This window comes from Clarias gariepinus, chromosome 6 (assembly GCF_024256425.1).
Source record: "Clarias gariepinus isolate MV-2021 ecotype Netherlands chromosome 6, CGAR_prim_01v2, whole genome shotgun sequence".
NCBI classification, from domain to species: Eukaryota; Metazoa; Chordata; class Actinopteri; order Siluriformes; family Clariidae; genus Clarias; species Clarias gariepinus.
In genome coordinates, this window is record NC_071105.1 from 3,169,107 (window position 1) to 3,241,195 (window position 72,089).

A 72,089-nucleotide genomic window follows, 5' to 3' on the forward strand; every position below is an offset into this window, starting at 1 on the left:
TATGCATCATTGATTTGGATCACTTTTTGTCTAAATATAAATCTTATAATGTAAGCGAATAAAAGAAATAAACCACTTTCAGACATTATCAGATTTTTTTTTTAATGTACTATAACCGCATGCATGACCCAAAGCGTTCTATTCTTTTCAAAGTAAATGATCTTATTAGGAAAGTTAGTCTGTAATGTATGCTTGTACTAATCAATTGAGTGCTCAAAACTAACTGTAAAACTTTTAAAAATCTCTCTCTACAAAACTTTGACAGTTATCCAGTTACTAGAACCAGGTTTGGTCTCTTCTGTATATTTCTTTTGGCATAATTCTGAAATAGGATCTGAAATGCTTTGTTCCACAATGTTGCAGCATAGATGATGGAAGAGGGCTGAGTATGGATCCCTGTGGAACATCGCAGATACTGTACACAGAACAAAACTGCTCCTATGCGGTATGCAGGAGTAGGGATAAAAAAAAAATCAACAGTAGGAAAGTCAGCAGATCATCACTGTAGCAACATGTCATACATTATCTGATAAATGTCTCTAATGTTGTATTGTAGTTACTGTCATGTTATTTAACTCAAGGCTAAAGTCTAGTTAAGAGTTTTAGTATTATTACTTTTAACTAATTATTTTGAATATTTAAGATATACTTTTAAAAAAAGGGGAAGTGCTGGTTCACGGGGTTAAAGGTCTGGATTGTTGATTGGAGGATCGGTGTTTCGTGCCTGGCACCACTGTTGGATTCTTGGGCAAGAGCTTTATGTTACATACAACCCAGCCACTGTATGTAGTGCAAAAACCTGTGCTAGATCTTGCAATATGGACACCGCTAGAATAAAAGGGAAAAAGTCCACATATATGATACATCATGTGATTTTTGCAGCCCTTTCTGTAATGATTTCAACTTTCATGTCACAGCTCCCATAGCAACATTTGAGATCAATACTGATGGTCATTAAATATTAACTATGAGGAATATATACTAATTACATACCAAACATGGACGTAATGAAAAACAAAGCTGGGAGCAACAGATGGTGAACCTACAGCTGTCTACAATGATTTATGTAACTCACATTAATATTAAATACAGATGTTTTTGTGAAAAAAACTCACAGCACCAGGTAAAGCTGAGAACACCGCGCTACGGTTTATGACTAAATTGCATTCGCCAAAGTTGTTAAACATTTACGAGCATTTGCTTTATGGCCCACAGTTCCCATCAAACGATTATGCACACTTGACTGAGAACATGATTTTCTTTTAATGATGCTAAAACCTTTTAAGTAAATATAACTAGTTAGATAATTGCATGGGTACAGTGCAAAAGTTTGTATTATTGAGGTTGCTTTAACTAACATGATTTACTGCAACGATGATTTTAGTATTAATAAACTCGTTAAGTCGAACAGGTTTTTATTGTCATTTTAACCACATACGGTTCAGGACACAGTCAAAGGAAACCACGTTCCTCCAGGACCAAGGTGCTACATACAACACCATAAATTAACCAAACTAGATAAGACACCAAATTAACACCGTAACACCAACAAACTGTAAGTGATGCTAGCAAATTAAGTTAACCAATTTAATCGACTGATCAATCAGCCATAACATTAAAATCACTAACAGGTGACGTGAATATAGCTGATTTTTCGATTCAATTCTGTTTTATTTATATAGCATTTTTAACAATGGTAATTATCGCAAAGCAGCTTTACCGAATAAAAATTATGGAAATGAATTAAAATAATGTGAAGGAATACTATATAAAGCAGAAAGTGAACTGCCAGATCTCAATGTTGATGTGAAGTGTAAGGATCTGAGGGATTTTAACAAGGGCCGAATTGTGATGTCAAGAAGACCGTATCAAAGCAACTTCAAAGAACTGCAGATGTTCCTGGTCTGCAGTGGTGAGTGTGTGTCGCTTACCTAAGGAAGAGATGACACCAGGATGCATTATGGAAAAAAGGGAAGTTGACAGAGGCCGATGTGATGCGATGTTTTGCTGGGTGACCTCGGTTCCTGTCATTTATGTGGACGTTATTTGACACCTACCTAAACATTACTCCTGACCAGGTTACACACCTTCATGGAGACGATGTTCCCTGATGGCAGTGACGGATGGTACTGCATTATCCTGCTCCTGTAATATTTATTCGCTAGATGGAATGGTCAACATCTGAGCAGAAAAACACATTAAAGTTAAAAGATGTATATACAATAAACTGTGTAATAAAAATCACAACACTTTCATTCTGTAATAATGCAGTATTTATTAATAAGATTTAATCAACTTAAATATCCTCTTTCTTTTTTTTTTGATACTTCACATATTTGGTTATCACATACAGGATTTTCAAATATTAGGTGCCACATGTTCACAAATGATATGAAACATGTACATATAATTAAATATATGTAAATTATATACAAATTATATGCAAATAATATGTAAGAACTTAGAAAACAAACATGTAAATTGTACATGTAAAATGTAATTTTTTCCCCCAACATGTACACGTATTTTAACATATTTTTTATACAGTCCATCTTAACAAATGTTAATATGGTGGAAAAGTATAAGGGATAATAAATTAAACTAAATAAAAATAAATCTTTTTTCTCATTTTTTATTTTTCACATATTTATTATTTTTCTTTTCCTATTTTCATATATTTTTCCATGTGACCAAAAACAAATAGCTCATCAATTTGTTTTACATTGTCACACATTAAATTATATATTTTTATAATATATATTTTTTCATTTTTCGTCACACTTCCAAAAAAATCTAAGCCCAAAAATAAAGTTTTTTAATTGACAAACCAAATATAATGATTTCTAAAACATTCAAATGTTAAAATAGGGTTTTTCCTCATGTATATAATTTTTTTATTTTATGTTGTCATATATAGCATATTTGCTTTTTCTTTGAAATGCAACAAATATATATATATATATATATATATATATATATATATATATATATTCAAAATTTTAAATGATTTTTTTCTCAAGTTGTCACATATTCACATATGTAATTTAGTTTAATGTGACAAGTTATGAGTAAATAAGAAACACAAAAACATTTCAATTGCACAGATGACATTTTCACATGTTGATTTTACATGGTACTCCTTCACATTTTATCTTTTGTCACATATAAATGATTTGCGATGTTGAATTTTGTGCAAGAAAATGACCAAAAAATTTTAATGATATATTGTTGTTTTGAAACGTGAAGTACATCAATGTGATAACTTGTAGCAATGTGATTTTAGACTTGGTAGAACTTTAACATCTTTTTTTTTTCAGCATTGATATGAAACCCCTTTTTCAGCAGCAAAACCTGCCTCACGCCCCAAGTCTCCTGGGATAGGCTCCAGATCCCCCGCGACCCTGAATACAGGATAAAGCGGTTATAGACGATGAGTGCGTGAGTGAGTGTGAAGGTACATGATAAGTATTCAGTATATGAGCACTTTTTGCTTTGTGTGTGTTGTGGGTAAACTATTTCTTTAAATCATAACTACCCAACTATAAAAGACCAGACATGAAATTAATAATAATCATAATAATAATCATAATAATAAAAATAATAAACCCTGACTTCTTCAATTCAATGCATAAATTATAAAAACTACAAAAATGACCATGTGTTGGTGATATATTTCAGGCATAACAAATTAAATGATAAATAAAAAATAAAATGGAAACACTCTGTTATTTTAATTAGAAAATATAAACATTTACTATATTAAAGCAAATTTGCCATATTATACATAAAAACGGTTAGCTAGCGAATTAGACAGGATAACTTTTTAGGTAATTATGGAAACTCAAACTAACAGGTCGTGATGATTATTTACACAGCCTCTGTAAACTCTAACTTTGAAAAGCAGAATTGATACTAAAGCTTTAAATGAAATGTGGTGTAAATATGCCATACAGAGTATTTCAGGGGTATCACCAATCACTAAATAAAATAACTTTATATATACACATATACTGTTTATATACATATAAAATATTTCTTTTTTTTTTATTTTCATTTTAAATATTTCTTTAATTACCTATATAATAGTACTATTTTGTGTTATAATTAGAAAATGTTATTAGAAATTTATTTTAATTGAATATGTGAGAACTTCTTGCTATTCTGACATACCCAAAACATAAATGTAGCATTAGCATTGCTTAAAGGGGTTTTATTACTTTTCTATGCCTTAAAATCTACTCTCTCTCTCTCTCTCTCTCTCTCCCTGTGTGTGTGGGTGTGTGTGTTACTGCAGTTTCATAAACAGATTTAATGAGCTAGAAGTAATAAGCAACATAAAAACAGTTTAACTACTGCTAGCTTTCGCCTTTCATATTACACAATACAACACAAAGGTAGTGTAATTTTAACTAGCACGTATACTAGCAAACGTAACTAACGTGAACTAGCACACAAGATAAGAATTTCTGCTAGATAAACTAGCCAATTCATGTTAGATAATAAACTTGTGTGTTAAAGAGTATTTTAAGCTTTATTATTTTTAGGCTGAATGAAGAAAAATAGTAGTGATGGAACAGGACCAAGTTGAGGCTAGTTGATCAGGTTTTTGATTTGTGTGTTTAAAGGTGCAAGTAGCGTCACTGTGCAGCCTAGGCAAATTTCACCCCCACGCCCGAGCCAACACACACTTTTGGCTCACACTCATTTGCCTTACAGCTGCTGGGAACAGATAACGTTACAGTTTGTCCTGGTAAATAAACAACGTGTTGATAAATAGGTCGCTCTGCACAACAGTGTAACCAAATTATTAACCTATTACTAGCAAAGCAAGGCATGGGAGGCATTAAATACTCCAGTATCCACAACAATAATTATAATATTCAATTCTACTAATTCACTTTGTTACCAGTGAGAGTGAGAGATTGCCAAATTAAGACAATAATTCAAAAGATGAAGTGAATTCATTACAATTAAATTTGAGAAGTTTTGAAGTGAGAGGATGCAGAAGCTGTAGATATTGGAGCGCTACGGTGGGACTATGACTAGAGAATAACGTACCAGGTTTACTTAGGTATACTTAGTTTAAACAGTTATTTTAGTTTCCTGGTAATGTACATTTTGCGTACATTACTATTTTGCCAAGTTGTTTTTGTGCTGGATTTGTTAAGTTTTGACAACCTACGATTGTTCATGACAATCATCAACGTTCCCAACAACCAATCTCTGATCACTATTGATTCCAATGACCAATAATTTATCACTTCTGATCAAAAAGACCATTCACTGATAACCTTTGACTCCAATAACCAATCACTGATCACTCTTGATCCCAATGACCAATCGCTGATTAGTATTGATTTTAATGACCAATCACTAATCAATTTTGAACCCAAGGAGCAATCAATGATTAATATTGACCCCAATGACCAATGGGTCATCACTGTTGAACCCAATAACAAAACATTGATCATTATTTATCCCAATAACCAATTACTGATCACTATTGATCCAAATGGCCAATCATAAATCACTATAGATCCCAATGAATGATCATCATTGATCTTAATGACCAAATCACTGAACATTACAGATCCCAATGGCAAATCACTCATCACTATGAATCACAATGGCCAATCACTGATCACCATTGATCCTGATGATCAATTACTGATCATTCATTACACCAATGACTAGTCACTGTTTAGTGACAATCACTGTCAATCACTGATCACCATCATGTTCATGGAATCAATCCTCTGTCTTTCTTTTTCATTTTATATTCCATTCTTGGTGATTACACAGTATTAGCAGAGTGCTGTTATACTTGTAACTGTTTTATTTACGTCAGTTTATTAAACCCTACTTACTACTGCTTAATTTTGCCTACATTCATGATATAATTTATAGAATGTCACATTTATAGACTTGTTTCTATAAGAAATAATATAGTGTATCATCTATTACCTTAAAATCTGATCAAACTTCCTTGTTCAGGAAACATTTACTGATCTACAAATGATCACGACTAACCAACAAATATGCAAACCTGGTGACCTCTCGTAACTTTTTAAGCATGGCTAAGCTGCTAGCCCTTGAAAAACTTTGGTGACACTGTCAGTCAATAATGACGGTGCGCCTGTAAACGCTGGTAAAGAAAATAAATTCTGAGCTAAGGGTACACAAATGTTTGCACTCAATTGTTTGCGAGCAACCACAGTGATGAGTCTGAACTTTCATTTATAACATTCTAGTCGTGTCTAAACTGAGCTGAGCTGTGAGTTGTATACATGAAGTCAAAATGTTCTCTCTTGGTAGATTTAAAGCAGGACATCAGCGAGAAAAAAAAAATTCCATTCATCTCAAAGGCACAGTAAATGTCTAACACAGATAAAACCATGGGACGCTTACATAACACAACGCCTATTGATAAAGACTGATATGATAGAAGGCACTGTAGAATTGTGCAGCCTGTTTCGTTTACAGAAATTGATTAGATTTACCTCTGATGGAGTGCTTTAATCTGTGATCAAGCTCTAAAAGAAGAAAAGCACCACCCACAGACTTGCTTTATCCACCTACCACCTCTACTGTCAAACTAGTCCAAATTAGTGTAACTACGGCAACGCTGGCAATCCTGCAAATTCAAAATGTTCTCTCACATGGTATTGTGTGGCACCGACAGATAAGGGTGCTATAATGTCTCAAGTGTATTTGCAAAAGTTAAATAATTCATAAAACACTTTCAAGGACAAATGGAATGTTGGCACGTAGGTTTTGTTTCCTAGAAATGTTGGTTAAATGCAAGAAGAGGACAAAAGATTATGTGAAGAAGTTGTAAAGGAAAGAATATCCTATGTGCATGTCTGAAACATGAACATATGAAAGCATGCTAAGCACCGCTTAAGGTTATAATACATTCACAGAATCTGGTGAGGCTGGGCATGACAACCCGTCTGTCACATTTCCTCATATAATACACCTGAGAATAAAATCAACATACTCTAACTGGCACGTAGTCGATCACTTCCAAAGAGTTTATAGTTCAGCACTTTCTCTTTGAAGTCTGTTTTTTTCCCTCCTAGAATACAGTATATTGCTGCTCACTGTACAGGCCATTTATTTATATTTCCACTTAAATTATTATTTACTTTTTCACGCTTTAAGACAATAATCAACTTTGGAACTTTTTTCAAAAGTATAATTGATTTTTTTTCTTGATAACAACACAACACAACACGAGAGTGTTATACACTGAGAAAATCACCATTGCGTTTTCTTCTTTTGTTTTTATGCGTTTGTCCAAAACAGAGTGTGAACAATGATTTAGCGGCTTTCCTACATTTCTGAATTTGATCCCAAACTGGTGTGAAATTAGAATCTCAAATTCAAAAACATCTCGAGCATGATGAAGATGCAATTTTGAAATGTAGGCCCTGACTTAAAAACATGGTAGCTGGTAGGTGGATCATAAGCATGCTAAGCACCGCTTTGGGACTGTGTAAGTGCTGGGGCTTTATCCTAACGGATCGTAAAGCAGAATTTCTACATGTTGCTACTATTTAAATATGGCGTGTCAATTCTCAAGATTATTCAAGACTTGCCTTGGTTCTATTCTAAAGAACTATTAAGGTCATGTTTTGGACAGCGTGTCTGAGCTCATCATCACATGGTGACACCAGCCGTATAAGAGGACAGACTGATGAATCCCAATCTAGCTAATTACTCTGAGTATCTGCATTTCAAATTGACGTTTAGTGCGCTACGTAAAACAGGTGGGGGAAATCAATTCAGTTGCATATCACAATATTTTTGTGTGGCAATTGATCTCCAAAATGTATTTTTTAAATAATTAATTCATTTAAAATTCATATATGTAAAATTTATGCATTTGAGGTGGTAAAATGTTGCAGTGACTTTATAATCCCACAGGTGGCGCACTCTAAACAATTCCTACATTGGCAGGCAGCACAGCATCCTGTATGGTAGGAGCAATTTATTTGCAAGGTTATGTTTAGAAATGTAACTAAATATGATAACATTGGTGCCTAGGTATCGTGATAATATGGTATCGTCTGGTCCCTGTTGATTCCCATCCATACTACATAAGGTGGTAGAACACTTTGTTTTATTTAAGTGGTTTTAGTGCATCTTAGTAAGGAGGATGAAGCGGTTTAAGGCTCAGCTCTAGATTCTAGTTTCCTAAGTTTATTTTCTGCTAGCTATACTGAAATTTAAATAGTAATAAGAAGGAACTGAAACCAGTTGGATCCGGGTCGGTGTTAACAGGAAAGCTGACAGGATGAGAAGATAATGGGTTCATAATATGGATAATATGGTCCATGACTAAAAAAATCATGTAGCAAGTCTTGGGAAACTGTTAAGGGTTTGACAGAAATCGTAGAAGTCCTTGAAGAACGTCATAAAATTTTCCAGGCAAATTCGGGAGGAACTTCACAGGTAAATCTGAAAAAGATGGTAGACGTCTTCTGACGATTTGGCTTGAGTTTGGCACATTGTGAGTGTGTTTGTAGCCTTTTATGGCTAATGCCTGGACAATTCATAGCAGATTAAGCCATGCGAGTTCACAGTTGAGTAATTCAGGACAGTCCCATAAACTCAGTTTACCTGTTAAATCATTAAATAATTCATAAATAAACGGGAGTTTCATAGATTTGAGAAAATAGCAAACAAACAGCAAACACCACACGCTCTACTCTTTTCCATCTGTATACTGTACTCATGTCTATCACACTTCCTTATTTAGTCTGGGTCCAACATTATACCTATAGCTTTCTGCGAAGCTGCGTTGTAAGGATGCTGTCTTCTGTTAAAAGTGCTATATACAGTAATGTGCAAAAGTCTACAAATGAATGCTACAGCAAGGAGATCTTAAAAAAAAAAAAAAGAACTATAAAGCTCAGTAAACAGTAATTAATGAAACAAAGTCGGTATTTGGTGGGAGAATGCTTTGATGAGTTTCAGGAATAATTTGTGCAGTTTAATAATGAAATTAGCTACTAAGATTTATTGCGCATCCTGTAGAGCCACCCACAGTTCACTTTGATTCCCGTTTCCGCATCTTTTTTGCACACAAAGCTTCCATTTTTCCGGTCCAAAAAGTGGTTTCTTGTATAACATGCTGCCTTCTTTCCTGGCATTCAAATATTCTTCTTCAACTTTTGATTTTGTGTTGGAATACTGAATTTTGAAAATCAGGAATGTTTTTGTATTGATGCAATAATTAAAATAATAATAAAAAATAAATCTATAGGAAAGTGTGTACTAATAACACAGGCTGCCTAAGACTTTTGCACGGTACTGTAAATCAAACCAAATTAAATTAAGCAGTGTTTTTGCCACATTATATCACCAATACCAAACTAATTCAGTGCAGGATGTAAGTAACGTGGGACGCATTAAACACAAAGACATTTATTAAACCAGCCAAAGTTCCTATATTTTATTTATCACAGTTTATGCACAGATTCTTCCAGAAACTGCAAAATTATCTTTTTTAAAAATCGACTGATGTTATTAATGCACTATACAAAGTGACAAAGTGGTGTTGAGCTGCATTGGTATTGGTCATATAAAGTGTTAGGAGTGCTACTTCATAATGCATCCATGTTAATAAATTATAATGCATACAGTAATAAACTTAGCGGCAAAACGTAAAGTATTGTAACCTCTAAACCTACATAAATATTTCACTTCTGAATGCATTATAATTAGATAACTTGTAACATCATAGATTATATCATGGTTGATTTGACCTTCAATAAAAAAAAAATCTTCCTCTCAGGGGCCATTGCTGATTTCCAGTCAGCGAGCATGGAGCGATCTCAGATAACTCAATCCGCCTGCATTAACCCCGTTCTCTTGTGATTATAGCGAATAGCACATCTGGAATCTGTCATTTTGTATTTGGTAAGCGACATATGAAGAACAGAGTCCAGATCTCGGACTGCAATGTTTGCTTCCCAGGATGATAATCAATTTAGCGACACGTACACATGCCAGGGCCGAGCGGTTCTATCTGTCTAAAAGCGTCGATTGTTTGCATGCTGGACTCACTCAGCTTTCGTGCCGAGATCCCAAAAGCCAGCGTCTATTAGAACGAGATTAATCGTTCATATCCCGCCGTCATCATCCTCAAGCGTAGATTTAAACACTTTTCTATAAATAACTGCAGTCACACTTGTGCACTTCCACTAGGATCAGGAGAAGCCAGTTTCCTGCACTCATCGTTGTCCTTAGCTGGATCCTTCATGCCGTCCACAGGGGTTTCTTTCTGCGTCTCTTTCTGTCCTTCCAGCGAACAGTTGGACACTGCGTTGGCCACCTGGCAGAACTTCCTCAGGAGGATCTCTCGAAGGAGCAGGTACACCCACGGATCCAGGATCTGATTAAGCGAGGCCAGGCGAATGGCTGTCAGGAAGAAGTTGCAGTCCATCGGTAGTTCCCGGCTGGGCAGGAGAGGAATCGATTTGCAGTGATGAGAAGATGTGTGGTTGGAGATCATCTTCAACATCAGGACCTGTGAAAAGACAGCGGTTGGTCAGTAACTGTGCATTGTACAGCATTACCTCGGCAAAGGAATTCAATCCGTTCTGGAGGCGAGTTCTTAAAGTGAAATTTTGTATTGTGAAATGCACTGTCCCATAGGAAATAATGTAAATACAGATAATCCGTTCCAGTCACCCAAAAATATTACCAATTTTCAACATCATATTTTTTGCATTTAGAAACAATCAAAACACAGAAAAGACATGTAAATGAAGTTAAATGAAATAAATAGACATTAAACCTTACTTAACCTTAAGTTATGATTCCTCATAGCCATCCGGGTGTTGTGCGTAACTTATGTGAATTTGCTAAGTAACCGCAAACAGGCACACAAACACTTCAGCTCGGTTCGTCACTGGTATGCTGAAAACGCTTCGTATGGCAAGGCAAATATCTTGCAAAATTTCATTTCTTAAGACAAACTTTTTTGTGAGGTGGAGCGTTTGTATTGTGAGGTACCAGCTTTGCAAAACCAGTGGGAAAACTCTTATTACCTTCATGACATATTTTATTGGTCACAGTTTTGGTTCTGGAGAATCCAATGTTCTGCAACTTTCCCTTCACAAACACACTTTAGACATGTTAGGAACAAAGAAAACAATAAATGGTTCTCCAGGACGAGAGTTGAGAGTTGGGAACATGTTTTCCAAAGAATATTCTTCACGGGAAATTTCCCTTCCACATTTCCTGGTGGTAGCAGCAAGCTTCAATCCAGACTTCTTTACCTGTCCAAAATAAGGCCTGCAACCATGAAAAGGAACCTCAGTTCTGCTAGTTGTAAACGTGACCTTATTCTTTCAGTTGGCTCCACGCTCTTAGCAGTGATTGTGTTTTTCTAGGGTGTTTCTTTGGTATTACAGGAACACAGTAGGTTGCCAGGGTGTTGCTAAGTGGTCTGCATGGAATCCTAGGTGTTTGCTAAGGGCTTGCTGAGGTTTTTCAGTTGGCTATCAGTGTGGTTGCTAGGTACCCCTAAAGGTTGCTGTGGTGCTGCTGGTGTTGGTAATTCAGGTGGTGGCTGTGGTGTTGGTAGGTGATTCCTCTGTTATTGCAGATGATTGTTGGAGTTCTGCTTTGTGGTTGCTATCATACTCCAAGATGCTTTGGTGTTCCTCGTGGTGTTCCTATGGTATATCAGGTTGCTATGTGGTTCAGATGGAATCCTAGTTCATTACTCTAGTTTTCCATGTGGCTCTTAGTGTATTCCTAGGATATGGGTAATTCTAGGAAAAGAAAACAGTTAAATTTGTACTAAATACAGCATAACTTTTTAATATGGCAACTTGATTTAGCTCGGTGGGACTGCAGATGCTTCATATGAGCCTCATCTGAACTTTGGAATGAAGTTCTGCAAGGAACGAGGGTTGTCTCTGATTACCAAAATTGTACGTGTTCTAGGTGACAAGCAGGGAAATGTATAACAAATTATGCCTATGGTAATGTACGTTTAAAATTTACAAAATCTCAAAATTCCTTCACCATGATGTGAATGACTCACTGCCAGTTATTGCAAATGCTCGATTGCAGTTGGTGTTGCCAAGTAGGGTGCAAACAGTTATTTGGTTTAGGGGGCAATTACTTTTTTACATAGGGGGCTGGCAGGTTTGGACAGCTTTTTTCCCTTAATAAATGAAAATAATTGAAAAACTGCATTTTGTACTTACTCTGGTTATCTTTGTGTAATCTAAAAACTTATTTGACAATCTCAACTATTTAAGTGTGACAAAAAAAAGTAAAAAAAAAAGAACAAAAAAACAGAAGTGGGTTAAATACTCTGTAGCGGCACTGTATATGCACCGCAATTTTGATTATTGTTTTCAGATAAAGTTCTAATTAGAATGCTTTTGGGAAGCCAAGAACCCTTAATTATCTCTTGAAATTATCTTCAAAGAGCCGCTGAAGAACCCTGAGTGTTGAGGACAACCTCCAACTGTTTGCTCATCCTGTTGTGTTTATTTAATACCTAGCTTTTTCTTCCTTGATACACACTTCTTTCCTATTGGGAAACACTAACTCCAGGTTCTATGCAAACCCTTTATAAGATTCCACATTATTTGTTTTTTCCTTCTGTTTACAGCCTGAGGTGACTTTAAGACTGTTGTTTCTTCTCTGCGTGTTTATTTTACAGAAGCTCCTGGAATGTAAAGAGATCTTCTTCAAATATTAGAACAGTAGTTATATGGTGCAGCTGCTGCAAGGTCTACGTAGGTCTCCGTGTTTTATCTCCTGTCACGTCTTGTGTAACGAACTCCGAGCCTCTGCATACGCCTTCTGTCATGCTGTTGTAGAAAAATAATCAACAACCGCGCGGCATGATGAAATAGAGCTACTGCTTCCTTTAACAGCCCATCCTCAAGTGTGTTATCCCTTCAGCCATTTGTTCCTTCTTCAGTCTCTCCTAAACATCACGTATCAACGATCACACGTTTCTACATACATAATAATCACGTGGAGTGTTCATCGTACATGAGCCGTTTCCATGGAAACTACGACGTATCAGAACGAGCTCATTAATACAAACCTGCGCTTACTGTCCGTGGTGCCGTTACAGAAAATTAATCAACACCTTCCAACCAACCAGAATCAAGAATTCAATAGCATTATTCTCACCTTAACATACCCAAGAGAAGACGGGAATCATTTCATGCAGTCACATGACCATGAAGAAAGGCTTAGGTTGAGGTCTCGTCCTTCTGAGCGCAAGTGAGACAGGCTCGCTCTGTGTAGTCGATATTTCAACACTTCCAAAGTTGCATTTAAACCAAGTCCTTTTAAAAATGACCGTTCTGTCCTGTTAAGCCAACATGATGACTACCAGATGCCTGAGAATGTTAAACAGCTGATGGCAGGAGTGTGAGTACCAGCGTTCTCCTGGCTGGCAGAGATTCACCAGCAACATGAGCGCCAGGGAACAATGAACAGAAACTGGACAGCTAAAGGTTATTAGAGTTTATTACGCAAAAGAGCTCATTACCGAAGCGCAACCCATCGTGTTCTGGCACAGAGGAAAAACCTTCTTTTTTTTCTTCTTCTTCTTCAACATCTGTAGTTAATTAGGTTCCTTCAGGATCAGACTGAGGAACTTTTAAAGCTAGTTTTTTAATGGTGAGGAATTTTGTTTTTCAAGAACCGTCCGACGCGGAGTGGACAGGATTTACTACGGATTTAGTTTCTTCAGATAGAAAGAGTTGAGGACATTTTAGGCTGTGATTTAAGGGGCAAAAAAGGGAAGTTGAACTCGGCTGTTTGTAGTCGTTAGTTTTTATAATGAAACGTTTGAGCAAAATTATAAACACACTAATAATGTTTGTTGTAAAAATTGACATTCCCTAAAAAAATAGATTTCAGGTTGAATACATAATAAGTGCTACATAATAATAATAATAATAATAATAATAATAATAATAATAAAGGGAGCAATTTCCCTCTGGAATTAATAAAGTTATTTGTATCTTGAATAATAATCATACCACTATTACTACACTTTTAATCGCCTGTCGCCTCGCATCTCCAGGTTCCAGATTTCATTCCCGCCTCGGGGTCCGTGTGCATGGAGTTTGCATGTTCTCTCTTGGTGGGTTTCCCCCGGCTGCTCCGGTTTCCTCCCACAATACAAAGACATGCAGATTAGCCTAATTGCTGTTCCCAAATTGCCTGTAGTGAGTGGATGACAATCAGGCTTAAAGCTGGAAACCCAAAGTAACTGCCATAGAAATTATGGTTCTCATACTTTTATATATATATATATATATATATATATATATATATATTTTTTACAATTTATTACATATAATAAAAGTAGTACAATTCATTATTTTTATTTTTATTATTATTAATATTATTAATGGGATTTGGTGGCTCATTGTAGGTTTCTTGCCTGGGCTGGGTTCGATTCCCACCCAGGGCCCAAACCCCAGCCACTGGATGCAGTGCCGGCCCCAAGCCCAGATAAAATGGGAGGGTTGTGTCAGTAGGGGCATCCAGCATTAAACCTGTGCCAAAGTTGTGTGTGGATGGGATGGTGCTCTGTGGCGACGAGATCGGCCCGAAAGACCAACAACAACATTATTATTGGGAAACTGTTTTATTTTATTTTCCTGACAACATTTGTTTTACCTCTACACTGGAGCATGCAGCATCTCTCTCTATGTCTCTCTCTCTCTCTCTCCTGATTATTCATCACTCTCATGTTTCCTGTAATTTTAATTAGCTAAAAGGACATACTGATGGTTTCTGTGGTTTCCTCACACCACCACCACGTGTGAAAGAAAGTGAGTGCACACCCGGACACCTCTGCTGCTCTCCAAGTGCTTATTGTGCATAAAAATGCATTAAAAAAAAGATGAAAAAAAACTTTAAAAAAATATACTACTACAGTTGAGAAAAAAAAATGCTCCCAATTATGCAATAAGAACATTAAAACAATAACGTTCTGATATTTCTATATTATTACATACAATAATAGTACTACCATTTATTATTATTATTATTATTATTATTATTATTATTATGGGGAAAATATATTTTATTTTCCTGCCCACATTTTCTTTTACCTCTGCACTGGAGCATGCAGCATCCCATCTTTTTTGTCTCTGATTATTTATAATTTTCATGTTTTCTGTAATTTTAATTAGCTAAAAGGACATACTGATGGGTTCTGTGGTTTCAAGCAAGCTCACACCCGGACAGCTCTGATCTGTGCATACAAATACATTTACTCACTCACTCACTCACTCACACACTGTATATTCCACTTTATACTGTATACAGGGTCACAGGGGCTGAAGCCTATCTCAGGAGACATGAGGTGGCAATTAATCGCAGGGCACGCACATGCATACACTTACTAGCTAACCGGAACGGCAATTAATCTAGTCTGCATGTCTTTCGACTGTGGGAGGAAACTGGAGTACCCGGAGGAAACCCATCAAGCACGGAGAGAACATACACACTCCATCCACACAGAAACCAGACCCTGGAGGTGCGAGGCAACAGTGCCAAACACTAAACCACCGTGTCATCACATAATAAGTGGTATATAATAATAATAATAATAATAGCAATAATAAAGTATTTAAATAAAAAGGAAGTCTAGTTTCAAGGATGTATTTGCTCCCTATTATGCAAGAAGAGGAAAAACATTCAAACAAAAATGTTCTCATATTTTTATATTATTACATAAAATAATAGTACTATATTTGATTATTATTATTATGTGGATTTTTTTTTATCCTGTTAACATTTTTTTACCTTTACACTGGAGCATGCAGCATCTCTCTCTCTCTCTGTCTTAATTATTTAAAAGGACATACCGATGGGTTCTGATGAGAAAACGAGGCCAATAATCGATTATTATTATTATTATTATTATTATAATAACACCGATATTTTACTGTTAAGTAAAAGGTTTTTACATCAAAATAAAGTAATTTATTATTATTATTATTATTATTATGTAAAAAAAACATTTTTCTTTTCCTGCAGACATTTTCTTTTGACTGGAGCATGCAGCATCTCTCTCTCTCTCTTCTGATTATTCATCATTTTCTGTGATTTTAATTAGCTAAAAGGACACACTGATGGGTTTCCTCACACCATGACCACGTGTGAAGGAAAGTGACTGCGCACCCGGCCACACCTCTCCAAGTGCGTTTATGTGCGTAAAAATACCGTACGTTAAAAAGTTTCCGCATAAATCGTAGTAATAAATAAAGTAATAATAATAATAACAATCATGATGCTGCTGCTGATGATAATAATAATAATAATTATTATTATTATAATAATAATTATGATGATGATAATAATAATAATAATAAACGCACACACCAGTAGAGGAGCCCAGCAGACGAGCAGCACGCACATGATGCCCATGAGCTGGATGACGGTCTCGGTGGTGAGTCTCTCCCACTGCCTGGAGCCCTGCGACGCGCTCGGTTTGACCCTGCAGCGCACCACCAACGCGCGGATCGTCACCACGTTACAGGAGAAGGTGACGAGCAGCGAGGAGATCCCGAGCGCGGCGAAGGTCACGGCGAAGAACGTGTTCCCGCTGACGTTCGAGTCCCCCGTGCTGATGAAGCACCACGTGCCGGGCCACTGCAGGGTGTACCTCCCGACCCCGACGACGGGCAGCAGCGCGAAGCAGAGCACCAGGCACCAGACGGAGACCAGCACGTGCTTGGTGACGGCGGTCCTCGTGCTGTTGGAGTACCAGTGCGGCGCCGTGATGGCCAGAGCCCGCTCCACGGCCATGGCGCTCGCGAAGAACAGCGAGCACAAGCCGAAGGTGGTCATGCACACGCCGAAGAAGGCGCACAGCGTGCCCGAGGGGTCGACGCGCTCCCACTGCAGCTCGGCTCGGTAGACGGAGATGACCACGGGGCTGGTGAGGAGCTGGCCGAAGAGGTCCGTCAGCGCCAGGGAGCCGATACAGAGCAGGAACGACTGCTTGCGCTTGTTCTCTTTCCTCCTGTACGCCGTGTAGACCAGCAGGATGGCCAGCAGGTTGCCCACCATCCCGGTCACCATCATGGTGATGGGAAACGCCACGGACACCGAGCTGCACGTGGCGCTCTGGGCGCCGGCGCTCGCGCCGCTGGGGTCGCGCGCCGGCCTGGACGCGTTCCACTCCAGCATCGCGTCCTGCGAGCGGTTCGAAGGGAGATGGGGTTCACATTCGGACGTCATCCTGTCTGTGTGACCATGGTCGTGGAGACGCACACACACACACACACACACACACACTCACAGCAGCGCCACGGGAGACGGCGCGCACGCGTTACGCGCGTCCGAGCGCAGAGGCGGGACTCCGAGCACTCCAGCGCGCGCACAGCCAGAGGAGCGTCTCTCTCACGAACACACACACACACACACACACACACACACACAAGGAACGCTTCGCTGTGCACATGCGCGTAAGCAGGGGGAACACACCCCTGACCCACCGGGCAGAAATATCACACGCTTCATGCGTGATCGTGTTTTTCCACGTGTGCAAAAAAAACAAAAAACAAACCAGAGATGTGCATGTAAACATGTTATGCTGTTAATGTTATAACTCTGGAGACATTTACACACATGAAAACAACAACAACAACAAAGTCTGGATAATGAAACAAAAAGAAATGAATAATGATTAAATTATTAATGAAACAAAAAGAAATTAATAATGTAAAACAATATAATAATAATAATAATAATAATAATAATAATAATAATGAGCAATTATATATAAAACAAACTAAATGATTAATGATATATAAAACCCAAATACCTGCAGAAAAACATTGATCAAATATTCATTAGTATGTAAAGTACAGCCGGGGCCAAAAGTTTTGAGAATGACACAAATATTAAATCTGCTGCTTCAGTGTTTTTAGATCCCTGTGTCAGATGTTATTCTGGTCTAATCAAGTATAATTACAAACATTTTATAATTGCAAGTTTATGTCAGTATTTGCAGTGTTGAACCTCTGCAGTTCACCCTGACATGCTGTCAATCAACTTCTTGCCCACATCCTGACTGATGGCACCACCTTCTTAGATTAACGAATCCTTGGAGTTTGTCAGAATTTGTCTGTGTTTTTTTTTTTTTTTTTTGTCCACCTGTGTCTTGTCCACAAGTTCTCAATGAGATTCAGGTCTGAGAAGTTTCCTGGTCATGGACCCAAAATTTTAATGTTTGGTTCCCTGAGAAACGTAGTTATCACTTTTGCCTTATGCCGAGGAGCTGCATCATGCTGAAAAAGGCATTGTTCATCACCAAACTCTTCTTGGATGGTTGACAGAAGTTGCTCTCGGAGGAGGTTTTTGTACCGTTCTTTATTCATGGCTGTGTTTTTTTTTTGTAGGTGAGCCCACTCACTTGGCACACACGAATGGTCTCAGGATGCTTTACTGTTGGCAGGACACAGGACTGTACAGATGGGTTTTATATTTCTTATATATTTTTTTACATTATGTTCCACTTTCTTATAGTGTTATCTATTTATTTATCTTTCTTATTTCTTGTTAATTGTTTTTACATTTTTAAGGTCACAGGCGGTCGTATAAGCATTTCACTGTATATCGTACTGTGTATGACTGTGTAAATTCGACTGATGGCAGACGCCACTTCTCTCCAGGAAAAACATCAGAGACAGACTGACATTCTACAAAAGGTACAGGGATTTGACTGCTGAGGACTGAAGTAAAGTCATTTTCTCTGATGAACCCCCTTTCTGATTGATTGGAGCATTTGGAAAACGAATCTTGTATGGAGAAGAAAAGGTGAGCGATACCATCAGTGATGTCCAGTCCTTGGTGATTTCTGAGGCTGGGAACTCTAAATGAACTTCTCCTCTGCAGCAGCGGTAAGTTCATAAGCTTAGCATTGTCCAAGATGTCTTGGTATGCTGAAGCATTAAGATTGTCCTTCCCTGGGGATGAGGGACCTGATATTAACATCAACTGTTATACTGAACTGTCTGCCTCCTAACACACAGTATGAATGCAGATCAATTCCTGCTCTCTGTTTCACCCAGATGAGGATGGGTTTCCTGTTGAGTCCGGCTCCTCCCAAGGTTTCTTCCTATTACCATCTCAGGGAGTTTTTCCTTGTCACTGTCGCCCTCGGCTTGTTCACCAGGGACCATTTTGATTCATTCACATTCTGTACAAACATAAATCTTTTGATTGTGTAAAGCTGCTTTGCGACAGTGACAATTGTTAAAAGCGCTATACAAACAAAATTGAATTAAATAATTGATTGAAACATCTGAATTCAATAACTAACAGGTTTGGCAAAATACTTTAGTCAATATTGCGCATTTAGAAAACTATACTGGCAGAACATTTGGGAGAAAGAATTGCAGGCTTCAATAATCCTAAAAGACACTTTTATGCTTCCGTGTATGTGAACTATATTTTTTACCTAAGGCACATCACCTGGTGTACACGAGAGGACCAGACGATCCTGATGTTCAGGTCGGTCTGTAATGCAAATCATCCGATAATGTACATTAAAATATGACCTGAAAATCACACCCTAATCCGGTCTACCTGATGCTACCGACTGACACAGCGAGGTCAGGTAGCGTTATATCTGACAGTCAAACATTCCATCGTGGAAAAAGTATGTGATCCCATAAAAAAAGTAATTTCGCCGACATTTCAGTCACAGCATGATGAGTAGACAGTATGGGATTAGAAGATCTGAAGCACATTTAAAAGGTGACAAACGCCACCTGGAGACCAGAAGTGAAGGTTATGCAGAACGTTTCCTTTACTCTAAGAAATCAAAGCACAAAAATAACTTTTTCTGTCATTAGGCCAAAAAGTTTAATGTTTTTTCATTTGGTTGTCTTTTCGGTAATAAAACATTACGACAGTAAAAATGGCACGGAGCATTAGTGTGATTAACTTAAACGGATAAAACCATTTTGAAAAGTATACTGTAAAATACAGAATTAAATCCTACATACATTTTAGGCTCCTGTGTGTTTGACCCGTACGATTCCACTTACAAAAATGCCGTTCAAGTCAAACCAGGACGTGATTAAATGTCTGCTGAACGAAGGCGTAAAAGCAATTGATGTTTACAGAAGACTTTAAGCACAGTACGGTGATGAGACACTTAGCTGCAGTAAAACGATGTAAGACGATGCCGGCCGAGAGCTCACTGCAGTTGTTCCCGTGAACATTCAACAAGCGGAACACCTAATCAGTCAAAGCGATAGATAACTTATTGCCCGAAGAGAGACACCTGTATGCGTGAACAGTATACACACTCATTCACCAACACCAGGAGCTCGGCTGAGAGTTATTGCCCCGTCTCCCGTACAGTCCTGATCTCCTGATGGACCATTAAAGGAGTTCCAGGGAGGCCAGGATGAGAATGAAGCAGACAGTCTGATCACGGCTCCGATGTACTGATAAACCTTTCTACCTTGATGGTGTCCAAGCGCTAGTAAAACACTGTGATAAAGTGCATTAGTGTAGCAGGAGGTTATATAGAGAAATAAAGGGAGTTTCTACTCTCAGAACTGTGTTCGGTTATTCTGCTCTGTTGTTAAAAGTCTCGGTTTTACTCGAACACCCTGTGACAATTCCTTGACATTTGGCATCTTCAGTGTATCTCTGACTTCGTTACTGAATCACTTCATCCGTTGGGAAACGTTCAGGTACAGCTTTACCTCTTGTCCTGGAGACTCCTTCCATAAATGTAATAAACGTATTATAACGTCAGTAAAGTCAGTTCAGGCCGTACACTTCCCTGTAAATTATTTGTTGCCATAGATACGAGGAAACGAATCCACGTCTGACAACTTCATACTGAATAACTCGGCTGAATGGTAGAATTTAATTGGCGCGACCGATGTGACTGATGTCAAGACAAAACATCACACAGGAGTAAGTTTGACATGTTTTTATTCACGCTGTTCACACTGCCATGGAGGTCTAATGAGCTCTAACGGATTTCTAGAAATATGAGTTGATCTGACGGGGCCAAATTAAACTGTTACTTTTTCAACAAAAAGCACTAAAGTTTGGGCTTTGTAGAGCTGGTTTCTGGACAAAATTTTTTTTTTCAATCGGATATGAATCGGGTCTTAAACAGAAGTAACGCTATTAAAGACTAGCTTTAAAAAACAAACAAACAAAAAAAAACCTCAAAACAAAAGCCAAACATACTTACCTTCTCCTAACACGACTAAATAAAAATATGATGGATGCAACACTCGAAGAGTTTACTGAAATACTGACAGATCTCAAACCAGATTTGTGGAAACCAGCGTCAGCTAGTAATTTAAGAACGTTTTAAACAAAGATCGTAATCGTGGAACTTCATGTCGTCATCAGAGCATTTAGGCAGTTTAAATGGCAGATTTCTGTAACGAAACAATAACGGGAAAAAAAACCCCAAAAAACAAACAAAACCAAATAAATCCCCAAGCTACTGAAACTCATAAAACAGCACAGTTTGTGATTTTTTTTTTTCTTTGCCCAAAGACAACATGCAGAATTTCTCTCCATTATTTTGTGTTTAAGACTTTTTTTTTGTTTTGTTGTTGTGCTAATTATTTCTTTTGTGAGCCGGAGCCAGAGTGAGACGATCCAGATGAGCCACGACCCCTATAGAGTTAGAGACAGGGGAAGAGAGAGAGAGACAGAAAAAGAGAGAGAAACAGAGCACAGATAACTAAGTGACAAGTCATACCATGATGAAAAAATATTCAAAGTGTGTACACCAACAGCAGACCTGCCAACCAGCGAGTATACAGGGCGTGTGTTCAATCAAAATGTGAGTGAGTGATATTTTAGAGTGTGAGACACTCTTTTTGACCAGGCAGTGCATTTGTTGTTTATGAATTTAAAACATTAATTGAAAGTAAGGACGTGATGTCAGCTTATATATGGAGTAAGACCATCGGTTGTGACGAGATCAGACAGATACCAATGTGAGGTAGGGGAAGGTAGTGGGGCTTTCAAGCCTGTCAGTAAGTATGATCGATTTCAAAACAGTTTCAATACACGTGTAAAGTTAGCTTGGCAGGTCTGCAGAATCTCCACAGAACTCAATCATCGATGATATAATAAAATGTGAAAGGAGGCCATTTTGTTACACCACATAAACCCAAACCTTTCGGACGAATTCGAGCGAGAGCGTCTTTTTTTGTTGCGTCCGGCAGAGGAAGATCTGGAGCGGCTTCTCTTCTGGCCTCGGTCTGGAGACGGCGAGGACGAGCGAGACCTCTTCCTCGAGGAGGCGGAGCCTTTCCCAGAACGGGAGCTGGATCTTTTAAAGAGGATATAGCGGGTGTTTATCCATCAGTGACGCAAACACAACAAAGCTTCAACAACACCAACAAAGGATCAACGAAAAACAATAACAGAACGGACATGCTTCCTCCTACATCTGGATAACATGTATAAATGAAAAACAAACAAACAAACAAAAAAAGTCCTTATTGCTTGACTGCAGAAGAGCAGCAACTATATAAAGAATCTTAAGATTCCTATCATATCCTTCACAATAAAAAGTGCTGCCTGTGCTCGAGTCCGAAGTGGTTGTGGTAACCACTGAGCTCGCATACACTCTCTCCCATGGGGAGCGCATGTCACCTCATTCACCTTGAGCGAGACCTCGAGCGCGAGCGGGAACCGGACGAACTCCTGGACCGGGATCTGCAACACAGAGCAACACGTTTCCAATTTCCCCCCAAACAAAGTGGAAAAAGAAAGAAAACAAACAAACAAACAAAAAAATAAACTAAACAATATTAATATTAACAATGTTATAAATTAAACAATCCTTTAATACTGTAATTTAAATGGATCCAGTTATAACAGCAGTGTGACAGTAAAGTAACATCAGTATTAACCAACATCATCATCATATTAACTCAATGGTAATGTTAACACACTTCACCCCTCACACACAACACAAAGCAACACAGAGTCTGTTTCCTGTGGACAGTTAATGAACTTTCCTAACTGTTAGAACCATTTTCCCTAAATTTTACATTTTTTGCCAACTCTGATTATCCATCGAAGTCAATAAAGTCGGAAAAAAAAGAAAAAAAAAAGTGTACATCTTTCAAGAAAAGAAAAACAGTATGACGTACACTACATTATTATGACATACAATGATATTACATTATTAATAAGGTAGCAATAGATTTAAAAATATTTTAATACTAAATTTATTGCTATATGTTATTAATAATATGTACATCAATACAAATTATACTAATGTAATATACATCATAGGGTTTTTCATTTCCTGAGATGAGTCTACATTTTTTTTTGTCCGACTCTGCATGCATATATCACGCTCAGCTTTACTTACAAATGTTAAAGAAGAAAAAAATAATTTAATAGACGCATATTAATGATAGTAGTAAGATTTATCATTGAACTTCATTAAACAACTATATATAATAAAGTTTTGTACGTGATCAAAAAGCACGACTAAACGGTCCACTAAATGAAAGGTGCATCATGAAGTTTCCATGGCAACCCTTTTCCGAAACCCCTGACATTCGTGAGCTCGCCTTTGCGTTCTGTTCTTTTGCGACGTGACCTTTCATGTTTCTACACCAGATTAGATCAGACAGAAGGAAGTGCCTCGAGCTTCCACGTCACAGATCAACACACAAACAGTCAAATCATCAGCAAACAGGTTTGAATAAAGATATTAAGCAGATACTGACATTTTGTCTGGCGTTACCCTTGACCTGTACCCTTTTACCTGGACCTGGACCGAGAGCTCGAGCTGGACGAGCGAGAGGACGAGCGAGAGGAACCCGAGACGCTGCCTTTCTTCTCCGACGGCTTCAACTCGTCGCTCGCATCCAGATCGTATTTAGACAAATCGCCATCGTCGTCGTCGTCATCATCATCATCATCATCGTTGTCATCATCATCGTCATCATCCTGAAGAAGGGTTACGCAAATGTTACTCACGCACGACGTTTATATTAACGCTAACATGATAATGTAATTAAAACCAAACCCTCACATCAAGCTTGTATTTTGACAGATCGCCATCTTCATCTTCATCGTCTTCATCATCCTCGTCTTCCACCGGCTCCTCCTCCTTTTTCTTGCTTTTGTCCTCGTCTTTTTCAGACTCTCCCTTTTTCTCGGTGTCCTTCTTGTTTTTTCCTCTAAACTTCTTTTTTATACGGCCAAACTAAAGACAAAATACAATCATTAATTAATTTTATTCTTTTTGCTACAACAGGTCATAAATGCAGAAATAATAATACTGTGAAATAAACTCTGAACTACATTTATGTATGTATAATATGTTAATGAATAACGTATAAACAATGCTTCCAGGAAAAAAATTATAACAATAAGGTTGTGATTATAATAGTCTACCTCATCATATTCTCCATCCGACTCTTCTCTCTCGTTATAAACTAAATTTTCTCTCTCATTAAAACCTCCACCGTATCCTTAAAAGGAAAAGAATAAACAATTTATTATTATTATAGTAATACCATGGGGCATATAATAATCTGGATACATGAGAGAGGTGTACCTGTTCGCTCCTCCAGTTTGGCGTATTTGGGGGTGTTGCACATGTTGCACTCTGACCTCCTGGCCCAGTTCACGTTCCCACATCTACATTGTTAACACAAGAAACTAATTATTAGTAAGTTTCACACTGTACACACATCACTCCAGTGTGTAAGATTACATCAGGCTGAAACTCTGGAAACTTTAATTTGCACTGGAGAAAACTTCCAGATATCCTGTTAATGAAAAAAACAGTTTTATACACACAATGTGTAAGAGTGTTTATACAAGTGCAGAAGAGTAAGTAGGTGTGCAACTGTATGGATGTAAGTGTGTATGAATGTGTGTAATCAGTTTAAGCGGAAGTAAGCGTGTAAGGAGAAGGAGTTGTGAAAGAGTGTGTGTCTAGACTAAAAAATAAAAAAGTGTGTGCAAATAAAAGTATGAGTGTGTGTAAGAATGTGTGTTTAAGTGTGCAAGTAAAAGTGTAAGACGGTGTGTAAATTGAAGTAGGAGTGTGTGTGTGCGCGCGCATGTGTAATTAAGACTAAGTGACTAAGAGTAAAAGAGTGAGAGTGTGTGTGCAAGTGAAAGAGTAAGTGTGTGAAAGTTAACATAGGTCTGCAGGAGTGTGCAAGAGTGTAAGTGCACAAAGAAAAGATGTGTAAGAGTGATAGAGTGTGTACAAATGAAAATGTGTAAGAGTGTGTGTAAGTGTTTAGGAATAGATGTGAACGAGTGCGTGAAAGAGTGCAAGGACACACGTGTAAGTGTGTACAAATGTGAAAGTATGTGTGACAAAGTAAGTGTGTAACTAGATGTCTTAGTGTAATTGTGGAGGTAAGACTAAGTGTGTAAAAATGTTAATTTATCTGTAAGGTTGTAAAAGTAATTAAAAAGATTTGTGCAAGTGTGTGTGTGTGAAGGCTGACGTTTTGCACTGCCAGTCGTTGGCGCTGAAGAGTCCCCTGCTCTTCTCAGCCAGGGTCTTCCCGATCTCGGTTCCTCCTGCCTTCATCAGCTTCGCGTCCGTCGTCTTCTCTGTTAAAAAATAAATAAATACATTATCTCACAAGTACACACTGCAGATGTGTGTGTTTGTGTTTAACAATGCACTGTTTATACGATGTATGCCTAATGGCAAGGGTGTGTATCATCACTAACCTCGTCCACACCTGTTACAGCTTGTTCTTCTGGCAAAGTTCACATTTCCGCATCTTAAGAAAAAAGAACAAGAAAGTGATTACATCAGAGACAGGGGTTCCACACACTGCTGTTTTAACTTGTTAAATACAACAAATCTATTAAATCGAATATGAAATGATGGTTTAGACGCTTTAAGTACAGAGGAGAAGTGAAGCACTGACAAAGTTCTTGGCAGACTTCGACGTGATGTTCCTACTGTTCCTATAGCAACACGCTGCATGTTCAACTCACACGAAAGAATTGCCTGGATGGTTCCACGTGACACGCAAACAAGGGCAGCAATGCTGTGGATTGGATTGTTCTCAGACAATGCCATTCAGAATCTTGTGCTTCAACATTTTCGGTGGTTAAGCCTGTTGAAGCTCTTCCTGATCTCTCGCTGTCTTCTAGTGATGTTCTTCGACTCTTGAAACGTGCACACCACACAAAACACCTCAAACGACTCATAAACTCGCCAAATCATGTCAAACGTCTCTGTGGCAGATTTGTCCAGTTACACATCCGTTCTTTGTTTTAATTCTCCGTCCATGATGAAACAGCAGACGTGGTAACGCATGTGGTCAGAATAGCCCTGATGTACACAGACAGACGATGTCTTTTGGCACGCTGACTTATGAAGGTCTGCGCTCCCTGTGATTGTGTGTGTAGCCCTTGTGCTTATATATGTTGGCAAATAGTCTAGAAACTTTGACACCACTTCGTATTAGCCCCGAGATCTCGTGTCTGAATCAGAGAATCGACTCAATGTTCATATGAATCATTTTAGAATAGAAAAAAAAAAAAACGACTCACTAAAGAGAATCATTTTGCATGCTAGCACTCAGGACACAACATATGGCCCTATTTATTAAGAAAGGTCACTTTGTCCTGAACAAATGTTCATAAGACAGAGTTTAGGTTAATCGATATTAAATATTAAACAATTTATTTCAATTATATTTAAGCCTAATATTTAATAAAAGGTAATGTTAGCTTGCGAGAGTTAGCTAGCATACAAAATATCACAATAGAAATAAGCTAGCAATTCTGCTAATTAAATAAATATAAATAAAAAATACAGAGATATAAAAATTACACGACTAAACACGCTTATAGAAGAGTTAAATAATTATTTAAGGTAAATACAGGCTAATTCAGACATGACGTCACCTGGCTAAGCTAGGTAGCCTGGCTAACCTTTTTAACGAACCGCTTTAGATGCGTATAAATGACGCGTTGAATTACAAAACCGCACCAGAGCTCATCTTTACACTTTACTTACTTTTTATCTGGACAAATCCAGTCTCCGTCACTCACACGAAAACTCTTCCCCGACATTTTTTTTGTGTGTGTGTGTCTCCAAAGTGGCCGCTCGCGCGGGGTCTCACAGGCAAGGACGACCGCGCCTGTTTGTTAATATTTCCCCTGATATATACCTTCTTAATTTGTGATTAAAAAACGCTATTTAATAAAACATCACTGTATGTGTGTTTGTGTATGTCGACGCCTAAAACGCTTTTCTAATATCGCGTGATGTCAACTTCAAGGTATGAAAACCGTTTGTTTTTAGACAGGCGCCTGGATTGGACACCTCACTCAGGCGATGAACAAGCCGTAAGAAGGACCTTTTCTTTCTTTTATGAGTGGGCGTGGTTATAACGTGTTGGGGGCGTGGTTCTGAAGGGCACCATAGAAATGCGTAGAGTGATTCAGATCCGAATAATTTCTAAAAGTCGATTCCTAACGGTTTACCGTAAATACATTCATACAAACATTCTGACTAGTAATTCATCCTTTTTTTTTTTTTAAATAAATAGATAATGTTTGTTTATTAAAACTTTTTTACATACTTATTAAGAAAATAAAGTCAAAAACCCGTCTCATCGTACATGCTAACGAAAAGCTCAGGTGTTCAAAAGAGTTTTCCAAGTAATTCCAAGTATTTGTATTAAATTTTACCACAAAAAACAATATTGCCTGTAAATAGAAAATAAAGAAAGAAATTAATCAAAAGTTTCAAATATGATTCGAAAGATTCAAATGTGACAGTTGCTCAAAAGAGTCGACTCAAAGAACCGATTCAGTTGTAAACGACACCCAATGAGTGTGGAAAAGTATTTAGAAAGTAAAGAAATATTACCTTCTAGGGACATAATAATATTTTATTTGATGCATCATAAATTAATTAAGATTATAGGAATAATTGTTTCTGTGGTGTAGTGATTAGCACTGTGACGTCACACCTTCAGGGTCTGGGTTCGATTCCCGCCCCAGGGTCGGTGTACAGGGAGTTTGCATGTTCTCCCTGTGCTTGATGGGTTTCCTCCGAATACTATTGTTTTTTTCCAACATTTAAAAAACATACAGATTAGGTTCATTGGTGTTTCCAAACTGCCTGTGGTGTGTATGTGTGTGTGTGTGTGTGTGTGTGCCCTGAGATGGATTGGCACAATGTCCAGGGTGTACTCCAGCTCATGTCCAAAGTCTCCTGGGATAGGCTCACCCCAACCCCCCCCTCCTGGCCCTGCATACAGGATAAAGGGGTATAGATGATGAATGAATAAATCACAATTATGATAATCAATTCATTTATGAAATGATGTTTCGAGTAAAATATGAAAATTACACTAGGTATTTAATTGTAGAATTATTAACTTGTCATTACTGTTGAATATATTAATACATGATAATTCATTATAAACATTAATATACAGTACATTAATTTTTAGTTATATGCTACATTAGATGGTTTGATATTTTTTAAACTGTTATTAATTTAAATAGTTATAGATTTAAATATATAACTATTTAAATAGATAGATAGATGGATAGATAGATAGATAGATAGATAGATAGATAGATAGATAGATAGATAGATAGATACTACTTTAGATTTAAAGACAGATATCCTTCTTTATCCTCTTGCATTCTTTCTTGTGCTTTCATTTGGAATTCAGGAGATCGGTTTCTGCTTAAGCAGATGTTTAGGACATTTTTTTTCGAAATCTGATGACACAAAGATCATTCTTTATGCTTTATACTGATTTCATTAAGGTTTTTTAAATAGATACTATCTGATATCACCCAGATGTAGATGGGTTCCCTGTTGAGTGTGTTTCCTCTCAAGGTTCTTACTATTGCCTTATAAGTTTTAAGTTTTTCCATGCCAGTGGCAACCCCAGTTTGCTCATCAGGGACAATCTGATAACTTAATAACGGTAAGATATACAGATTTCTTTACATTTTTAAAAATTCATTTTAAATATTTTGTAAAGCTACTTTGTGAATACAATAGAATTGAAATGAAAAGGAGTTCATTTGATGCCTGTCTTGAAGCATCTTTCCTTTTCTGATTTTCTCTCTCCTTTAAAGGTTCCACCTTTCTTTATTTATTACCATCTTTATTTGGATACCACCAAGGTTGATTTTTTTTCAATGAAAATCTATCCTCGTACACCAGAGCTACAAAAGTTGTAAATATTTTGCTTACATCCTTCTCAGTTTTCCTTTTAGAGTTAGCAGAATTTTCCTAGAGAATTATGGCTTTTGGTTCTCAAACATTAAACTGTCCAGATTTCTGGGAGTTCCTGGTTAACGTTTGAAAATAAATGTTTTAACAACAATGACATGTCTGTGCTCTTTTTTCGTGCTGACATGTTCTTGTGACATCTGAGTATGATAATAAAGATTAAAGTTAATAATACAGTAATGATGAACTGCATCATTTCTCTTTTGTGATGATCAAATGGTTCAGAAGGTGGAAATACTGCCATCTGCTGGGGAAATGGTGCATACTGCAGCATAAAGTAAAATGAATGAATAAATGAATGAATGAAAAAATAAATAAAAAATATATGTCCCTTAAAGGCTGCATTTAAAATAAATAAATAAATATATATTTATAGTTATTAATATTTCCCCTATATTTGTTCCTAATCAGAAAGCACCTGAATAAAATCCTCATTCTGCTGATAAATATGAACGTGTAACTCATACAGCAGCCAGATATCATGAGAGGAGCTGGAGTAAGTGGGGGAGAGTCACTCTTAAACTCTTTCTTTTAGTTGATTTCACAAATGATGACATGATTCAATAAGTCAAAACAAGAGAAATGCCTGAACACAGGCAGCGACACAGCAGGCCGGCTGATCGATGGTGCTGATTCTTATCTCTCACAACACACTGAGTAATGAGGCTTATTCATGATATATAATCTTCCAAGTCATTAATACAGTACAATTCATAATCAGACCTATTTATAAGCAGTATACAGTCAAGTGCAAAAGTTTCCACGCCCTCTGGAAAACATGGCAAAGCAAGATATTTAATGTTGTTGTGTTCAGTGTTTTGCCATATATGTAAATTGCCAAAATGATAAGTGATGATGGATCTCTTTAGGGGCCAGCTTCTGACACACCTTTTTTTTTATATTCATACATCTTGTTCTGCTTTCATTTGCTCCTGTTAGGATTCACTACAGTATTACTATTCGGTCTGGCACAAGTGTTAGTTATTACTGATAACCGTCCTGGTACAAATCGCCCAATTTTAGTCCTGCAGAGTCTCTTTTTCATCTTAAAATCAATATGGAAAAATAAATAACCACCCTGAGTGGCTAATCGTCACTTATTTATTTATTTACTTATACCAACTCACCAGGTAGGATATCATAATCAATAGTGGCATGTAGCCAGATTCTACTGTATGCTTTAAGAATTGAATAGATTCAATTATTTGTCACAAGGACCTTACAGCTCAGTGAAAGTGATTATTTTTTTTGCATATCCCAGTGAGGAAGACAGAGTGGGGACAGAGTGCAGGGTCAGTCAGGATACAGCGCCCCCTGGAGCAGATAGGGTTAATGGCCTTGCTTAAGGGCTCAACAGTGGCAGTGCTGGGACTTGAACCAAATTCAAATCAAATTTAAATTTTATTGTCACATACACAGTATGATATGCAGTGAAATGCTTACGCGGCTGCTTACACGGCTGCCTGTGACCTTAAAAGTAAAAACTTATTTATAAGAAATAAATATAAATAAAAAAGAAATACAGTAGAATTTTTTTTTTAGCTAGGTAAAAATATTTTTGTACAAATAGAAATATTCTGTGCAATAGAAAATATAGAAAATATGAAATTGTTTGTATAAGTTAAGAAAAATGACTGGGGGGGGGGGGGGTGCAAATATGCATGAAAGTGACTTATTATTAAAGTGACTTGTTTGCATGAGCCAAGAATGAAACATAAATATGAAGTGCATGAATGTGTCCATAAGTGTTCATAAACGTCCAGGATGAGTGCGAGAGCCAATGTCATGATGGTGGATGTTTTAAAATGGTATTAGTCCTGTGTGGTGGTGTGGTTGAGAGACCGTATCTCCTGCGGGAAGAAGCTCCTCCTCAGTCTCTCTGCGTCGGCCTTCAGGGAGCGGAATCGCTTTCCAGACCGCAGCAGAGAGAACAGACCTTTAAACCTCTGACCTTTTGATCCGTAACCCAGTAACCCACTGCCGTAACCATTTGAGCCACCAATACCCACCCTTATGTTTTCTGTTTATTTAATTTTTTTACTCTAAAATAAATTATAAATTGAAAATTATGTCTTGCGACTAACATTACTGTACCTTTGGAAATCAACTACCCAACATGGTATTCTCAACATGCACTTTATGGTTCCAGTTAATTCCCTCAGTGCGAGGACATGCAGATTATACTAACTGGTGTTTCTTTTTGATTCTGTAAAGTGCGATATAAATAAAATGGAATTGAATCAAAACGTGCCCTCCTGGGAGAGGCTCCAGGTCCACCCTCGTCGGCTGATTGGGGGTTCTGCTGAAGATCTCTGAGCTGCTCCTGCTTCTTCATGGCATCAAAACAGCTCCAGAGCGTGTTGCCCACTGTCCCACCAGCTTTCCTAACAGCTGCTACAGCCTTCCACGGGTCAAATTACTCCAAACATACTGTGGATATTTTGTGGTTCGTTCAAACTTAAAGTTGTGAAGTTCAGAGCAGGAGTTTCTGTTTGAATTGGATTGTTTTTTTTTTTGTGCATGTTGATATATAACTTGATTACACGCTGACTTTGATGCTGGTGTTCCAGCAGCTTGGCATGCTTGTGCCTTGATGGTTCCTCACTTGTTCCTGTGCATCAGAACCAACTTCCTCTCAGCTGAGGTGGGGGGCAGTTTGGGTTTTCTTCCAGACCTTGGCTGGAAAATGGCTCCACCTCTTGTTGTGTACTTACACACAATTGTATAAACTGATCTACTACCCTATTTCTCTGGTCAGCATTAATCTTCTCAGGTTGACCTTTTTTCCCGTTTTACTGTGTGTTGGTCAATGAGTGCCGTCAAACCCTATAATGTCTTCACAGAGACGCTACCAGCAGGAGATGATCAGGATCAGCAATAGGAAGGCCATGGGCGTGGCAAATTAGGAGACATTTCTGGGACTCTCAGTATCACAGAGCTGAAACTCTAAGTGGGTGTGTATATTTATGAGCCTGTATGCATAATTTTGACCCTTTGCTGAAATAAGTTAAACGCTGTGTTCAGTGTGTTGTATAAAAAATGGTTGCCGGTGACTCTGCCCCAGTAATAGACCAGTTTAAGTTGAGTGCATGCAAACTTTTGACCACAGTCTTCGGGCGCTTCCTCGTTCACTCATAACTAACAGCCATTACAGAGCTTTGCTATCTTTCATCCTTTGTTCAGACACCTTAGATGGCACTTTACTGTGTTTCCATTACTACGGGGGCTACTTAAAGGGCAGATAATTCGATTTGCTCTGCTGTGGGGTAACTTACAGGGCAATTCAATATGTTTTCTCCACTGTGAGTGAGCCTTACAAGGCACTATATCTTGTTTGCTCCAGTATAGGGCTCCACTTAGAGGGCGTTATCATGTTAGGGGCACTTTACAGGGCACTTTATCATGTTTGCAATACTGTGGGGCACTTTAAAGGGCACTTCGTCATGACTACACCACTGTCGAGGTACCTAGGAGGGCAATGGATCCTGTTTAACTGTACTGTGGACCATCATAGAGGCCAACTTTCTCACTCCTGCAGAGGCACTTTAAAGGGCATTTGATCACATTTCCTCTACTGTGAAGGCTCCCCAGTGGTCACTCTTGCAGCACCCGAGGTTTAACCTGAGCTAGAGCTCCAAAGCAGCTAAAATGCCTCCCTGTCTCAGCCTCTTCTTCAGTCACTGTGGATCACCGCCGTGCGTGGCTGGAGTGGTTTAAGACCTAATGAAGGGTTATAGCATGGGTGTGTATCCATATACACTGTGATCCAGTGTTATTAATCATTTCAGACTCATTGATGGTTTCCAGGACTGTACAGGGAAACAGACTGTAAGGGTTAGACATATTGGGACCTCTGGTGTACAAACAGTGCAATTGCATTAGATGGTTAATTATTAAAATGATGATTTCAATTAAATGAATCACACACTTGCATGAACAACCTAGTCACTTTTCCTATTGCGATGCATCATTACACTCACACACATGGCTCAGTTCACCCAAAAACACAATCCTAATATATATATATATATAATGATCAAATAAAATATTGAATAATAATAATAATAATAATAATAATAATTCGCTCATCATAATTCTGGTTATTTTATGAATATGCATAATAGTTTTATCAGGTTTACAAACATTTGAAGGTAAATAATACATCAATAACAACCTGTAGTACTCATAGTACGCACAAGAACCGGTCTCCACTTACAGTACGCTACGCTAATGTCCAAGTGTAACACATGCACTTTTTATAGACCTATTTATAGAGTGAGTGAGCGAGCAGGGACACAGGGAGATCGGTTCAGGACGTTACTACAGTAGTGGATTACTGCCACAGAATAATATTTAACAAAAATAAATAGTTTCACATTTTATGTAAAAAGTTTATTATTATCAAGTTTTAACAAGATAACAAGATATTTTTTTGTGAAATGTGAAATTATCTTTCTTATTGTATTGTAAATGATATTCCCTGATAAGGAATATTCGTGATCTAATGGCAAAATATCTTGAAATAATGTGAAAAGATCACTTTGAAGCTTTTTGAGAATGTTTTTTTTCCTGCCAGCGCTTTGCTGAGACATGTGGCCGATCCTGCACGGCCGTAACACTGCTGTTTACTCTACTGTTGCTCCTGGCAGAACTTCCACAGCGTGCAACAGGTCACATTCTAGTTTTCAAAGCTTAAAAAAAAGGTTAATAGTTTTTTTTGTTCAAAAAGAAGCGCAGGTAGCTCAGTGGTGTTGGACCTCCGACCAGAAGGTTTCAAGTTCAAACCCCAGAACCGTACTGTTTCCACTGTTGGACCCTCGAGCAAGGCCCTTAAACCTCAACCGCTCAGATGTAAAATAAAAAATAAAAAAACATAAGTCACTCTGGATAAGAGCGCCTGCCAAATGCTGTAAGTACAAAGCTGTTCATTTCTAACCATGTATTTTCCCGCTCACACATACGATAAGCAAAATCAAGCTACATTGCCAACAGTGCGATTAAACGCCAGGAAATGTGCCTTGACTGCCAAACGCCAGGCACATAAAAACTGATCAAAATAAAAAAAAACGTATACACACATCTTGGCTGCTGATGTTCTGCCAGTCCATGCTACATATTTGTCCATCAGAATATGCTACCCCTTAGAAAGTATTTTACAAACATACTGCACTTACTGTTAATTCTGATAGTGTAGTGCGAGGTTATTAATGTCAGGCTATGGTAGCACTTTTCTGAGATGGAGCATTATTTGGCAGAACACTGGCGCCCCTGTACAGCTCCGTTTAATCACTGAGGAACTAAAGTGCTGCTTTCTCCTCTCTTCTCTGTAACTACTTCCCTGAAGTACAACCAGTTCGCTTCTTCCTGGTGTTTGTCACGAGTTCCATTGCTTTCTAGGAATAAACTCTGACTTGTGATTAGATCTGGAGACCCATCTTATTATCAGTGTAAAAGTTTGCTTGTTTCTTTCTAAATACTATCGAATAACTCTTATAACTCTTCACCATTATAGTCAAAATTTGACTGCCTGTCTGATTCAAGCCTGAAATGCCGGCCTCCCAAGAACTCCTTCAAGTCCCAAACATGTGGAAATGGCTTGGAGTGAGATCAGGAGTGTATGTGGCAATAACTCCCAGCCGTGTTTCTCTGACATGTTAGTGGTGTTGGTGAATGATTGCGTGTGCAGTTCCCACAGACAGATGCGTCTCCTCCATTGATTTCCAAGGATCAGGATCTGAATGTTCTCGGAAGGACTGCAGCGAGCTCCGCGCCACCTCGGCCAGGATCAGCATTCATGACCGTACAGCCTTCTTTAAAACGTTGGCACTATTCAAACTTTTTACCGCGGCTAAGAGTCTTATCACCGTACGGTGCCTGAAGTCTCCTGTAAATACCAATCGCTTTTACACATTCAATTCACCAGAAATTTCATCCCGGTTTGATTTGAGTCGAACGTTTGCACTCACTTGCATCATAGCGATGTGTATAATTTCAATTACCTGCACCCTTGCAACAGACATAAAAAGCTCTGACTGTGTCTTTAGTTATTTTTTTCCCCCCACATTCTTTAAACCCATTTTCTTTCCTTTTTCTTGCTGAGCTTTAGATTCTTTCCACTAGATGGCACTCTAATGTCACACCTTTTGGCTAGGAGCTGGGTGTAATCACTTCAGGCTGCTGTGTGCTTTGTATGGAAGATTGTACGCTTTGTGATTTGTACAGAGTCTGATGACACACAGCATAACCATTTCAAAAGAACTACAATTGCACGGAATTGCATTTTGCGACAGGGGAATAGTGAAGGATGATGATAATAATAATAACAAAAAGGGTACATGGATTTTCTTTGATCCCTCTGTTTCATTCCCAAATTCCAACAAATGGCTGACAGAGCGCACATTTGGAGGGCCTTTTCTGTTAGCCATGAAGAGCTCTGAGCTGTTGAGCCAGATGGAGTTTGGACATCCCCCCCAGAGCTAGCTCTCAGTCCTGCAGGGACGCAGACCCACACGAGCTCAGCAAGCCAAAGCCTGTCCTCCGCATACACGCCGTCCTCTGCCAAATTCACACTGCTTCAGAGGGCTCTCTCACAGCCAGGAGGACCGACTCTGAGTCACAACACCCAGGTTGCTGCTCTTGTTGTTGCTTTTACTACCGTGTATTTTTATTCCAGACTCGGACTTTGACTGAGGATGGTATTGCAACTTTAGTCGAGTGCATAAGTTTTCACACCCTTAGGAAGGCAAAGCCGTTAAATGTCTTAGGTTTCACAGATTCTGAAAAACCAAAGTGGTCTAATAGTGCATGTTCAGATATAAAACTACCTATTATTATTATTATTATTATTATTATAATTTGAGGTTGAAGCCCACGTACATGTCTGTGTGTCTCTCTGTACAGCAGAACTCTCTGTCTAACTTATTAACACAAAGAAATCCCATTCTGTAAGGTTGAGTATCTTACGCCTTGTTTACACTAAGTTGTCCTTCTTTCTTTCATCATCGGACAAATACACTCCCTGTTCGGTAATCGGAGAGTGAATCACAGATGAGAAATGGAAAAAGTAGATAAAAGGATAAAGATGAAGTTTTCTCTTAAAACCACTCCAGCGTGTTAAAATTCACTTATACCACTTCAGCGCTGTTATTTCAGCCAAAGTGAAAATATGAACTAATCCCAGTAAAAATATTCACTTTATCTTTTCTAATTAATATCTACTGGTGCAGGTGTTTGTTTACATTGAGACAGTAGCGCATTAGTAGATTATTTTAAAGTAGATTATTAAATGAGACACATAACTGTTCATAACATGTTCATAAGCCTGGTGCAGGTTTTTATCTAAGTACTGCAAAAGTTTCATTAAATTCTGCTCAGTGGTTAATTTAAGACGCACCCACACTTTGACACATGCGCAGTACGCTGTCAAAACATGTGGTTTATAATCTGGCAAGTTCATAACTTCACTTCTACCAAACATATTGATTTTAACTTTAACTTACAAAAAATTCACTTATACACGAAGGACTGGCAAAGTTTCATACATTTTTTATTTATTTCTGGCTGGACAGACAGACAGAACATTTTCGGAGACTAGTTTCTGGCCCTCCAATGTATGAATGTATAAAATCTTTCTTATTTACATATATTACCTTCTTATTTATATAGATGATATAATGCTGTTTCTGCGTTCCGCATTTCATGAAGCTAGTGTTCCGCTGCAGTTCAGCATCATTACCGAAGCTCATTAAGTGAATGCAAGCATCATTAAAACATAGAATATTAGCTCAAGGTTACAATCAGTAACCACCTGACTCTTATGACCTTTAAAGCCCATTAGGAATCCGCCAAACACATCCATGATTAGTCAGTGGTCACCTGTTGAGCCATTAAGACCCTTTCCACTGGATGAATTCGAACAATTATTACTCATGAGAGCACCATCAGGATCCAATAATAACGTTTTTCTTTTAAAACTGAGGATAATTTCACTATTTCAGAAAGTTACTAACCTGCATGCCACGGCACACACAGAGGCTCGAACACACCTGCAGATGCTTGTGTGCACAAACACACAGTGTACGGTCAGTTGTATGGTTAATTGTAGGTCATTATATTTATGATCGAGTTCTTATAGACATTAACTGGATTAAAATCACTGGATTTTAATCTGGACATCAATACCATGTTCAGTAATAAGTCTATAAATAATGACCTTTACGATGATAATGTGTTCTGTCTATGCAAAGGTTTAAGACTATAAAGCTTACTCTACGGCTCTAATTAACATACAACGGACTTTTCCACTGGATGAATTAGAACCATTAGAACCCCATCAGGACCCAGTATTGATACGGTGTGATTTGGACACGCCTTCTAATGCAAGTTTTCCTGTTTAGTGATTTATTTTCTACATTCTAGATCAACACCTGAGATTTCTCAACTATGAAATAACATATATGACCTTTAATTAAGGAAATTAAGTAACAGCAACAGTGGTCAGCTGTTCTGGAAAGGTTCTCGCAAGAACATTATTCAAGTCAAGCTCCATGATGAAACTGTCTCTCATGAAGACCTTCCCAGGAAAGCAAGACCTAAACTGAGCTCTGCTGCAGAGGAGAAGTTCATGTAGAGTCACCAGCCTCAGAAATCACCAGTTAACAACCAGCACCTCAGATTAGAGCCGTTATGAAGCTTCACAGAGCAGAAGTAGCAGATATACATCTCAATATCAACTGTTCAGAGGAGATTATTGTGGATTTTGGATAATAAACGCCTTCAGTATTGTTCTACAGTGTAGAAAGAAATGAACACCAGGAACGACCATGGAGTTAGAATGCGTATCCGAATATTGACTAGGAACATTTAAGTTTTTAAATGCAATAAAATTTAATTGCACCCCCCCCCCTTTTTTTTCCCCTTGCAATCCAGATTATGGGGCGATGCACTGGGGTGTCAGAATAAAATTTTATTTCTAATGCATTAAATATAAACGAATTAAAATACTAGAAATTATTAAAAGTGTATTTAACAACATAAAATATAAATACCATTAAAGCTCATTAAATAACATTAAAGCTCATTAAATAACATTAAAGCTCATTAACAGTAACATTAAAGTCCATTGTTTTCAATCCCTGTGAAGTTTTCCGGGTTTCTCATCTGACTGAAGTGCTCAAGAGATCAGAAAGATCTACAGTAGACCGTTCTGTATTTCGAGCATAATGTGCCATAAGCAGGATTTAATAGTTAATGCAGAACTTAATAAACAATCAGCATAGCCTGACTAAGCCTAAGAGTAATGAGCTGGGATTTTTGTTCCCCCTGCTGAGGAAGCGGCCTGTTGCATTCTGTACCATCTGAATCTTCTTTAATGAGGCAACGGGGCAGGAACTTGTTACAGCAGTCCACATTAGAAGTTACAAAAAAATGCTCCAGTTTCTCGGTGTCATGTAGAGTTTCACACAATTCCTATTTTGTCTGTGTTTTTTCAATTATGGCGCGGTTATAGAGACGTTAAACCGCCATCTATGTTTACACCAAAGGTTGTTAAAAGTCGCTTTTCGTTTCACAAAATACTCATCAAGTTCCCTGGTGAAGCGAGCAACAGTATATCAGCCTGGCTAAGCGTTTAACATGAGCATTTCTCTTTGTCAGAATTTTCTTTTCAATCTTCTGCTACAACCTTTGTCTTATCTGTAACTGTACAGAAAGAATCAGGCCAAACTATGAATTTGTAAACTTTATATTGTTATACGTCCCACCAAAACAGCCCGAGGCATGATGTCCAACATGACCTCAGAATAAGTGCTGTGTAAGTCCAAAATGGGTTGGGGTATCTGGATTTCTGTATGTTGCGAGGTGGTGCCTCCATGGATCAGTCAAATCAAGTTTACAACCTGAACTATCTCCCTTTCTATTAGAGACAGCAGTCATCTTTGCTACAGTAGCTCTTCTGTGAGGTCAGACCAGATGGTCTAACCTTTAAACCCCACACATTAGTGAGACTTGGTCGCCCATGACCCTGTCGCTGGCTCACCAGTTGTCCTTCTTTGGAGCACTTTGGGTACTGCAGATGTGAACATCCCAGAAGACCTGCTAGTTCGGAGAGGATCTGATCCAGTCGTCTAGACATCACAATTTGCCTGTTGTCAAAAGTCACCCAGATCTTTACACTTGCCCTTTTTTCATGATCGACTTTGAGAACTGACACCTCCTGACCGGTGCCTTTGTACCGAGAGGATGAATGTAACTCACATCACCTTGTCAGTGGGTTTATTGTGATAACTGTATCAGTGGCATAGAAATGAAAATCTAAATTACCTTAATGATTTACTGTTTATAGAAAGGAAAGAAAAAAGCCAGTTGGGGGGGCAGTGGCGGCTCGATGACCTCGATGTGTTAAGGCTCTGAGTTACTGATCGGAATGTCGGCGGTTCGAGCCCCAGGTCCACCGGGTTGCCGCTGTTGGGCCCCTGAGCGAGGCACTTAACCCTGTCCAGGGCGACCTGTGAAGGCTGACCTTGAGCTCACAGCCTACTAACAAAAAACTGGATATGCGAAGGATAAAGAATTTCCCTGTGCAGTAATGTATATGTGATGAATAAATGCTGAATTAATGCTGTGGGAGAACATACAGTATTGCTCCATGGAATATCAATTAATGCTAATAAGCCAGTGTCAAAGAAACCATAAACCTATTTATTGGTTACCCATGTACAGTGGAGAAGAATTCTGGGTTCTGGTTGGTCAGGAGGTGCTGGGGAACAGAGGCTGATGAGGAAACTATTGTTTATAGTTACTATAATGACAAAGAGAACAAAAACTTGTATAACAGACGTTACACAACAATCAATTCATCTATAAATGGATAAAAAGTTTGATGTATTGGTGGCACGGTGGCGTAGTGGTTAGCCACATGGCATCACACCTCCAGGGTTGAGGGTACGATTTCCATGTTGGGTCCATGTGTGTGGGGTTCGCATGTTCTCTCTGTGTTTAGTGGGTTTCCCCCGGGTACTCCGGTTTCCTCCCACAGTCCAGGACATGCAGATTAGGATAACTGCCGTTCCCAAATTCCCTCTATTGTGTGAGGGAGTGTGTGCTTGTACCCTGTGATGAACTGGCACCCTGTCCAGCGTGTATCCTGTCTTGTGTCCCCTGAGATAGGATCCAGGCCTTGAACAAACCCTGTGCAGGATAAGCATTATAGGCGATGAATGAGAGAGTGGTTATAATTTGATGTATCATTCTGTACGAAAGAACACTTGTTATTATATACATTGGAAAATTTCAGTGATCATCTTATTATTGGGAAATTGATCACTTTTAGGTGGTACATGCTAAACAGCACATTGATTACTTTTCTTTAACAACATGACACAGTGTGGTTTACTCCGTACATACAGATATTATTAAAAGCCGGTCCGGTTTCTTTATCTCGAGTTTGCCTTGGCTACGCCCGAGATCTGCTTTTAATTAAATTGTTTACTGATTAAATATTTACACGGGTTCTTTCTCACCTTGACCAACAAAACAATAAACAAATATCTGCATTCCAAAGGCGAAAAGAGAAAAAACCCACCCCATCCCGGCATCATCATGGCCATGATAGCTTATTTATGCAAATCGCTCCTGGCTGGCGTAAGATGGAGGACATGGTTCAATAGCGCCTGGTTTTTCCGTTATCCGGAATGTTCTGCTCTGTTAGCTCTCTGACAGGGAAGGGTAATCGGTAGAGGTTTGAATCTCCCATGGCAAGCCACAGCAGCTTCTCAGCGCTGACAGATGGTCGAAGCTCCTCCTGAAGGGAGGCTGGTTTAGCTCAGCACCCTCCCTCTTGCGACATCATAATTCATAATCATGCTGGTGATATATTTATATACGGGACAAAGCAATGAGACTGCACTGTGATCCGATAACTCTGGAGAGTCCTGAGAGCTTAAAACAGTATGCTTAGCATACTTTTTCTTTTTCTTTTTTGAAACAAAGACTTGAGCGAGATAGATGGTCGCTGTTATGTAAGAGGAGAGGAGTGAGCGGTGAAGAAGCGGCTGCCAGCTGTGCTGGTATTTGGATGAGAGCACCTGCCTTGTCACCTCATTGTAATCTTTCTAATGCATATTCATCACCGGTGCCTGGGAGGCCGTCTCATTCGGAAGGTCACCCGCTATGGGGCTCGGCTGCTACCGGTGCGCCGGTGCTCTGTGCTCCGAATGAGAACAGAAACGCTGAGCAAATATTCTCCTGCATTACAGCATTACATCGCTTTACCATCCTGTTAGCTGCTTCCTGTTGATCTTACAGACACGCCAATGATCTCAGTAATGTAACAGAATTAAAGCAAATTGCACACGAATCTCTTGGTACAGGCAAGTGCGGAATTATTGGCACCCGGCAACATAATGGCCCAACATGATCGTATAAACATCTGTTTAAACTTTTCAGTGCTTGGTGCCAAGTTTGATTCCTGTCTCTGTGTGCATGGAGTTCGCATGTTCTCCCCGTGCTTGGTGGGTTTCCTCCGGTTACTCTGTTTTCACTTTTCACTTCATTTGCATTTGACTGAAATTGGCATTCCCAAATAGCCTGTAGTGTGTGAATGAGTGTGTGTGTGTGTGTGTCCCTATCCAGGGTGTACCCCACCTCAAAACCCTCAAAAACCTTAAATCTTCTGGAATAGGCTCCAGGCCCCCCGTGACCTTGAATACAGGATAAAGCGGTGTAGATGATGAGTGAGTGAGTGAGATTGCTTTGGAGATTTTCTCAGTAGAGCCACGGTTCTTAAATTAGGTATAGCCATCCCATAGCCATGCAGATTATGAATTGTAATTTTATTATGCCTATAAATACTATCCACATAACAAGAACCCTGTCTGGGCTACACTCAAATAAGTTTAAATTTAAATAAATTGTTTCTATTTAAATACCATGCAGATCTGTTTATGGAGGGAATCTCACTTACTCACTCATTCTCCTCCGGAGCCTATCCTCGGGGACTCGGGGCAGGAGGTGGGGTACATCCTGAACAGGGTGCCAATATATCACAAAAAGACATTCAATCACATTCACACACTACAGGGAATTTGGAAACACCAATTATGTTTTTAGACAGCGGGAGGAAACCTGGAGTACCCGGAGGAAACCCTGAAAGCTTGAGGAGAACTTCCACACTTTACACACATACGGGAATCGAACCCTTGACTCTGGAGGTGAGAGCCACAATGCTAATCACTACAGGGGTCCTATTGTACAGAAATGCACAAACAAAGAACATGAGAACAACAACAACAACAGCACAAAAAAATGATCATTTGATCATTTTTGTCATTTTCCCATGTTTGTGTTGCCCAAAGATTAAACAAGCCAATCGGATCTCCCCCTGTTGTGACCTCATATAAGAAGAGCTCCTCCCTGGGTTCTTCTCATCCATGTTTCCTGGATGGGCGTGGCTCAGCAGTAGCTCATTTACATAGACACTGAAACAGTGGTGTGAAGGAGAAGTGAAGTATAATTAATGCAATATCTGATCTGATCTACATATGTCAATTAGAGCATTAACACACACGTTAAAGGAGCCCTGAGACCTGTGTTAAGTCGTTAAAGAAGTAGTAACATATGGGACCTTTAAGGCAATTCAAAAGTGGCTTACAAATAAAATGAGACGCATAAGGTTTGTGAACATTTAAAACTAAGTTTAAAATGAAACCGGCTATTAATCGTAATAAGATTTAACCAAAAGAAGAGAGAAAGCTCTGAGAAAGTAGTGTTGAGAATATGGTGCCCTATAGACATGAAGTGCAGGTCCTTACACATGGAAGTTAGGCACATGAGAAAAGATAGGCTTTTAATTTAGATTTTAAATCTAAATGTAAATTTAAGTGCTACATTTGTGGCACATCTTACATCTTGCAGGTTTGAGTGTCTGTTAAGTTTTAAAATGATTGAAGAATTGCTTGAAGGGTCCGTCACGCTCTGACACATGTCTCGGCCTGGAGAGACACACACACACAGACACACACAGATACACACTGCACTCGTGATGATCTCTCTCTGTTTATTTCTTCCAGCAAAAAAAAGTTTTTACATGTTTGGCCAAACACCTGGTGTAATGCACGTTTGCTAAACTGAAGAACAAAAACCATTTTATCATGTACTGGTGAGATGTGGGAGTGGAGATTGGAAAGTCTGAACCAGGAAGTGTCGCCTCCAAGGAGAGAGAGAGAGATTGTGGGAGTTTTAACACTTTAATATCAGAACAAAGTGGAAGAGATGAAAGAGATAAAGATGTCGAAAGCCTTATAGAAACAAAAGCGTCATAAAAGCCAGATGCAGCTTCACCACTGGCTGATCGTTACCCATGTATTGAAAACGCGGTGGGTTTTGTTAACAATGTTTCTGACTGTTAAATGGCCACCTTTAAACACTCTGCCATGGATCCTCAAACCTTTTTTTTTTTTTGCTTCTCGCTCACTAAACTAATGAGATCATTTTGATTGCGCTATCCGCGCCGACTCTATCGCTTTTAACCAAAGGACTGTGAGGTTTGTGCCATCATACCCGCCGGGCACTTCCACCCGCTTCTGACCCACACACACATGTTCAAAGAAACAATAATAAAATAATTAATAAAGTATGATAAAGGAAATAGAAAATCTAGAGCTTATGTTAGTTTTAAAGCCTGCTAATCTGCAAATTGCTTGAGAACTGCTGTAGGCCCGAACGCTTTCCTTCTTCACTCTACCTTTTCATCTAATCCCAAATGTTTACACAAGAACATCTTGAGGCTTCCTGACATTCCAGCACCAGCTCGTGTTTACAAGGTGACAGCTGGAAAAACATCAGGTGAACAGAACAATCCCACCAGTGCAAAGCTTTTGTTCCAACATCAGATGTAATGCTGTGCAGACGAAGTGCTTACAGACTGACGGATTCTTCCTCCGTGACAACACGAGCTCTCAGATCCGCCGGAGTGTAAAACACAGAGCGCGATTCTTCCGAACCACCTGCAACCAAACCGGGCCAAAGACTGAAAGGTTTCCATCAAAGTGTCACATCTCGTCTTATATAACGGCCATGATTTACTTGTGGAACCCGCTTTCAAAAGAAATCGCTGAAAGAAAAAAATGAAATATAAAGCCGCGAACAAAAGCCAGGAAGAAACACGTCAACGCTGCATTACGAAAAGGCCACGTATAAAATGCATTAAACAAGTCACTATTATTCACACTGTATTTTTATGTGTTTTCACCTTCCTGTCTTAAAATGCTTCAAAAGAAAAGATAAAAAAGGAAAAGCAAGCTACCAGACAAAGAAAAAAAAATACAGCCTGCAAAGAGGAACGTTCTCGATTAAAAGAAAGAAAGAAAAAAAAAAGTAAGTGAGGATTTATTTTGAGGCGGTATTGCGTAAGCCTCAGGCTGACCTATGGATCAGAAATAGCGCTCAGAAAATCCCACACAAGAAAACACAGCTAGACTACTGAGGCTGCTCACGTCCTCACCTTAAAAATTCACACTCCCGAAAACATTTCAAGGTTAATATCCGGGTCTCGCCCCATGCTTCAGTGTTTAATGTCAGCTGGATCTTGTAGATTTGTACCTTAGTGCTGCTGCGGAAATCATGAAGACCTGTTGCAGCTTCATGGCACCTTACTGAGGAACGGCAAATAAATGCATCCTGATGATTGGGGGGGGTGGGGGTGGGGTTAGGCACTCTTAAATCTTGAGTGGCACAGATCAGTGTCGGAAACACAACATCAGTCAGTAACTGATTAAAACAAACTCCTTATATGGCAGTCCTGCTGCTTTAAAAGGTATAAATCTTACTGCTACTGGAATATCAGAATCACGCCACAAAATGGTTGAACTTATAAAAGGCTATTATTAGTTTTCGGGTCACAGAAACAACTACAAAAAAAAATGATCATACATCTCGTAAAATTTTTTACCTAGAGTATGTGACCCATTTCTTTTCCACTCAGTCATGTTTTTATAGTTGGTTAAAATTAAATAAAATTCAGTTCATCATATAGCCACGGTGTTTTGCAAGACGAGCAAAATTTCACTCAATATTTTTACGAGCAAAAATAACTTAATAGTACACATGCGGTTTGTCTACTGAGCATCACGTGATCACAGCTGAGCCAATCGTTCCCACTTCTGGGAAACGGATTATGCTCGTAATCCAAAGTTTAACTGATATATTGGTTAAAATATATATATATATGGTGGACCGCTTATGAAAGACAATGAGTTCTCCACTTTCTTAAAACTCCTGATAACATCATCCTCCTCTATAACAAGCACTGCTGAGTTTAATAATGACTCAAACCCCTCGAGGAATCACGCCGGCCCACCCATATGAGTGCGAGATTGTCTTTATAAACGGCAAATCCTTTCTATATAATAAACTCCACTAAATAGTTCATGAAGCAATTACTGTAGGCTATATAGTGCTGAGTTTTACAACTGTTTACAGCTCAAAGGCCACATGACTGGCCAGAAAACCTCTCGCATCCCACAAAACGTCAAAACCAATCCAGTTTAACGAGTTTCCTGAAAGCATCATAAAGTTCACTTTAACTGATAGAGAGAGAGAGAGAGAGAGAGAGAGAGAGAGATGTGTATGTCTCTTAACACAGTAATCGAAAAGCAAACAGACCTACGCAAACTTCACCCATGAAGGATTATATTTGTAAAATTTGATTAGATTAACTGAAGGATTTCATACCTACTTCTGAAATATCACTCTAAAGAACCCTTATTTAACGTTTTCCTTCACAGTGGGAGTAATGATGATGTATACCACACAGATCTAAATGCTGCATCCTGATTGGTCAGAAGGTGTTGATTAATTCTCTTTAACAGCAGCCGAGACAGCAGCGCAGTTCCCTGGTAATGTGTTCGTTATCATTCCTATAGCAACAGTTTACTCACAGGGACTTATTTGGAAAATGATATTTAAAATCTTGGTAAAAATGATTTAAATGTGTGGACCGTAATATAGAAAAGTGTTTTGCTTTTAAAGAGAAAGAAAAATGAGAGACGTGGAATGTCTGTTTACAGCTGCTATAGCGTAAGTGAGAACAGGAACTAACTTCTCTCATTAACATTATGTGTAACGTTATATAGATAAAAACGTACATTAAGTGCATTACAGTTGCTATGGGATAAAAGGAATAAACACTTTGGGGTTATAACACTAATGGGTTTATGTCAGTTCATGGTGTTTTAAACCTTCGGAATGTTCTCTCCGCAACGTATTTCCCCTACGGTACAAAGACATGCAGAATCGGCTAATTGACATTCCAAAATTGCCTGTGAATCCATGCGTGAATGTTGACCAGAGGTCCTGCCACGGTCGTAAAAATGGCAATAAATACAAAGGTCACCATTGACCTCCATGGTCCCTAGCTGGACGACAAAGGTTCCTGGGTGGATAGATGGAGGGAACACAGAAGGTTATCATGACAGAGGACAAACATCAAGGGAAACCCAGATTTAAAAAAAAAATTGTGTCTTCCTGAATTAGTTTTTTTTATTATTGAATTCTTCAGTTTTAAAGAAATCCACCATACACTTTCATAAAAGCGCTTTTCCTGTACAGGGTATTGGGAGGTCTGAAGCCTATCCCAGGAGCGAGGAAAACCCTGGATCACAGGGTATAAGTGCACACACACTCACACACTACGGGACGCCATTAGCTTCCTAATCTGCATGTCTATGGACTGTGGGAAGAAACTGGAGTACCCAGGGGAAACCCATCATGCACACAGATCCCTTTATATCATTATTTCCAACAGGTTGTGATTTTTTACAGTGTGTATCGCTCTGCTGTATGTTGAAGAATCAAATGACGGCTTAATCATAGTATTTCTCCTAAAAAGCCTGACTTGTACAAAGATAAAATACATTTTTCTAAAATCACAATAATTTCTTTTCTAGCTACAGTCACAGTGAAGTTAATAAACCTGGGTCTCTTTTGTTGGCCGTAACAGCTGAAAAGACACACTCTGAGCTACAGCCAATGATATGGCTTAATATTTGAATTAGCCAAAAGAAAGAAAGAAGAATTTTCCTTTAAGCAAAACAAAACCGTTGCTGTGTGACTGAAACGTACTGAAGCCGAGGATGTCGAGGTGAAAGTGATTCATGGGTTTGAACCGGGCACGCTGCTGTGCTGCGGTGCTCCAGGGAACGAGTTGAGTAAGAGAGACCTGTGCTCTGGAGAGCGTTCTTCATTTATAAAACCATCGGAGGGCTTTTCTTCATCCCTGAAAGGATTACAGCAGACTTTTTTCCCCCCACTTTACTAGACTGTTTGCAGTCGGTGAGTTCACTCAGCCAGAAATAATAAAAAAAAAAATCATAAAATCTGTATTTCTAAAGAGCAACGTGAACTTGTTGGATTTTAAAAGAAACAAAGGAAGCTATGACTGCTAAATCCATCTTTATTTTGAAGCTTTTCATCAGGTTTGATTTCTGTGGATTCACACTTACTCTACAATGACTTATCAGTGCTTTCCCGTGTTATTAATGTCCATTATGTGGTCTATTACTATTCTTATCTTACTATTTCTATTCTTACTTGTGCTGGGTTTCTGAACCTTTTACAACTCGAAGCCCACATGATCAGTGCTCACGGTAATGCTCACTCATCCACTTAATAATGATCTTTGGGAAGCTCACTTTTTCTCTAACAAATCACCAAACTACGACTCTCAGGAATATAAGTTCACTTAGCGAAAGAAAGAATTGCTTGAACAACCTTGACAATTGTTATCCTTACAGTGTTGAATTTTGCACAGCATGGACAGAACAACAGGGTGGACACAGCAATTACAGAGTGGACATGTTAATGACAGAGTGAACACATCTATAACTACAGTATATGGTGGACAAAGCAATCACATAGTGGTAATGGCAATAACAGTGTGGACACAGGAATAAGAGTAGACATGGCAATAACAGGGTGGATGCAACAATAACTGAGTGGGCATGGCAATAATGGAGTGGACACATCGATAACAAGGACAACTATAAGGTGGTTATGCAATCACAAAGAGAATCACATGGCATTACTGTGTGGATGCAACAATCACAGAGTGGGCATAGCAATAACAGTGTGGACAGGACAACAACAGGGTGAACAAGTCAATAATAGAGAGGACGCAACTATACCAACGTGACAGGCTCACAGAGTGAGCATGGCACTAACAGTGTCGACGTGGGAATAAAAGTAAAGATAGCAATACCAGGGTGGACACAACAGTACCTGAATGGGCATGGCAATAACAGAGTGGACACACTGATTACAGGGTACACAGGACTACTATAGGGTGATCATGTAATCATGGAGTGGGCATGGCAATAACAGTGAGGACACAGTTGAAACATTTTGGAAACATAAATAGGAGTGGACATAGCAATAACAGTAAAATAAGACTACATGAACTGGTCTTTTTTGTGTGGACACAGGAAAAAAGGTGAACGTGGGAACAAGAGTGGACATGGCAATAATAGTGTGGACAGGGGAATCAGAGCGGACATGGCAGTAGCAGTGTGGACAGGGGGATAAGAGTGGACATGGCAATAACAATGTGGACAGGGGAATAAGAGTGGACATGGCAGTTACCACCCAGTGTGGACATGGGAAAAAGAGTGGACATGGCAGTAACAGTGTGGACATGGGAATAAGAGTGGACATGGGAATATCAGTTTGGACACGGGAATAAGAGTGGACATGGCAGTAACAGTGTGGACATGGGAATAAGAGTGGACATGGGAATATCAGTTTGGACACGGGAATAAGAGTGGACATGGCAGTAACAGTGTGGACATGGGAATAAGAGTGGACATGGGAATATCAGTTTGGACACGGGAATAAGAGTGGACATGGCAGTAACAGTGTGGACATGGGAATAAGAGTGGACATGGGAATATCAGTTTGGACACGGGAATAAGAGTGGACATGGCAGTAACAGTGTGGACATGGGAATAACAATTTTGACAAGGGAATAAAAGTGGACATGTCAGTAACAGTGTGGACAGGGAAATAAGAATGGACATGGCAGTAACAGTGTGGACACGGGAATAATAGTGGACATGGCAGTAACAGTATGGACACGGGAATAAGAGTGGACATGACAGTAACAATGTGGACATGGTAATAAAAGTGGACATGGGAATAAGAGTGGACATGGCAGTAACAGGGTGAACGCAACAATACCTGAATGGGCCCGGCAGTAACTGAGGAAGAACAGCAATAACACTGTGGCCCTACCTGAAAAGCGACCATAAATGTCTCTGGACGTGTCAGGACTGACCGCGCGGTTGTTCTGAACTGGTCTAGCTTTGCCTATGCCTGCTCTTTTCACTTCTCTTAATTTTGTTCTCAGAACCCTTTTTCTCTTTCATTGACTTTAATGATTGCTGTCTCTTCTCTCTCTCTCTCTCTCTCTCTAAAGACATTACTGGCTAATTTGAGAGTCAGAATCCCAGTGTTATAAAAAAAAGTGGATGTGAGATTCTCATTAAAAGTTGACTTTGTCGTAAAGAATTTGACCTCACTTACAATTCAACTCAATTCAGTTTAATTTGTGTAGAACGCTTAACAATAGAAATTGTCACAAAGCAGCTTTCCTTGAGATTTCAAAACTTTGAAATAACACGTATAGCATTAGGTAATTAATTAACAACAACAGTCAGTTGTCATTTTAAGACATGAAGGTTAGTTGTTCTGGAGCAGTTCTTTTACAGTAAGAACAGTGTTGTGTCAAGTGCGTTGGTAAAACCCATCAAGCTCCATGATGATGAAACTGTCTCTCATGAAGACCTTCCCAGGAGAACAAGACCAAAACTGAGCTCTGCTGCAGAGGAGACGTTCATTTAGAGTCACCAGACTCAGAAACCACCAATTAACAACCAGCACCTCAGATTAGAGCCGTTATGGAGCTTCACAGAGCAGAAGTAGCAGATATACATCTCAATATCAACTGTTCAGAGGAGATTATTGTGTGTTTTGGATAATAAACGCCTCCAGTATTGGTTTAAAGTATAGAAATAAATGGGACGACCACAGAGTTAGAAGGTGTGTCCAAACTTTTGACTGGAATATACGCACAGATATTTGTATTTACTGCAGCAGTTTGTAACTATTTTTGTAACCACTTCATGCAGTGGGTAGTGTATGTACAGTAGTATACAGTATGTACCTACTTATAAGTACAGTAAGTAAGTAAGTAGGTATGTATGTGGAGTCCTTTACTGCGTTCTGAGGTTTGTAATACAACTTGTTTTTATTTCCAAGATCGTGTCTGCCTTTTCCAGGGATATTTCTCTGCCATCAGTAAGTGCATAAGCGCACAGTGGGACTCAGTAATTGATTTGGCTGGTCAATAGCACTCGAGTTTTTTTAAATTGTTGCTTTTGGGTCATTGTCCTGCTATGAGGTGAAGCGCCATCTGTTAAGTTTTGACACATTTAGATGTGAGCAGTTAACTTCAAAAATCGTTCTGCTGCTGCCGCTGGCAGTCACACCATCGATAAAGACAAGTGACCCGCTGGCAGGCGTGTGAGCCCCCTGCATTCTGAGGAGCTGTGCTTTGGATTTCAAGCAGTCTTCTAATTTCCTTTCTTTCTTAAAAAAAATAAATAAAATAAAATAAATAAATATATATATATATATATATATATATATATATATATATATATATATATATATATATATATATATATATCAGAACATTTTAATTTAGTCTTAATAAGCAACAGAATTACATTTATAACAACCTTACAGAAATATTATCTAAATACAGATTACACAGTCTGCACTCTACAGTAGTCTCATGAACATCACAATTATCTATTAAATTGTACATACCAAAGGTTTATATGCAGCCTTGGGGACATTCATTCATTCCGGGTCACAGGGGGCCTGGAGCCTATGCCAGGGAGCTCAGGGCACCATGCCAACCCACTGAAGGGCACGAGCGCATGCCCACTCACACACCGAATCATACACAACGGGCCACAATCTGCCTACGCCGCAGGCCTTAAACTTTAAACACAAACCTGAGATGAAATTTGAACCAGCAGCCCTGGAGGTGTGTGTGTGCTAAAGTGCTAAGTCACCATAGCGCCACCTTGTGATTAAGTAACGTATTATTTTTCCATTAAAAAACAAAAAATCCACCCAATCTCTGGACAACATTTATAATAAATATGTTTTTTTTACTCACACAATGCTTTCCTATTTAGACCCACGACTATTTATAGTTTATAGCTTTTTATAACTTTATAGCGTTTGCCATTTCATAGCTCTTAGTGTCACGCATTGCATTCTGGAACTTTGAGTTCAGCAACTAAACCAGCATCTCCATTAATGCCTTAAGAGAATTATCTTTTATATTACATAGTAGCTATGTCACTGTAAAATGTTAAGTTAATAGTGAAACCTGACTGTTACCACTTATGTGTGAGATCACTGACTCTACAGAAACAGTGTGCCAGATGTACTTCCATCAAGAGGGGCCTGTTTTAAGAGTCAAGCATTTGCCACAGCTATGCATAAAAATATGACATGTACCACGTTCTACTGCGTGACAGTACTTATTCTTGTTTATTTACCCTGCCATTGAGCTGAGACACAGAAACATTCAGGTTGATTGCAGATTCGTTACTTTTATTGTTCAGTACTGTGCATGAAGAGGATCTGGAGAGTCCTCCTCATCACGAGGGCACAGTCGGAGATCACTCCAATCTACAACAGGTGCAGCCTAAATTCATGTTTCTCTCCATCATATTAAATCAGGAACAATAAACAGATTCACAAATCAATAATATTGTGTGTCAGCATTAATATGGTGCAGTTTGCTGTATGGAGATGTTTATGGCATTGGAGGTAAACCAGAAACACCAGTACACCATGTGAGAACCAAGTGAGACTTCTGGTATGAGAACCAGAAGCACCTGGACCCCATGTAAGAACCAGAAGCACCTGGACTCCATGTAAGAACCAGAAGCACCTGGACCCCATGTAAGAACCAGAAGCACCTGGACTCCATGTAAGAACCAGAAGCACCTGGACCCCATGTAAGAACCAGAAGCACCTGGACTGCATGTAAGAACCAGAAGCACCTGGACTGCATGTAAGAACCAGAAGCACCTGGACCCCATGAAAGAACCAGAAGCACCTGGACCCCATGTAAGAACCAGAAGCACCTGGACCCCATGTAAGAACCAGAAGCACCTGGACTGCATGTAAGAACCAGAAGCACCTGGACCCCATGAAAGAACCAGAAGCACCTGGACTCCATGTAAGAACCAGAAGCTGACCATTTTGATTCATACAAATTCACATTTCATACAAACTTAAATAATTCTTTTGACTGTGTAAAGCTGCTTTGCGGCAATGAAAATTGCTAAAAGTGCTATACAAAAAAAAATTGAATTGAATTGAATTGAAGAAGCACCTGGACCCCATGTAAAAACCAGAAGCACCTGGACTCCATGTAAGAACCAGAAGCACCTGGATGCCATATAAAAACCAGAAGCACATACAGTCTATGAACATGATTACCCAAGGTTCCTGTCCTCTATGTAGAACTGGAGGTATCTGTACTACAGTACGAATGAGTGACTGAGAGTGAATTGGTTTTAAATGACCAACAGCTTAAAAAATTTATTTTCATAATAATTAATATAACTTAAAAAGGTTAAAATAATGGTATATGTTAAGGCTAAAACATATATTAGCAGTAAAAGTAATTAATTTCAAGGTTGGAAATTTTTCTTATAAATATTAATTTAATTCAATTTTATTTATATAGCGCTTTTTTAACAATTGACATTGTCGCAAAACAGCTTTACACAATCAAAAGTATGAAATTTGAATGTGTATGAATCAAAATGATATGATTGTTCCTGATGAGCAAGCGACAGTCGATGGCGACAGTGGCAAGGAAAAACTCCCTGAGATGGTAATGGGAAGAAACCTTGAGAGGAACCAGACTCAACATGGAACCCATCCTCATTCGGGTGACACAGGTACTAACTCACATGTAACCAATCACATCAAATCAGGTATGAAATATTTTGGGTGATTTGAGTTCTGCATATTTTCAGATTTCTGGTTCACTTAGCCCCAGATTCAGATAAAGGTTTTATTACTGCATTACGCACGGTAAACAGCTTGGATAGAGTTCATTAAAGTGCTTTAAAACAATGTTCAGGATTAAAACCTTCTTATTTATGTTAAATGATCAAAAAGATACTGTGTTTATCAACCAATTTGTGCTGAAAATGCAAATTTAATAAATTTCATCTACTGCCCTCAATTGGCCTAAATTAAAGACAATATTAAATATAGTATTAATTATCACATTTCTGTTCAAAGTGATGTCTTTTCCTATATTAAATTCAACCTACAGTAAGAAGTATTTAATCTACTAGTTTGAATTATGTCGACTGAGCGTGATCGGTTCACGTAGTGAATTCATTACTGTGATCCAATTACGTTCAAAAAGCCAGCGGATGTTGGTGCAGACAAGAAGACATGATTAAGGTATTAAATTAACTTGATGTGCTGTGTGATTTTGTGATGGGCAACGCAGGTAGCCTGGGCTCGATCCTGTGCTCCATCCTGCTCTCAGGTGACTCTGTGGAATTTGATATTACTCCAGGGGTTTGTACATACACAATCAAATCAGGTTGAGTTTACAAAAAAACAAAAAACAAAAAAAAAAACCCAACTGTGCCAATGCATCTCAATTCATTCATCCTAAAGAGGGAAATTCTGGTATTTATATCAGTGCAGCTTTACAGCTAGGATTAACTGAACAACTCTTATAGTATCATATTATCAAAGACAATAAAACCCAAAAATGTATCATGCACTAACAATATATCTAGCTGCTCTTATCATTCTAGCTTCAAACCACTTTCTTCCTAGAAATTTCTTATACAGCTTTTTTCCACATCTTTTTCTTATACAATCTGGGTAGCTCGATAGCTATAATGTAATGGCTAGCATGTCGTTGGGGATGCAACCCAATCCATTGGGAAGGTTGGACGAGTTAGTATGATTATGCAGATTAGACTAATTAGTGTGTCCAAATTTCCCCTAGTGTGTGCGTGCTTGTGCCCTGTGATGAGTTAACACCCCGTGTACCCCACTAAGTGCCCCGAGTCCCCGGGATAGGCTCCAGACCTCCTGCAATCCTGTACAGGATAAGCAGTATAGAAAATAAGTTAGTATGTGAGAAAGTATTCAGCTTATGACAGTGGGGTTTTGTTAGCTGGCTGATTTTCATTGTGAAATAAATAACTGATTACATTTTATACACTAGTAGATGTCAAGCAAAGGTAGTCACAGGCAGGGCGAAAGTGCAGATGCTAAGTGAAAACGGAGACAAAACAAATAAGTGAACAGCAGAACAGGAAACCAAATGGTAGCATGAGCCGAGGAACAGGATCAGGAAGCCAAAACCAAGCAGGAGAACAACAAAGATACAAACGGTAACATAAACAGACACAAGACCATCACCAGTACATCATAGGGCTCAAACACACACACACACACACACACACACACACACACACACACACACACACACACACTCAGACACAACGGGCAATTTGGAAACATCAATTAGCCTAATACATCTTTGTTATTTGTAAGTTAATACTATGCCATTTCTGTATTACTGTAAAGTTTGATGTATTGTTGTAGATGGAAAATTCAGTATCTATAAATAAGTTTCCTTTATGAATACTAATCTGATAATAAGTGCTACCCAGTACAAGGTGAAAAGTCAGAGGTGGTCATTGATAAAAATCAATAGTAAATGGTTAGAAGTTTCCAGATAATAATAATAATAATAATAATAATAATAATAATAATAATAAATCTTGTGTGAAGCAATCGTTCATGTTCACCTGCTTACTGAGTTCACCTGCAGCCTGTTGCCAGGCTCTCCACTTCTGAACAGTGAAGCACAGCTCATGTTGTCAGATGAAATGTTTTGCCTGGTGATTGATTTTATTTTTGATCCATCACCCTCCTGATGGTGCACTTCACGGGTATTCGGGTGCTCATGTTGAGAAACGACAGGAACACACGCTGGATTCTGGATAAATAAACTTTAGACCTTTTTATTTTGTTTGAACTAATGAGGCGAGGACGACCAGCTGGCCTAGAAACTAGAAGCACAAACATCTAAGCGAAAGCGATTGTGCTTTTCTTTTTTTTTTTGAGGACAGTGCATGGTATTTGTGAAAAGAGGCACAACAACAAATATTTCATGAATGTATGAGTATAGTGCATTATGTTTTTATTGTATAATTGGATGCTTGAACAATATTACCGTTATCGTTATCGTCTCTGTGTGGTGTAGTGATGAGTGCAAGGTACAGAGCTTATGTACACATTCCTGTACGGTGGACGCTCTACATTTAAAAGTGTGTAATGGTTGGTTTGGTGAAGTTTTCTGTTGAGATGATGACTTTACATTTTTACTGAAGCTACAGGACAGAGGAGATTATGCTTCTTGTAAACTAGTCCAAAACTTTGAGCAAAGTAACGTCCAGGATTTAAATGGATGTGATCTTTTCATTTTGTAATCTGATGGCAATAGTTGAAATGTTCTCCAAGAGCAGAGCGCTTATACTCTACAGCACGGTGACTGATTTCTTCTATCATTAAATATTTCCTAATTTTAAAAAAATGTTGTTTTTCCATAGATTATTATTATTATCTTTGCAAATAAAATAAAAAATAATAATAAAAAAACATATAACCAACGCAAACCAAGACATAAAGTCCAAGGAATTCTCTGTAGACCGCTCAGATAGGATTGTATCGAGGCACAGGTCTGGGGAAGTGTACAGAAAGACTTCTGCAGCATTGAAGATCCAGATGAAAACAGTGACCTCAATCATCCATACATGGAAGAAGTTAAGTTAGGGAGGTGACCAAGAATCCGATGGTCAGTCTGACAGAGCACCAGTAGAGGGAGGAGAACCTTCCAGAAGAACAACCATCTCTGCAGCACTCCACCAATCAGGGCCCGGTTTCCCGATAACGCACACTCTTAGCCCGCTAAGAAGACTCTTAGGATATATCTTATGTAAATTATTTATTTTATCTTAGAGTGTTTTTTTTTCCTGAACTGTTCCTTAGGAGTCTTCGTAAGTTGCTGCTTCTTAGGTCCGACGTTACAAGGCGCTGTCTACAGTGAAGGTCCGGAATTAGCTGACATCGGTCGCTCAGGAATCGATTTTTCCCTCCTTTTGCATGACAGCGTTAAGAAAAAAAGCACTTTCTATGCAAATGAAACATTGCACAAAATTCTTCCAATAATGTTTATTTCGACACGAGTTAACTTATCAATAGCATGGGATAATAGACAAATATATAAATTAAATCACCAAACTGTCGCTAATATTTTCATGTAACCTGTAGTGGCAGTGAAACGAACCGGGTATACAATCATAGTTGATTAACAAACAACTGCGGTCTTAAATACGTTTTCTTAAGTTAACTTTTGACAGAGATATTCTTAGACCATGAGAATTTTTTTTTCTTTGGCACAAATTACACCTTCAAGTCTTTTGTAGTATGATGCTAAAAGATGATTTTTCTTCTCAAAGGTTCTCCTCCCTCCACAGAGAAACACTGGAGCTCTTTCGGACTAACCAATGGGTGGTCACCTCTAAGGGAACCTTTCTTCTCGATTGTTCACTTTGGCCAAGCGGTGGTCCAATGGAGTTGTAGAATCAAGGATGATCAGTGGAAACAGGAAGCACCTGAGCACAATTGTGAGTGCCATGGCAAAGGCTGTGAATCCCTACAGTATGTACATGTGATTTTGTTATATATATATATACTCAGCAAAAAAAGAAACGTCCTGTGACTTTCAACTGTTTTTCCTCTTAGTAAACTTAATGTGTAAATATTTGTATGAACACTAAAAGAGTCAACACCATAAGACATAAACTAAAAATGTTTCCCAATGTGTCCCTGAATGAAGGGAGGCTCAAAATAAATCAAAAGTACCAGTCAGTATCTGGTGTGGCCACCAGCTGCTTGAAGTACTGCAGTGCATCTCCTCCTCATGGACTGCCTATTGCGGACAGTCTGAGCACTGATGGAGGGATTCCACAGGTGCATGTTAATTAATTGATTCTGGTTAATTGAACATGCATGGAAAACATTGTTTAAACCCTTTACAATGAAGATCTGTAAAGTTATTAGGATTTTTACAACATTATTGTTGAAATACACAGTCCTGAAAAAGGGACGTTTCTTTTTTGGCTGAGTATATACAGTATATAAAAAAGAATAAGGCGGTAGAATAGCAAAATACTGTATGGAAAAAGTGAAGCTCTGTGAATACTTTCCGGATGCACTGTACAGTAAGTCACAAACATTACAGGAGCTTTCTTTAAATATCCTGAGCCACCACTGCTTCTGACTTACACACATCATGTTTAGCACATTTCCATAATTTTATACACCTGTATTGCTCTATAAAAATGAACCAAAGTAACTAAAGAGGCGATTTAAAAGCTGGAATGTAGACAGACTGGATGCTGATAACGACAGGTCCATTACAGCTCATGATTAACGTGATGTTAGGGAATTTGTCCCATTACCTTGATGAATGCCTTGTAAACATAAGGCACAGCTGCTAATGCATCATCATAATCCAAGATTAAGAAGAGCCACCAGGCCGATAAATGCAATTAGGCACTGACAGGACCATCTCATCTGTACTGCGCTTAATTCATCGCCATGTTCTAAAAAATCCTGCCAACCTGGGAAAAAACTTAATTAATAACAAAGGCCATGCTAGTTTTTAACCCGTGAGCAAATGCCAAAGTCTGATGCCAGTCTGAGAAGTCAAATTCATCTTTATTCTTAATTTTTTTTTTCTTGGATGGCTGTCCTTTAGCGCTTAATTGCACGTGACATTTCAGGTCATCTGACCATCATAGCCATTGGTTCCTTTGCTACTTGCTGCAGTCGTGCCCTCGCCCCCTTTGAGACAAGTCCAAATTGTCTCCTTCAATTTTCTTCCAAATCTTATTTTTAGCTCTCGGGACATTTAACTGATGTTTTCCAGAGGCATTTCAAAACTCCCCAGCAGTCTGGCCCTGCCATTATCAGCGCAATGGTCAATTGAGATGATCAATTTGCATAATGAGGCGTTAAATTGTACCCGTCTCTAGCCTCCTACCCCCCCCCCCCCCCCCCCCCAATTCTCCCCCCGCCCAACCCACATTTCGTTTCTTAAAGCCCAACCCTCATACAAATTCAGGGATAGAAGCCAGCTTTAATATTTAACACTAACTGCTGAAGAGCAGCATCCACCAATAAGCCTTCATTGCTCTTTACTAAGTCTGAGGAGTCTGTAAATATTTAAAAGAAGTGCAGGGTTAGTCTTTGCTAACTTATTACCCTCCGTTAAAAATAAACATAACTGACTCTGATTTAGCTCAGAATGTATTTAATATAATGAATCAGATGATTGTTACAAAATAAACATATATTATAATAATTATATTTATTAATGAGAGATCTGGGCCCGGTTTTCAGATAACGCACATTCTTAGTGCGCTAAGAAGACTCTTAAGATATATCTTACATAAGTTGATTACTGTAGTGAGATAGTGTGTTTCCCGAACTGTCTCTTAGGAGTCTTCTTAAATTGCTGCCTCTTACGTCCGACATTACAAGGCGCTGTCTACAGTAAAGGTACTGAATTAACTGACATCGGTTGCGCAGGAATCAATTTTTCACTTATTTTGTTTGCTTCTTTCCAGACATAAATCCTTGACACAAGCTAAATCATATTATATGTTCATAAAGACTATTTTAAAACTTCAGACTTCTGAAACAGGTTTGATAATCATAATTATTTACATTAACACAATTTAAATCTTAACATTAAATCTTAACATTTCATTAAAAACTGCCAACAGGAAAACAGAAAAATTAACTCGTGTTATAATTATATACAATATATGCTTATATAACCAGCTTAATAAGATTTAGTTTTAAATGATTAAATCTATAATGCTTAAACATTATGTAAAACTCTGTAATAAAGTGTTTTACATTAAACATGTTCCAGAAAATATATAAATAAAAACTACTTAAGGAACTGATGAAAAGCTTCTCTCTCTCTCTCTCTCTCTCTCTCTCTCTTACTCACTCATTATTATATAACACTTAATACATACAGGGTTACAGAAAGCCTAGAGCCCATCCCAGGGTACTCGGGGCACAAGGTGGTGTAAACCCTGGATGGGGTGTCAATCCATCACTGTGCACAAGCACACACACACTCAGTCACACACTACGTGTAATTTGGGAACATCATTTAGGTTTCTGGACTGTCGGAGGAAACCATAGTGCCTGGAAGAGACTCAGCAAGCATGTGGAGGACATGTAAACTCCACACACACAGACCTAAGGTAGGAATCAAACCCAGACCCTGGATGTGCAAGGCGAAAGTTCTAATAAAAAAGATTAGCCTCCTAAAGTGTTTTGAAATTAACAGAACAATGTCTGATAATCAATAACCATTCTGTTACCCAAGTAACAGAATAAACAGATAAACAGACGGTGACCAGAAGGTTTATATTTTGAAGTTTCCTCAATGGTTCTAGTTATGTGTTCGTAGGTTCGTAAGAACCTTGGTACTTAACAAATCAGTCACATTGTTCATCTTTGCAGGTCAGTTTTGACCATATTTGGCTAAATCACCTTAAAACAACAAAACAAAACCTAACACCACACAGGTATGATAGTCTTAAAAACTTTAATCATGAAAGTGCAGGAGAAAGGATGAGCAGTGCTTGTTGTCACTTATCCCATGATACACGTGTATAGTAAAATACGGGACTGTAATGGGCGTGGAGGCTAGAGGTGCAACTGTGAGCGGTCGCTGCTAAGTGCCGTTATGCAGTGAAAAAAAAACAGAAGTGGATTCAAATAAACACAGGTCCCTGATAGTAAGAGCAGCGTCCGTTCACCTGTTAATGTCTTGAAGTGTGTGGAATCCGGAAGTTACAAACTATAGCGAAGTCAAGGGGCAACGTGTGAGTTGGTGTCCATGAAACAATCAATACCAGGTCAAACAAATCCAAAGCAGCGAATGATAAGCAATTGGAAATCATAGCGGATTGGAAATCAGACATTTGATTTGGAATACGTGAAAAGTTGGGTTATGGTGAAAGGTCCAATAACCCTTGGTGAGAGTTTACAGGAAATTGTCTTTATGGGAACATCCTTTGTGGATAACATGACTCTCTGGCCAATACGATATCTGCTGCAAAGGGCTGCAAAGCGACGTTGGACTGCTCGCTTTTTATAATTCTTGGTTAACCGGAGTTGTCTTCTGGCTTGTAGCCAGGTTCTTCTGCAACGACGAACAAAGAGCTGGGCAGATGGAACTGTGACCTTCTTCTCCTGAGAAGGAAACAAGGGTGGCTGATAACCACAGGCAGCACTAAAATGCGGACAGGTTAGTTAGAGCAGGTAGTTCTAGGCGTACTCGACCCATGGGAGAAATTTGCTCCAAGAGGTTGGATTCTAAGACATCATTCATCAAAGAACTGCCTCCAACACTTGATTCATTCTCTCGTTTGCCTGTTCGTCTGTGGATAATAACCTGAGGATAGACTTGGAGTGGCACCAATGAGTCTGCAGGAAGCTTTCCTAAGTTCCTGCTGTGAACTGTGGGCCTCAATCTGAGGCAATGGCAGTGGGGAGACTATGGAGATAAAAACATGAAGAATAAGTACCTCAGCTGTCTCTTTGGCGGAAGGGAGTCCAGGGAGCGGCATGAGATGGGCAGCTTTGGAAAAGCGGTCGACAATGGTTAGAATGCAAGTGTCACTATTGGAGTTGGGTAGTCCAGTGACAAAGTCGATGTGTGACCAAGGGCAGTAAGGGACTGGGAGTGGTCTAAGGAGGCCTGCTGGAGGCCTATTGCTGCTTTTGTTTTTGGCGCAGGAGTCATATGCTGCCACATACTTGATGATGTCCTTCTTCAATCTGGGGCACCAGAAACACTGCTGAATAATGAACTGTGTATGTTTGCCCCCAGGCTGTCACGCAACCTTAGAGCTGTGTCCCGATTTCGAAATCTGTGTGCGCATGGTTAAGGGGACAAAGAGATGACCTTGGGGGATGTTACTTGGAGCAGGATACTGAGCGTAGACTTGGCTTACCTGTCTTTCTATGTCAACGTGGCCGCCACTAAACAGCGAGGATGGAGGATGGTCTCTTGGGGCAAGGGGACTTGGTCCAGATAAAACTGTCAGGCCAGAGCATCTGGCTTTAAGTTCTTGGATGCATGGCGGTAAGATGGGATGAAATTAAACCTGGAGAAAAATAAGGACCACCTGGCCTGTCGGGTGTTAAATCTCTTAGCTGTTTTCAAATACTCCAGGTTTTATGATCAGATCAGATGAGAAAGGGGTGTTCGGTTCCCTCCGGCCAGTGTCTCCACTCCTCTAAGGCTAGTTTCACAGCTGGCTACTCTAGGTTTCCAATGTCATAATTTCTTTCAGGAGGTGAAAGGCGTTGAAAAAAAAAGGAACGGGGATGCAGCTTGTTATTCTCGGAAGTTCTCTGGGACAATACTGCCCTCACCCGTTTCAGAGGCATCCACTTCTACTACAAATTGTAAGGAGCAATCTGAAAAGGTGAGTACAGGGGCCCATGTAAACATGCTTTTGAGTCCCTGGAAAACCTCCTCTGCCTGTTTGTCCCAATAAAAATGGAGTTTTGAGGAGGTTAGGGTTGTAAGTGGAGCTGCTATGGCGCTAAAGCTCCCTACAAATTGTCTACAAAAATTAGCAAAACCCATAAATCGTTGGAGATCCTGTCTAGAAGTGGGGGGGAGGCCAGTGACATCTTTTACCTTTGGTGGGGTCCATCTGGATAATAGATGGTGAAATAATGAAACCAAAGAAGGTGATTGAGTTCTGGTGAAATTCACACTTCTCTGCCTTTGCGAACAATTTATTCTCAAGAAGGCTTTGTGAGGTGCACATGGTTCTAATGTTCGTTAAGGGAACATGAAAAAAATCAAGATATCATCCAGACAAACTAGTTAAAAAATCCCAGAGGACGTCATTGACTACGGCCTGAAAAACTGCCGGGACATTGGTAAGGCTGAAAGGGATCAAAACGTACTCGTAGGGTCCTGTAGGTATGTGCAAGGCAGTCTTCCATTCTTCCCTTTCCCTCATCCGGACAAGGTGGTAAGCATTTCTAAGATCCAGCTTTGTGAATACTTGGGCGCCTTAAAGGAGTTCAAAAGCTAGGGTCATGAGTTGGAGCGGGTTTTTGACTGTAATTTCATTAAGGCCTCTATAGTTAATCCAGAGCTGAAGGTAATCATCTTTTTCCTTGACAAAAAAAATAACGGTGCCTGTAGGGGAGGAAGATCATCGAATGATGCCTGCGGTGAGGGACTCTGTGATGTAGCAAATCATGGCTTCTCTTTCTGGCGGTCTAAGTGAATAAAGCCATCCCTTGGGGGTGTGGTGCCTGGGAGGAGGTCTATTGCACAATCGTAAGGTCGGTGAGGAGGAAGTGAGAAAGCTCGGGCTTTGACTGTGTTAAGGCTATTTAGGTTCCGATCTGCCCTGGAGTTAATCAGGGCTTGCATGGCATGGGACTTGTTGTCATGGATGAGGTTAACAGTAAGACATGAATGTGTGTCAGGAAGTCTTTGAGAGGTTTTTGTGGGTGGAGCCCTCCAGAACTCCCAACTTAACTGGAGGGATTACTTTTTTAGTGGGCAGTCCTTGAGGAAATGACCTGCTTGTCCACAATAAAAGCACGCCCTCTCTGTTTGTCGCCGCTGCCGTTCCTCTGGGGAGATGTGGGTCCGATATATCTGCATGGGTTCCTCAGAAGAAGTGTGAAGGCATGGAAGAGGAGGTGGGCATAGAGGAGTAGGTGGGCATGGAGGAATAACAGGAGGAGGCCTCCTGATATCTGACTTCAATCCCATTGGAGGTGGATACAAGCATCGACACAATGGTGAGGTCCATGAGCTTGTTTAAATCAGACGGGAACTCCTGAGAGACAAGCTTGTCCTTGAGGACCTCAAAAAGATCATACAGGAAGGCATTAAACAAGGCATGTCCGTTCCGATTGCAGGGTGCCACCAGGTGCGAAACCCAATGGCATAGTCGTAAGCCAAACGAGGTCCTTGGCAAAGCCTTAGTATCCTCCCAGCCGCCTCTCAGCCAGAGGATGAGCAGTCGAAGACTCTCCTCATCTTCTTAGTGAACATGTCAAGGCTGGAGCAGCAGACATCTTGAGCATCCCATACTGCCATTCCCCACTCCCTTGCTCTTCTGGTTAGCAGAGTAATGACATAAGCCACTTTAGAATGTGTGGGAAAGCTTGAGGCCTGCAGCTCCAGAACCAGCGAGCACTGGGAGAGGAAGGAGCAGCAGGTGCCTGGCTCACCATCATAAGCTTGAGGTGGAGGAAGGTGTGGTTCAGATAGTGGGATTCCAGTGGCAGCTAGCGAGGAGGTTGTATAGAGCTGTTGCACTTGGGTCATGAGTTTAGCAAGGGAATCAGAGACCGATTGACTCAGAGTCTGAGTGACTGACTGAAAATCACGCTGGTGTGAGCCAAGGAGGGCGCCCTGATTCTCCAGTGCAGACTTCAGACGGCCAAAGTCTGCAGGGTCCATTGTCTGGCTGTATTATTCTGTCACAAGGGCAGAGTAGGTTGGGCAGACTGATAGGACTCAATAGCAGACACACCACACAGACATGATTAAAAACATTAAAATCAGTAGATGATAGCGAAGTCGGGGGGCGAAGCATGAGTCTGTGTCCGTGAAGCAATCAATACCAGGTCAAACAAATTCGAAGCGGTGAACGATAAGCGATATCCGTTAAATGAAATACTTGGTCAAGTTACACATGAATCATAAAATAAACATGAAAAAACTGGGCTGTGGAGCACGCAATAATCCAGTAGCGAGGAATGATGCCGGGAGAAATTATTTGTAAATGGGGAACTGGTGTGTGGGAGGGGCGGTACGGAGGTGTAGGAAAAAGCATGGCAGCCTGGAAAAACATGATAGTGTGGAAATAACAAAAAATAAATAAAAATAACAGGAGTTCGTGACATATATAATTTGACCCATAGCACAGATTATCGATTAAAAGAGTGTTGTAATGCCTGACACCTGAGTTTGTGTTCTAATTGTAAAAGACTGCACCAGCACCTGCCCAACCCTCTTTATCACAGACGCCACAGTCACAATCGAGCGCACTGCAGCATCCACGTCTCCCTGACCTGCTTTCAATGGAAACATGCAGGTAATAATACTGTTTGCCTTGAGCCTCGGCAGTGTTTGTCGCTCTTTAAACCACAGTCAAACCACAACTAAACTAAACAAGCAATAGAGCAACCTACAGTAGCCTGGCAGAAACCAGCATCATCAATAAAAATAAGTGAACGCTATAGGCTCATTCCCTGAACCGAATAAATTTGCATTATGTGTTTAATAGGCTAAGCAATCATATTTGAATATCAGAAATGTTGGTTGGTTTGTCACCTGTTACATGAAAATATAAGCAAATATTCTGTATGATCCGTCCAATGTTTAAATGTGTACTCTTATTAGCAAAAGTTAAAAAGATATAGGTGCTACTGATACTGAAAGTTTTAGGAAAGTCATTTAAAAAAAAAGTCCAGTCCAGTGTCTTTACAGGATCTAATTTGAGACTTGTATATAACTCCAAGGGTGAGTAAAAAATGACACCCTGGGTTTATTAAAGCTTTTGTAGGCCGCACGTCTTATTAGCACTTTCCGTTCAAGGCTACTGTCTCCGTATTCACTTCTGTGCAGGTGTAAATGTGTTACATCAGTTAATTTGTAATTGCAATGAAAGAAAAAAATGGATGCCCCACTTGTGATTTAAACAGCGGGCGGTGGTTTTAAAAAATTTTTGTGGCCGAAGGTGCCATTATTTATCGGAGACTTTGTACACAATATGGAGAAATTCTTTGGATATCAGCACAGATAATCTGGAAGGTGAACATTTCTTAAAGTGAATCTTTATTAATGAAGAGACATAAATTCATCACTACGAGCCTGAGAGTAAACTGCAGAGTAGGGAACAGAAACATCCTCAATTGTTGACCGAGAAAAAGTTTGAAAGTCAACCATCAGCTAGAAAATTCATCAATGAAAAAGTAAAACAGTGCTCGTTACAGTGAGATTGAGGAGCTAAAGCGTAAACTTTGAATTGAATGCAGAGTCCTGCTATGTATTAGTTCATAATACTGTATGTACAGTAGTAGTTTAGCATGCATGATCAGATTTAACTGTTGTAGCAGATTTGCTCCATCCCTTGTATGAGAGTTTTTTTTTTAAGGAGTCAACAATAATGGTTGGGTTCTACAAACTGTTCCATTCCATTTTTGAATATCTTGCAAACTGGTTTATGTCTGCGACTACGTCATACTTTGGGGCATGTTTAAAAATCATTTTTGACACAATGGATTTCTCACACACTGTGATACGCTGTACAGAACTTCCTGACAATGGCCCCTACAATTTTTTCTACCATCTCGAGCCCAAACAAGTGGTGTAATACATCAACCCTGTCACCAATCAATCTTATTCAAGTCAACATAATATCTCACTGTTGGTCTATTTTTGGGAGGTCAAACATTACTTATGCACAACAGTGATTTTCCTCATTTATCGCCTGCCAACAAAGAAAACCAAGGAGGAGCTCCAGCAGGGAGCTCCAGCAGGCAGCCCAAGGTAGCAGCTGTCTTCTAGATGGACTGATCCAGGAGGATGCACTGCCACCTGATACAAGACCCATCTGAGTTGCAGCAAAAAGTTTCAGAGCAGAGTTACATGCAGGGGCAGCTATGGAAACAATGCTGATAGATCAAGAGTTAAGAGTGAGAAAAAGGCAAAATTCTCCATCGCACAGGAAGGACATGAACAAGAAACTGGTGTTAATGAAGAAGAGGAGTTAATTGAAAGTAAAGCTACTATGCAGGGCATTTGAGCTCAAGCACAATGAAAGCTACATTGCCATGTTCTACAGTGTAGGCTCCTGTCATCTAGATATGGTACAACAAATGCTTATGGGTGAAAAGGTGAAATATGTGGCTGGAGTACTCACCTATTGCTGAATCAGAGTGATTCGTTCATTTTGGACTGGGGCATATGCACAAAGCATCGCAAAACCTCCATAGATTATGTACAGGAAACAGAAATGAGTAGTTACTTCTCGAGTCTTCTGGTCTAAAATATTCATTCTTATCACTTGACTCCCATAGATGCTATGCAGTGTATAGCGGCTATGGCTGTCAGGTGACAAAAGAACGAACAACTTGGACCAGAAGATATGAGAGGTGAGCTGCTCATTCTGTTTATCATATATCCTTAGCTGCATTGTGATATTTTCACTACTGGATCTATGGTCCAAAATTTGTGTATGTAAACGTGTTGGGGTCTGTTTATTTAAAATGTAGCATTTCATTTTATTTCTGATTAAAAGAAAGAAATTAACTGAATGACTCAAAAAAGATCTGCTATTTTAATGAACGAGGTTCAAAATGCCGAGTCACTAAAATGATCTAAACCTCCCATCACTAATAAAAGCAGAGAAAAAAGAAAAAAAGTAATACTGAGACACATAAATCTACATGATTAGCATGGTGAGATGGGTTAATTGCCTTAAAAATGCATTGCAGTCTTCGTTTGATGTATCAAGTGTAAAGGATAGAAGTCTGAGAGTAAGAAAGGCAGACAAACTGACCAGGTTAATTGAGCTGACAGTAAATCTGGCATGACAAGCATTGCAAGGTGATAAGAAGAGCAACTTCAGAAACAACCACGGTAACCTGATTAAACTTGTGATTGTATTTTTTATACACTATAACCTTGTGCTGAAGATGCATTTAGAAACTGCTGCCGGATTGGAGGCTAACAAGACAAGTCTCCAGGTGTCAATGACATCTAATAAAAGTCAACGTGACATAATTAAAGAACTGTGTACTTCCACCAGGAAGGAGATAGATAGTGAATTAAAAGAGGCTAAAACAGGAAATGTAAAACTTTGGTCCTGGCTATTACAACGGGTGGGGGGCGGGGGGCGTTTGCCTTAGAGCAAGTGTAACATGTAACATGAGATCATCATATGCAGTAGAGTATGCAGTAGAGTGCACTCTTAGATTCTGGTCCCAGTGGAAACCTCAAAGTCTAACATTCTAGTCTAACAGTCTAGCATTCCGTGACATTCTTCAACCTTGCTGAGAAGCTGTATGCTTTTTGCCCTGGTATGGCAATAAAAAGGCAGCAGCCTCTGTTTTCTTGACGCCCGGGTGGGGAGCTTACGAAGATGCTGGATGTCCAAAGAGCTTGCAGAGATAAAGCACTATAGGCCCTTCAGAGAATTCTTAAAGCTGTTATGAAACTCCTTGATGACATCAGTGAAAACACTCAGCCTAACCTGGTGCAAGAGCATGTCGAAGATACATAGAAATCGGAAAACTTCACGTTTATTCTTTGCCTATAAATCACCAACAGTGTTTCAAGATGCTGTTTTGGTGTTTTCTGTTTCAGATCGGATCATGATGGTTTACATTCGTAATTTTTAGTGATTTTTATTTGAGTCTAATGTGGAAGCGTCTGTATATTCTTTAATTAAATAATACTTTATTAGATCATACAGTACACACAACCTTCTATACTACAGTAAAGGTCTTTAAGATCATTTACAAATGATAAATGTGTTTTCTACACTATAACATGTTTTTGAAACGCATTACATCAGTAATTATAAGGCAGATTTGATTCAGTTCAACAGATTTCATTTGCACAAGGTTACAAAAAAGCACCACTATAGTTTATTTGTGCTTAACAAAATGTGTTCACAAACACACAAACTAAAATATAAACTGTTGCGTGAACACAGATAATGCAATAAAACATTAGACAATACATTATATAACTTAAAGTATGTACTTAATTACAAACTAACAAAAACCATAAAATTTACCTTGTGTCGATGAAAATAAAATATTATTGATATGAACTAATGTATGTGATGATGGAACTTCCAGCCGTTCATTCAAACTAGAAGCGGAGGCCTGGGGAGCCAATCAGACAGTCTGATTCTGCCTCCCTCCAATTTCTGATTGGCTGGTGTGGTGCCGATTCTAGTCTCTGGTTGGCTGGAATAGTTGCAGAATAATAACGCTGCTGCAGTTTGTGCAAGTGTCGCTTTATGACAGTGAGCGCACAGAAGAGTAACTTAAATAAGCAGAAAATCTAAGTGGTAATTTAGATAAACATAAATTATCTTGAACAGGCAAAAGTGATTTTCAGCGCACAAAAAACGAGTTTAAGAGCGCGCGTGGGAGAGAGAGATTCAGCGTGCAAAAACGGGTCTAAAAGCGTGCGTGCACGAGAGAGTAGTGCACCAAATATAGGTACATATGATAAAGTACATTTACAATTAACTGATAATATACAGAGACTACCATATATTAAAAATTGTTTTCTAATGTTTACTTTCTGTACATTTGTACAATGATTATTTCGAGCATATATTTTTTTAAAATATACCAAAAATACATTGAAAAACAAGTTTAAATAAGTATACTTTGGAAATTAAACAAACCTTTCACTTAAAGTATATTTTCCAATAATATATTTTTGAAAAGTGTACTATAATACAATTATTTTAAAGTATATTTAAGGTTAAATTCCAAAATACGTTTTATATATTAACTGATGGTACAAGTTTTTATTAGTATATTTGCAATGTACTGTACTTTTGATGATTTCAATATATTTGTATTACACTAAAGTGTATTTTTTATTCACTGGGTTTAAGAGATCCTGATTTTACTTTTTTACCATTATCACTGTAAACATTTTATTATAAGGTAGTACACAGAACCATCTATTAGAGTAACAAAAAAACCCCTTAGATGTTATAGCTTTTTTACTGTAAGCTTCCTAAGTGCTTATATTTAAAAGTGTATTTAACCATACTTTTCTAAGTGTATTTTTACCAATTTTATTACAAAAAACTTTATCGAGATCTATAAAAAGCCTCTAAAAAGGAATGCTCTCCCAAAGGAAAAATACTTAAACTTCTTATGGTTTGTTTTTTATTTTTGTAGTTGGAATCATGTCTGAGTTACATTGTGCACAGTAGGGTTCCCCTAGAGGGACAAAGCAAACTCCTCGGTTTCTAGATTTAGCTTTTTAATAACATTGCATAAATATAAACATAAACACTCCAGAGGATAATGTTTCTGTTAATGTAGTAATTTGAGGATTTAAATTCATTTAAAAGATCTGTTATTGAATTAAAATGCACTTTTGTCTTTTTTTTTTTTGGTCAGCTGAATCAAACACAAAAGAGAATGAGAGCTGTCACACACACACACACACACACACACACACTGTACATGTTCCTGTCTTTTTAGCAGCAATGATGGAGAGTTTCTGACAGAGCGGGACTGAGTGTGTGATTGATGCTGTCAGGTTCTGAGCAACAGCTGCCGCATGATAAAGCCCTCAGTGCCGTGTCTCCTGTCGTCTTCAACACCTCTGGTTAGGGGATCTGATCCTACGGACCGCACTGCAAATTCAGAAATACTTTAAATTCTGGCTGGGTAATGGCATGTGATTGAACGGGATAAAACGGAGATTTTTATTTTATATTTAATAAAAACACTGTTTTACACCAGCAGCAACTTACAAATAAGGTCTCAATTTGAAAAGATGTACAAAACATAAAACACCACATATAAGTATTAATCATAGAAAACCACCAACAGCGTTTTGTACTTTATAACTGTCCGTTATGGCTTTTAAATATGACCGTTAGAGACGGTTGGTCAGGAAACTCCTGAAGTCAGATGCAGAAAGGACACTTTCACTCACAAACTCCTGTGAAAAAATACAGAGATAGATTCAATTAAAATTCATGATACTTAATTTATCAAATGAACAATATTTATACTTTGCATCCGTAAGTGTTGCACTACCGCCACCTTCTGGTTGATTCCCCTTTGGTGTTTCTCCACTCTATTTCCAGATTATATATATATTTCCCGTCCACATACCAGCAAATTTCGGATGATAAAGATACGTCGTATAGACGTCATATAGATGTAAAGACGATGTATTATTTAACAGCTCAAACAGGCGATCTACAAACGATCAAAATACGACTATAAAAAAACGAACGCGATGTTTACCAGATTATACGCTCTTTAGCAGACGTCATCCGCGACATACCTGTGCTATCTGGGAGGTTAACCAATGGTAGCTAGCTGAAAAATGTGTACAATACACTTGGAAATCCTGTCAGGTACGTAATGTTTGCTAGATAAAAAGTGTGTATAATACTTTTAGAAACACTTTCAGGTTAGCAAATGTTTGCTAGCTGAAAAGTGCGTATAATACTTAAAGAAATCCTGTCAGTTTAGCTAATTTTTTTAAGCTAAAAATTACATGTAATACTTTTAGAAATCCTGACAGGTTTGCTAATGTTTGCTTACCTGAAAAGTGTGTATAATACTTTCAGACATCCTGTCAGGTTGCTAACTAAAAAATGTGTGTAATACTTTCAGGTTAGCTATTTCTTGCTAGCTGAACAGTGTACAGTATATAATACTTTGGTAAACACTGTCAGGGTTTGCTTATGTTTGCTAGCTGATTGGTGCTTAAATAGTTTTTCACAAAGTAAAAATAATCTCACATTTGTCCAGCAACATTATTAAGTTTATGTGCATTTCAGCCCAGATTCAGAAACTTGCCAGACCTGCCAGTATTTCATAAATCTAATGTTACATAAAGAAGCATTGTATAGAGAACTGTAAGGAGATGGAATTTGCTCCTCACCTGTGAAATGCTTTAATTGTACAACAGGCAATCGAGGGGAAAAAATTATGCACTTAGACTTTCTTGTTCAGTGACTGATCCATTACAATATCATTAATGCTTCACTGATGATAATCTACCAAAAACAAAAGCACTTAGGCTAATAGGTTGTGAAAGTAAGGTTAAAAGTTCTAAGCTTGCTGTGCTCATAGCCTTACGCAGATCACGTGTTTATGCTTTGTCTGGTTTTTTTTTTTAAATGTTAATACTTTGTAAAGAGTAAGCTACTGCATCCATCCCCAAGCCGCTCCCTGTGAACACCCAAGTTATTATATTGTTTAATGCACGAACACTGACTAGCATTTACACTACTTAGAGAAATCCTGTTTGTTTAGTGAAGATCGCTAAAAGATAAGTGCTGAATATACGGTCAGAAATCCTGCTAGGTAAACTAATGTTAGATAGCTGGCAAGTGCGATACTCTCAGAAATCATGTCTGACTTGTTAATGAAAGACATCTAATAAGTGAGTAAAATACTTGAAAAAATTTTGTCTGGTTAGTTAACATTGGCAAGATAAAAAGTGCTTATTTGTCCGTGCAGGATTTTGATATACTGTCAAAATCCTGTCAGACTGGTTAATGCATGACAGCTGATTAGCAATTAAATACTTTAGCTGTGTGACAGCATTTCTTAATGTTAGCTGGTTGACTAGAATGTAAAATCCTTACAGAACTCCTGACAGGTTAGCCAATGTTATACACCCATACCACTCAGCCGAATTTGCTATACAGGTGCAAAGTCATTACGTCCTCTGGAGAGCTTGGTAAAGCTCAGTAAGGGCTCCTTACAACCTCTTTTGGGCTCAGTGCGAATTTTG

General features: G+C 38.9%; 2 protein-coding genes across 2 annotated transcripts; both read right to left on the reverse strand.

Annotated features, from left to right (window-relative positions):
* Nucleotides 1-9,076: 9,076 nt before the first annotated feature.
* ptger3 (prostaglandin E receptor 3 (subtype EP3)) lies at nucleotides 9,077-17,394 on the reverse strand. The gene is made up of 2 exons (XM_053497776.1): nucleotides 16,396-17,394; nucleotides 9,077-10,537 (listed from the first exon to the last, which is right to left on the reverse strand). Exons 1-2 carry the CDS (start codon nucleotides 17,254-17,256, stop codon nucleotides 10,193-10,195), a joined length of 1,206 nt encoding a protein of 401 aa, XP_053353751.1. The 5' UTR covers nucleotides 17,257-17,394; the 3' UTR covers nucleotides 9,077-10,192.
* A 3,565-nt stretch (nucleotides 17,395-20,959) lies between these two features.
* zranb2 (zinc finger, RAN-binding domain containing 2) lies at nucleotides 20,960-27,295 on the reverse strand. The gene is made up of 10 exons (XM_053499357.1): nucleotides 27,044-27,295; nucleotides 25,741-25,793; nucleotides 25,509-25,617; nucleotides 24,599-24,681; nucleotides 24,436-24,512; nucleotides 24,071-24,244; nucleotides 23,801-23,985; nucleotides 22,681-22,734; nucleotides 22,190-22,345; nucleotides 20,960-21,681 (listed from the first exon to the last, which is right to left on the reverse strand). Exons 1-10 carry the CDS (start codon nucleotides 27,097-27,099, stop codon nucleotides 21,627-21,629), a joined length of 1,002 nt encoding a protein of 333 aa, XP_053355332.1. The 5' UTR covers nucleotides 27,100-27,295; the 3' UTR covers nucleotides 20,960-21,626.
* Nucleotides 27,296-72,089: the final 44,794 nt, after the last annotated feature.

Bases quoted from the DNA above. Each gene is read 5' to 3' on its own strand.
- zranb2 (XM_053499357.1), bottom strand. From the start codon at position 27,099: ATGTCGGGGAAGAGTTTTCGTGTGAGTGACGGAGACTGGATTTGTCCA. The intron at 24,682-25,508 runs GTCAGCCTTCAC...TTAACAATGTAG, and splicing joins AACGACTGGCAGTGCAAAAC to ATGTGGGAACGTGAACTGGG. The intron at 22,735-23,800 runs GTAAAAGGGTAC...TCTGTGTTGCAG, and splicing joins AGCTCTCGGTCCAGGTCCAG to ATCCCGGTCCAGGAGTTCGT.
- ptger3 (XM_053497776.1), bottom strand. From the start codon at position 17,256: ATGACGTCCGAATGTGAACCCCATCTCCCTTCGAACCGCTCGCAGGAC. The intron at 10,538-16,395 runs GTGTGTGCGTTT...GTCTTTTCACAG, and splicing joins TCTGCTGGGCTCCTCTACTG to GTCCTGATGTTGAAGATGAT.